The following is a 72,089-nucleotide window of genomic DNA, read 5'->3' on the forward strand; positions in this document are numbered from 1 at the left end:
GGTTCGCTTAATCCATTCCCACTTGGTCCAGACCGGGAATTTGTTTTCCCAAAAAACACCAGAAATAACATGTCTGATGAAGGATATTCTCTGAAAAGGTAAGGAATCTTGTTCTGAAGACATAGTTGTTGGCTTTGTTGTTGTTTTGAGGGTTTTTTCTGATTTTGTTTTTGTTCTTACTACAGTTCCCTACCTGGAAATACCTTAATACTTGAGTGTTTTACATAACCGGTCTGTAACAAGTGTTTCCCCTTGCACGTATCGATCTCTGTGGTTCCACAGAGCCCAATGCCTGCTTGTTTGCTGACTTCAGCTCTCCCCAAAGCAGAAGTATGTTCATTCACTTAGTCTTTGCTGCTAAAAACATGCATGTACAAGTTTGTGAATAATTTGTCCAAAATGGACCCAAAGGACCTACTTCTTCCCGATTTTAAGAACAGCACAGTTACAATCAATTGCATAAGTTTGAGTAACTGCTGCTTTGTAAAATCAAGACAGAGTAGCAGGAAGAAAATGTATTTTTAGCAAATACAAAGTGTTAGTGAAACACAAACTGTTGAGCATGATTCACCGTTCAGGCTGCTCTGTCTATTGAGTGGTTAAGCTGTGGCATTTCATTATAGCCTTGGCTGCTTTTTCTGTATTGTGATGGAGCAGTTGCTAAACCACTGCCCTTTGCTCTACTGGACTGGAGCTGCCCTGCTGGGGGCCTGCAGCCCATCCTGCTCATAACTGGTAGAAGATTTCCTTCAACTCAAGGAGCAAGAGTGTCTGAACTGTCTCCATGTTGCAACAAGCTCCAGTGCAGCATGTGTGCAACTCTACCCTGACACCAAAAAGTCCTATGTGAACCAGATTTCAGTTTAATAAAAGTAAAGAAGTAAAACAAGCTCAATAAAGGTTTGATTTGTACTGGGGTTTGTATGGCTTTGAGATAAACTCTTATGCTTTTCCCCTTTGTTTTTTCCTCTTTAAAGAAGGTAGGTAAAGACTTTTGGTTCTGTTCTGAAAATGTCTTGGGAGAAATGTGTTGAGGGCAGGAAAGGCAAGGATGGTGTCCTTTTTGACAAGGGCACAGTCTCAAAGTGCCCAAGAGAGGTGAAAAGAGAGGCCTAGGAAGGGTAATCCAGTTCAGCCAAGGGTCTAGGGATCATCAAAAAAGTCCATAGTGTTGGGACAGATCTAGAGTTAAACAGGGAAGCAAGTGAGTGGGACAGATTTGCATGGGACATGGCCAGGTATATGCTGAGCTGCAGGACTTTCCATCTCATGGTTAACTCATTACAAACAGGAAAGAAGAGGGAGGTTTTAGAAGTGGCTCTCAATAAGTGGAATTAGACCCAAAGACATTTTCAGGACACATTTTGTAACTTAGTGTTTCCCAGGTCAGATGTGAAAGGCTAATGAGAAGGTCAGTGTACTCTTCCAGCTTGTCTGACATACGTAAGTGATAACCTGGCAAATGTTACAGTTGATGAACAGAAACAGATGTGTTTATAAATGACCCGTGTTAATCTTAAAGTCGCCAGTCTGAAACTGAACTGAAAGAAGTGAGCATTGGTTTAAGGATAGAAAATTTATTTCTGGTTTTCTGCCAGTGATTTAGTCATTGGAGAATGGGTTTACATAGGCAAGAACAAAAGGAGAAGCTGAGCAGAGCTCCTTAAACCCACCAGATGTGCAGAGTTTTGTAGGATTATGGTGTTATTACTACAGAACGTAAGATGGTAGATTTGCCAATGTTGCAAAACATGCGTAAGTTGTAGAGGAAAAGGAAACTATTTCAGTAATCAGTAGAAATGTGATTTAGCAAGTTCAGAGCTGTAAGGCCCATTGCAAATGTTCTACTATATCTATGTTTCAAACCCTTTCCATATTAAATACAGATGCTAGGGTAGGCATGCTGGGGGAGTACTGACATAAGAACATAAAAATCTTCAGGGGATGGTTATTGGGGATTCTTAAAACAGAGCTTAAATTATTGTAGTGCTCAAAATGAATGCCTGGCAGTCATTAAAGCTAGAGAATATTTTTAGCACTAGTGCAGGAAGATGTTTATGATCAGGACAGGTCATACATCCCTGAAATGGATCCTGCTATGGTGGGAAGGTTGCCAGGTGTTTGTAAAAACTGCAATACTAACATTTTGCAATTACAGCTACTTTGTTTTGTGCTTTATTTTGTTGTGTCTGGTGCAAGACTAATTGTGAGGGCGATTAATGATTTCTAAAGAGAATGAGTATTCTGAGGAGGAGATAAGCCATCTTTTCTTTTGGCATAAGTAAAAATAGTGCTGGCCTATCTAGGTGAGGATTGTCTGTAGTAATTGACAGCTTCCTAAAGTGGAGTTATATCTGGATGGTTGCAATTGAAAGGTGATTTGGCAAATGCAGCCATTTTAGAAGAAGTATATTTTCAGAATATCACAGTAAGAAAACCTCTGCTTAGAACAGGAAAGTGCTGAGTGGAAACAAACATGAAGTTGTAGAGGACTTGAGAAGAAACCAATGGATCATGGGCTCAGGTAGTTACTGGTCAGTTCTGTGAATCATGGACTCAAAGTGAGAGATGTTTTTCAGAAGAACCTTGCCTCATGCAGTCCATAGAGGATTTTGAAGTGTTTCATGTGCATGGAGCTGGATAAGAGCCTTGGCCAGATAGTGTCTGATCTTATGGGCAGGATAAGGGTTTGCATCTCTGTTTCTCAAGCTTACATCCTCATAGGATACTTACATCCTCCCTTCCTGCCTGGGCTGTGGTGAGGCAGCCTGTGATAAAGAGTGTGGATGACAAACAGGAGTGTAAACTGTTCAGGGAGAGTAGTGGGCTTTGCACAGACGTGGAGCTGTATCATCTCTTCAATTAAATTGCTGCAGTTGCACCTTAGAACCAACAGAGAAAATAACCTAGGTTTCTAAATAAACCCCCTATGCACTTATATACTGGGGTAATGTTTTTGCCTTTGACAGGTACTGCACTGAAACATACTACTGAATTTATAATTTCAAGTGATACAAGGAAGCCTGGCCATGAGTAGTGTTGACAGTGTAATTTGATTTTATTGGTATTGTTGGCACTTCATGTGTGGAACATTCTTTTCTGGTTTATTTTTTAATGAGAAACATTCTATCAGATTGTGAAAAGAACATTTTCTGTTTCCCAATGCATAAGCAAAAAGCCTAATTGAACAAACCCCCCAATATTATAAAGAACAGAAAAAACCCCCATGTTAAACAATACTTGACTTTTATGTATAACGCATTGTCTTCAAAAATCGGAGTAGTTTCCATCCATATAAACAAGTTATATAGTAGTAAAAAAGTGCATGAAGCAAATTGCTAAATTTAACTAATGTATTAAAATAAAAAGTACTTTAAAACAATACTTTAACACAGTTTTTTGCCATGATTCTATCATGCATCAACACAAAGCAGATCCTGAGGCAACCTGTGCCTTTGACAGTCTTTCTGTATTAATATGTAAATAAATGGAAGTAATGTTCAAACTCATAAGAGGGTGAAAAACATCAAGACAAACCATCCATTTATAACAGAGTTGTATTTAAAAAAAATAAAAATCAAAGTGCACTGCTGGTACATCTCACTTGAGCCTATCTGGTATGTGAATAACAGAGGGGCATGATCCAGTCTCCAAAGGTTCCATTGCTTTGTTTAAGCACCAAGGGAATAAAGAATGATGGCTGTTCTGTTCATAGCACTACTCTGACTAGCATGACAACGAGAAAATTGTACCAGAATATATACGTAAACATCTTTTGTATACTGAGGAGGCAAACACTCTTAAATTATCTGATGTGTACAGTACTGGTACTTAGTGTTTTGGTGCCAGTACCAGACTGGTCCAGTAATTAGCATTCAGATCTATTTCTAATTACAGATAAGGCATATAACAAAAAAGTAAATATTTGGTTATTAATATCTCATATAGTTCAGCAACCCAACCAGTCAGAACTTATCTTGCCAATTTTAACAATCTTCAAACTCTTGTCTTCCATTTGTAGATAGTACTGATCTTTGAAAAAGTAGGTATATCCTGTTAAAATAAATTAAAAAAGCACGCTCAGATTATGGAGCACATAATTCTTGATCAAAGATTTTTTTGTCTTTGTGATTTCATGAAGCTTAATGAACCGGATGACTTATTTTCCCAAAATATTAATGTGTATTTGTATTATTAAAAAGATGTATTTTAAAAGACATTAAAATTCCCATCCTGTAGAAGAGGGCTCTTGTTAAATTGAGCCTTAATAAGATTACTAGTTTGTGAGCCAGAATTTTCTGGGATGAAATGTTTGCTGGCAAAATAGATGTTGAAAACGTGACTGAGTCAAGACTCATGTGACACCAGTGCTGCTTTCAGACTTTAGTGCATATCTGTGCAAAATTTAAGGCCCGTTAAAACCATGGGCCAGGATCTCAGCTGGAGTTGATAGGAAGTTAAGAAAAACCGTGACATAAAACCCATTCATGCCTGTGATCAGGGAGATTGTCATACTTGAGTTCTGGTTGTGCTAGAGCAGGATGGTGCTGAAATGGTGCTGGGACTGTGTGCTGGTGTGGAGGAACCTGGGGAGGATCAAGGAGCTGGGAAATGTCCAAGTCACAAGGACTGGCTCAGTCATGCATCCTGGGGTTAGGACATCCTGATGCCTGTGCATCAGCCATTGGGTGGCTCCATTTGGCTCCTACTCTGTTGGGGATGTTGGGGAAGATGAAACAGGAAAGCCTTGTAAATATGATTGCCTGACAAAAGATTTTGGGAATATGAAAACTACAGGCAACATCGAAATGAAAGCCACTTTTGAAATACCAAGTCTTAGTTACTGAACAACTGGAAAACAATGGTATGGCCGACTGAAGTAATCCCCTCTTGATGGAACAATACCCTCTGCTTGCAAACAGGTCCAAGGGTCAGAGCAGACCCTACTGGCTCAGCAGAAGGGGTCCAAAGAGTAGTTTTTAGAAGTTAAGATGTAACACTCTATGGTAATATAAGAACTCTTATAGGCTGTATGTAAATGCTATAGGATTTGTATCTTGTATTAGATTGGTTAGTGACAATTAGAATATTCAGTACAGAAGATGATTTATTGTATTGTAACCAGGACTTCAGACATTCTCTCTTCCATTCCTTTCCTTACTCCTGCTCTTACTCCCACTCTCGCTCTTACACCCTCTCTCTCTCTCTCTCACCCGTTCACTCTCTTGCTCTCTTGGGCCTGCTCAGAGCTGAGTCTACCAGCTCTGAGCAGTGCCCCAATACCCACGCCCTTTACAATAAACCGACTGTGTCCCAAGACCTGCCTATAGAGATCTCTCGTCTCCATCCGTCTCCGTCTACGTCCGACCGTCCCGACTGGACCCTGAACCCTTAAACCTACACTACTCATAGACCACAAGAAACTAGTCTCCAACAAGTTTTGCAGCAAACAAATAAGAGAACTTGTTAGTGACTTAAATGAGAATTACAGCTTACCACTGTCCCCAAGGCCCAGGACAGCATCGAGGTTATCTGGAACACCATTCCAAGAGTCAGCAATGAATTTAGGGGAGGCAAGCTCCATTTTCTTCTTTTCTTCATTGTACCTGAAGGAAATTATATCTCTACATTACAAATCTGCATTTAATCTTAAATTGTAATATAATTTTTCAGAGAGTCCTCAGCAAATGTGACTACATAAAACAAACAGAAATATAATAACTGAGATCGTAACATGGTTTCTATTTCATTATAATTATTCCTGATTCCTTTTAAATCTTGTGAAATTTTACATCTTTCCTTTGAAAATGCAATTATTGCTGAATTGAAAATACAATTTCTAAGGAAAATTCTTTCCAGAAATGTAATTTGGATGGGAATCGGTGCTGAGCGGGAGGAGTGGAGGCGTACTGAGCAGCAGTGACGTGGGATATAGTTTGAACCAATGACCCTTCAGGTGCTCAAGCACCTCTTCAGGAGCAGGAGACTTCAGAGAGGTTGTCTTTGATTAGTACTGGAGGGAGAAAAGCAATTATGTTCCCATTTTCTATTTGTCCATGTCCATAGGGATCTCAGGTTGCCTTCCCTCATTGCTCTATGGAACTACTTGGATTATACCCAAAGTTACACCAGTACTAACTAGCAGTAGGTTGGTCAAAAGCAATTTAAATGATTCATTTAAATTCCTTACTATTTTTTTTTCTGGGCTATTTAAAGAAAATCTAGTACCTTGCTGGGTAGCTTTAAAACTTCAGCTGTGGAATCTGAGCCAGCTCCTTTTCCCCTCCTTCACAAAACTTTGCTATGCTCAACAGTCTTGTTATAATAACACTAAAATAGCTTGTGGCTGGAATGAAGGAGAGAGAAGGCTTCCAAAAAATGCATTTAAAGTAAGTGTGATAATGGCACAGGAAGGACTATGGTATGTAACTACTTTGATTCCATTGACAGAGTCCTTGTATAAAATGTAACAGCCACATACTTAAGGGTTATAGAGTCTGTTCGATGGAGTTGCATTTTTTTCTTTCTGAAATATTTGTCAACTGCTTGCTTTCTTCTTTACACAGATAGAAATCACTTAATCCTATTTTGTTTCCTTAACAATAAATTATGCATTCTGCAGTGACTGCACTTGATAAGGTACTTCGATGGAAATACTGTCTGTGATTAGAGTGATGAATTACTTGGAGGCCCTGCAGAACAGTTAATCAAAACAATAGCTGGTGCAGAGGAGACCAGCAGCTTTTTAACTCATAGCCTGTAGGTTTTAGTAGGAGTCTGAAGTGTTGCAGATGGCTGTATTAGAACTACTACTTGTAAATGTTTAAATGGTCTTCACAATAAGACATTAAAGAATGAATATCATTCTTTAGCTTTTTAGTTCTTTTTTTCTTTAGATAATTGAGAAGATTACTGTCCTTAAAGTAATTGAAAGTTATGATCAAGTGGCAATTGTGAAAGGGTATTTTATTTACTTACAGGAATCCACAGTCGTTAGGATATAATAAAGTAAGTAATTCAGTTTAATCATAACATGAAATTAATGTTCACATAAAATGGACTCAATTATTCTGAGACCTCTTTTGATATCTTATATAGAACATCTCTCAGAAGGAACCCTTACAGGTTGGAGAATCTTTTAGATTTCTGGTGGTTATTTCTGATGTTTAACTTTCCTCTAAATTGTCAGTTAATGAATGGGTCCACTTTCAGCCTGTTGTGTAATGTCTGCATTCCTGAAGTAAAGTCCTGTTCCTGGAACAGGCCTCTGACAGTGACTGCAGGAGTCAGTGCCTTTCCTTTGTTCTGATGCCATTTTGATAGCACAGAGGTAACTCACAAAGTTCCTCCTCTGCTTTTTAAGATGGTCTTTTGTGCCAGATCTTCCTGGCAATTATGATAATGAAATTCTATTAAATACAACTATACAATTAGTATACTCTTCAGGTGTAATGTGGGATATTTATTTCTACCACAGTAATAGCCTTGAGACATTTTAAGGGCATACTTAATCTAGGAAGATAAGAGCATGGTAGCAGGTCACCTGGGTTTCACTGTAAACATGAAAAGGATTGAGAGACTGTCAAAATGAATTGAAGCTAAGATTTTTCTCAAAGTACTTACAGATAAACTTGTGGTTTGTTCAGATTTCCTCAGTGCCAACTGTATTAGTAGAGCAAAGGTGTAACTGATGGTAGATCAGCTGCTGAAAGGATTTACAGTCATCCCCAGCATACTTTGGTAGTCACACTGCTCTTTCCTTTAAAGCCAGTGCCTCTAAACCTGATGGCTTAGTGACAGAATTTCTTAGGCAATCTGGTCAGTCTTTGGATTCAAGTGATTGGAGATCAGTGCATTTATAAGGAATTCTTTGCAGAGTTTTCCCTCAGTATTTGTGAGCTGACAGTACGGACAACTTGCCCCTCTTAAAAGCCAGGGACTGATGTGGGGCAGGTGCTGGTACATGGGGGCAGAGGGATGAGTTGTTAGTGGTGGCCAGCCTGACACACACTCCCAGACCTCTTCCATTGCTGTTTTTGAGGCTGTTTTCTGAGATACGTGCTAGTTTCCTGCTGCTGTCAGCACTGTCCTGGCAGCCCTTGTTTTACATTCCCGGAGGATGACCCCCTGTGTTTGGTCCCTGCCTCCTGAAGCTCAGCGTGCTTTCAGCCCTAGAGACAGCTCGGCTAACGGCATCCCACCGCCACTTAGTGCATCTTACTTCCAGTATCTGTCTCCAGCAAAAATGTATGTCCTCTTGTTTCTGCCCCAGTTAAAAGCTGCATCGACACGCTGCACATCAGGGGGCAGTCCCAGGCTGGTGAGTTTCTTTGGATAGCCTCTGTCCAAGTTGCTGGCTGAATAAACCCAGTACTCATTTCCTAAGTAGGGGAGAAAACAAAGCAAACAAACACTGTTTAATAATCCCTAACAAAAGGGTATTTCTTCTTTTTTGCTTTGCCATGTGACTTTTTATTGCACTAACTGTACCACTGGTCTTTCTAGTATTTTGCCATCTGTGAAGCACTAGATTACAATGCAAGCGGACTGTGATTACCACTGCTTTTGCTATTGAAGTGCTCCTTGCCTCAAAAAAAGAGATCTCTTTTCTCTTGCTTCCTACCTTCTTAGCTGACTTACTTTGAGGCAGACACTGTTGTGGGTAAATTTGGGTTATGCTAAAACAAGTAGTTTATACAGGAAATTTTTTGTATGATGAAAATTGTCTGAAACTGGGCAGGGGCACCTGATGTTCAAATGCAGAAGCTCATGTTCGCCCTTTATTTGTTTTGTTGACCAATTTTATTGAGTGATTAATAGGAAGTTTTTGCTCAGAGTTCCTGTTGTCCTTTGTCACACAACATTTTCTAGTGTCTCCCCAGATATGTACTAGTGGACTATGTAGTAGTGGCTCTGTGCTCTTTACAAGGAATCATAATTTGCTTAGTAAATACCCTCACTGGATTCACTGAAAGCCATGGAAAGATTTGTTCATGAAAGGACATTTCTTTGATTCTATGCTAGTGGGAAAGAAAGTAAGTAAAGTATTAATGTGAGAAAAGTATAAAGTTCAGCATTTGAGATACTTGGAAGTTATTGATTCACCATTCAGGAGTAAAGTGTGGGACTAACTAGTAAGTATTTTAAGACAGTTGTGTTATTTTCAAACCAATCTTTGTTTTTTGATAGTCCTTATTTATTTTTTTAAAAAGCAGGTTAGCTACATTTTCCTGGAATTTTTAAAGAAAGGGAGAGGTTTAGATGTGATAGAATTATATATAATATATGCAATATTTGAAGTGTTTTGGTTTGCCTGAATTCTTTAAGTTTTTCCCCCCCCCTCGATGTAAACTAAAGCAAATGGCCTCTGAGCCATGTGGAATAGATTATCATTACTTTTTTCTCTCCTGTATAGAAATGTACAGCAGCTTTTGCCATATGGTTTTTACATGACTGGAGATGTTTAGTCATGTTTTTAGTAGATATTGGAGCCTCATTTTTGCTGGCTCAGTTCTTCACGTTGAAAACAGTCTCACAGCTCTGCTCATTTGGCCACTACAGCTGAACCATATGTGTGACAGACAGAGCAGAGCTTCCTGTCCTCCTCCTCTCCCATGGAGGCAGCTTGCACGGCTGCCTGTATCCTCTGCCTGATGAGCCACCAAGGAAGATGCTTGGAAGCCAAAGTGGAAGTCAGTCTTTGGCAAAAGAGAAGGAGACAAGGAAAGGCATGAGGAAAAAGAAAAAAGTAGTCCTCTCAAGCAACATGTGCTGAGATAATAGCTTAAGATGGAAAGAAATAGAAGAAAAACAGAGCAGCGACTGAGGAAAGAGAGCTCCCACTGTTGTTGCATTGCATTTTAAATAATGATTCTTGTTTGGCTTTGCTTATTGTTGAGTGTCTCTTTCTAGGTGGTTACAGCTCTCCTTTTGTTGTACTGGAGGCTGAATGCTGTTTAGAGTCTTTCAGATCCAGCCTTTGTCCTAAAATCCTGAGCATGGGAAGAGGGAGATGTCTCACCCTACCTGTTGGCTCTGCTGGCTCTTAGGCTGTTCCCTGTCCCAGGTACAACTCAGAGGAAAGTGAGCTTGAATGCAACATTATGCAAATGGATACTTACACTTTGAAACTTAAAACCCATACCTGTAAAAAAAATATAGCCTTTAAAACCAATACCTGAAAAAAATACAGCCTTCTCGTCCTGAGGGGCCTCATAGACAGCATCAATTTTCTCTGGCAGATCAGGCCAGAATGTAGCAACAAGAAGAGGACCTGTGGGTTTTCCTCGGGGGTTTACAGTCCTCCACATGAATCTGAGCAGAACAGAAAATTGTACAAGATCTACAATGAACTAATTCAGCAGCACATCTGTTTCTCATCACTTCTGGCACAGGCCGTATGAGCACGCACACACACACATGCGCACACACAAATTAGCAGCAACACACACTTGGAACTCTTCACTGACTGAAAAGCAAACTCATTTATTTAGAGGCATGTTGCTAGAGGAGCTGCACCATAAGCTGCATGCTGGACTGCTGGTGAAATTGTTGCACTGATTGCTTCCTGTTGCTTTTTGCATCAGGGAAAAATTTATCCTGTGCTTTGAGTATACAAATAAACTCATTTACACAGCATTTAAACTGTTAGAGCCCTCCTGCTGCTGTGTATGGAGCAGATGGATGAGCATTTGACACAAGCAGAGTTTTGTATTCCATGAACTGCTCTTGCAATTACTATTGTAGTGACTTAAAGTTCAAATTTAATAGCAGTATATCACAGTGCTTGGAAGTGAGTTTGGCTGTAAAAGAAACTGCTAGCACTAAAAACGTTCATTAGAGAAATGCAAAGGGTAATTTATTGGCTATTTTATGTATAAGTAGGATGATCATTTGATTTAAGCCTTAAAAAGCTCTAATTATCTTTAAATGGCAGAGCTTTGTGCTGAGGGCTTTTGGTATTAAAAATAGCACTGCTATTTCCTCCTCCATAGAATGAAGAACTTTTTTCCCCAACAGAACAAAAGTTTTAATATGGTCATAAAATGAAAAATCAGCAGGCTGGTGGAATTGCTCTTGCACCAAGCTATAGTCATTAAATTCTGAGGTCAAACTGCTTTTACCATTAATATGTTTCTGAAGCTCAAGGTGCTACTGGCATTTTATTTTTTGCAGAGTATAAATTGTCATTACCCGTTCCTGCCTATAACACTTATACCTTTGAGAAGCCCAGGATCTTAAACTGCATTTTTGTTTTGCCTAAATTTGGAGGAGCAGTCCTAAATTAATTTAACAAATTGCTGTATTTTTATCAATAACGAAGATAATAATATATTATCGTATCCTTGTTGTGGATACATAGATGTATATATATATATATAACATGTACAAAAATATCTCTGAGCATGACTCATAATTTTCATTTACAAAAAAGAGGCAAAGAATAAGCCATTTGACTAATTGCTGCTCTTGAAAGTGTTAAAATACATATGAAATGCTGTAATAGGTAATACCATTTGTTTCATGCATCTCTTTTTAGACAGAAAAGCAGATCCAATATGATATGGAATGGAAATTCATATAGAAAGTACTTATAACACTGCATTCATAAAAGTAGTTCCTTTAAAAACCCGAGTTACAGAATTCTCAGTCAAGTTTGAACCTGATTTATGGCTGAATCAGCTTCAGTAATTGCTATCTGCATGAATTTCAAACTATCCAGGGCCAACAGAGACTTAACACCAGGTTTTTAATAAACCACACATTTCAAGGGACTTGTTAAATTGGTGAGGTTTTCTTTTGGAAAGGGAAACTTTTTCAAAGCTGAATTTTATTTTGTTTTTGAATTGGGTAGAAGGTATTTTTATTTCTACACATCTTACTGAGGAAATGGTGAAATTAATTATTTGGCTTTCTAATTTCAGTTTGAACACAATAAAATGTTTTAACTCATCCCTATTAAATCTTAATATTACATTTCTAGAGGGTTTTAATAATTTAGTTACAGTATTTTACATCATCTTTTAACATAATCAATATTTGCCATGATGATGATTATTATTATATGCAGTTATCAAAAGGACCCAAATCAGTGGGTCTTTTTTAGTGTCCTGATAAATTTCAAAGTGTGAACTTTTCTTCACTCTCAGAACAAAACCATCCATGGAAATGCTGTTCTTGGGCATTCTGTGCCCAGTGGAAAAGCTCAACTGTTCTCTATGGCTAACAGCACCTTCAGTAATTCCCTTTTCCCAGTAATTTCCTTTCCTTGATTTGAGGGGGGAGGAAAAATACTTTTTTTTTTTTTAAAGAAGTAATCATATCTGACCTCCTTTTTGCTGTTTACTCTTTGCCTGTGCCATGTGACAGTTGGATTCTATGGTCATTTTCATGAATCATAAAAGTCACACGACACATGATAGACAGTGGTTTCTTGAATGCCAAAAGTGAGTCACAATGCTGTTTGCTTGATACTTGGAAAGCTGCAAGACTGACAGGCAAAGCCATTCCAGAGCAAAACAATTCAACAGTTGTCTGCTTTTGCTGCATGCTAGATAAAGGCTGAGCCAGTCTGAACAGATTGTTCTGGTATTTGCATAGTTCTTAGTCCAACTGTATCTAAATGCAAAATACTTCTATTTTGTTTGGATTATACAGAATACTGGATCACTCTGCTGGTTTAGGAGTAGATTTTACATTGTTACTTTGTGTGACTACTAGTTTAGAAGAGCAGAAGCAAGGTGGAGATCTGGCTGAAAACCAAGGCCCACAAGTGAGCAGAAGAGGAGCAGTAGCTGGGAATAGTGTGGAACTTGGTAGGGGTTGTACTGCTCTGAGAATGTTTTTCCTCTGAAGGTGCTGAGCTCAGGTGACTACTTCAGCTCTCTGATGACTAAGTTAGCAAAACTGGGCACTTGGTTTTGACAAACTTGTTCTGGGTTCATGGGGCCAGCCCTGTGTGGCTTTGTGAGGCTGATCTCTTGTTACTGTGGGGCTGCTTGGTGGCCAAGGAATGACTGTTCCTTGCCAGTAGGGATCACTGGAATCTTAGCCTGCTGCTGACAGGGCCAAGAAGAAGAGTACAAAAGGTGGCAGAGGTATCCCCACAGACCAGATGAAATGAACCCTTTTTGCCACAAGCAGCTGTAATATAAATAGGGAATAATATGTTCTTACAATCAGAAGGTTTAAATTCCATTTCTGCATTGCTAAAACACAAAGCCTGTGATAAAGATTAAGTCCAACTTCAAACCTAAAGAACCATTATTCTGGGTATCATATAGATTGGATCTAGAAGGAAATGCACTGAAGAAATTATTGTATTTACCCTTTAAAATCACCTGACTATGTTTTTTTGTTACTAAAAGCTGGTGAGTAGAGTTAAACCATGCAGCATATTAATAAAACTTCATATATCTAGCTGAAAATTTGAAGCTGGAGTAGATGTCTGGACTCAGGTATATCACCAGGAGATACTAATAATTTTTAAATTGCTATTTTGTGAGGGGAACTTGTATGTTGGTTCCTGTTTCCTTTTAAATTTCTACTGACAACTGGCAAGGAGCAATGAACAGCTGAGTTGCAATACTTCCCTTAGCTTCAGATTCTTGTATATGTTTTTATATGATAGGAGACAGTGTTTGATTTAGGCACACTCATTGAATGTGTGTGGACCCATATCTTCAGTGGTGTTGGGAAAATGTTCAGGGTAACTGAGGATAAATGATTCCAAATTTGGCATTGATTTATGACAGGGAAAAAAGGAGCTTTAGTGTCTCTCACAATGGTGCTGCCAAGTCCCATAGTCCATAGGAGATGCTCTTCATTGCTGAGTGGCTGGGTAATACAGGCCCTGGCAAAGGCAGTGGGAGCTGCAGCGGGGCAGCCACCTCATTTTAATAGGAATGTCTCTGCTTTTGCACAAAAAATGCCTTTGGTGCCTTCTGTCTTAGAGGCTTTGCACACATGTAACCTATCCCAATCACCAATGCCCTTGATGTGTTATTACAGCAGCCATGAGTCACATAGTGCTGTTATTTAATGACTTTGGACTCAACCTGAATTAAACTATTTCCCTGAGGAGTTGATTAGGGCACTTTGCCATTTCTGAACACACAAAACAAAGGCTGGATGTTGTGCCTGATGATAAATTTCTAGATTTTGGTGAATATGTCTCGCAGATTCCTTCACTTCAGGCTCTCTTAGTAAGCAATTTGTTTCACTTACCTATCTTTGAAGAAAAACGTTTCTCCTCTAATTTGTGCGACTCCATCAAATACAATCTCATGCTTGCAGAGCTCTGGAGTGACAGGTCCAAGGGTCGGACGTGGGCCTGGTCCTGGCCCTGGTCCAGGTTCGACATCGGGTGACACCTCTGTGATGGTGAACAGAGATATTCTGTTACACTGAAATGAAATACTGCACAGGTTACGTGGAGAACATGAGCTGCCATGGGTTCTAAAAGGGTAATCATTTGGAGTGAGTTCTTGAAGCAGGAAAAACTGATAATAAAATTGCTTCAGAAGGAGGATGGTTGAGCACAGCTGAGGAAGCCTTGACTTCCAGTCCTGCCTTGATCCTCTGTGTGGCCTCATTGGAGACATGGTGCCTGTGTGTGTCTGTCTGGGCTGAGCTGCCTGTTTAACCTGAGAGATAATTAAAAGTGACTGTACTGGGTTCAGAAGTGAACATCTCAATTCTTATTTTGCTGGCTTCTAAAAGGAAGTTAAATAAATTTCAAAGTCCTTGTACTCAGAATTATCTGCAGCTCTGCTGAGAAAGATGTCAAAGTGGATTTCTCTTTTTTAAAGAAGTGCCAATATTTGGCAAGTTACAAAGATGCATTTTGAGCCATTTGTATGATCTTTCTGCCCTCACCAAGAATCAAATTGTGCTTTTCAGAACATGCACTCTGCCATCTGGTTTATTTTATTTGGTTTTATTATTTGGCTGCTGCTTGTCTTGAGGCATTTGCTATTTTTTTCTCAGACATTGGGTTAATTTACTGTATGAGAAAAAAAATGGAGTGTAGCTGATTTGTGATGATAATAATAATGGGAGAAAACAAGGTTTTTTTGAATACTTGTTTTACATAGAAAACAGTTTGTAAAGGGTTATATCAGTTAAAAAGGAAGAAAGATAGTTTTGTCTCAGATCTTGAAGCATGCTTTAAGAAAATTGGGTTAAGTTCTGAGCTCTTACCAAAGATACACAGTATGAGCTCAGAAAACTCACTTACAAACCTTGACCATGTCTCAATTCCCATTCTTAATTAAAGCAGAACAAGGAATAATGAAGATTCAAATCAGATTTTTGTCTCATGTGATAATAATTTTGATATATTCTTATTAAAATTTCTAAGGTGTGGAAAACTGTAGAATATAGTCAGAGTTAAAAAGATCTCTCAGTAGAAAAATGAAAAGCACAGAAAGAGAAATGGAATATGGGAATGTCTACTTAATTGACTGTAGTATACTTGTGCCTCTGCACGGTAGAAAATGTGTGCATGAAAGGAATTTTAATCATGATACTACGTATGCATTTTACTAAGACTGTCTGTGGAGAAAATAACAAATGTTAAAGATGTAACTACATAAAAATACTTAAATCGACTTTTTCTCTAGGAGACTGCCAAATACATTACATTGAAGTTTCAGCTCCCACACTTTCTGCAAATGTTATTGTGGTGGTACAGCCTGAACTGTGGGAAGGCAATGTGAACTGTTTCCAAGCTGGGACACAGGAAACAATGTCCTTCCCCTTTTGCCAAGGGTCACAATCTGGGAAGCTCAGAGTGTTGTAGAAAATAACATCCAAACCCACGCACATCAGGTATTTCAAGCTAGAGACAAACATGGCATTTCATTGTCCCGTAAAAGCACTAGAAATTTTCACCTAAAGGTGTGCTTATGGGGTGCTTTGATGCTCCTTTTCATTCAGTAACTTTAGTGACCCCTCATCCTTAAGTTGTGATATTTAATTGAAGTAGAAGGCCTGGTAATATGAAGAAAGCAGGGAGAAAGGAGCAGAGGATGTTTCTGGCATTGGTGGGATTGTGCAGTTCGTAATTTACTGCAAATTCTGAGTCCCAGATTTCAACCTGTGTTGCTTGTTTTCCTGATGAGTTCTGCTGATGGGGGAGGACTTTACCATATAGCTCCTGGATCCCTTTAATATCATCCTGAGAAAGCCGAAAGTTCTTGGTGTAGGTGTAGATAGGGGCCATGAGAGCTCCGGGGTCCTCAGAGTGCTCTAATCCCATAGCATGACCAAATTCATGGGCAGCAACCAGGAAGAGACTGTACCCTAAATAGCACAGTAAGACAGTGTTAGCTGCTTGCATTTAAATAGAATTGTACCAGACAGGCTATTCACAATAAATAATAATGATTAATATTTAACGCCTCCAATGGTGAACATCACACCTATTTGCCAGTAATGACATTTCACTGGAGAGATTCTAAAACCCTCTTTTGTAGGTGATTTTTGCTGCTGTCTCCCATGCAAGTGACTCTGACCAAGTGTTAATACTTGTGTGAGAAAAGGAAGTGTAGCAAATAACATTGGACATCCCTTTTAGGTACAGAATTAAACTTGCAATCTAGATATCAAATCTTCACCACAAAAAGGCTTGTAAGTGATAAACAGGTCTGTAAATCTGTGTCTCTGAGAACAGACTCTGAATTGGTACTGGTGTACCAAATATTGTTAGATTAAAAATAACCTTTTATCATAGGATAACATATCATCAATTATGCCCAAACAGTCCCTGAAATTTGGCAGGTTTTTTCCTTCCTAAAATACACCCCCCCTTCCCCCCCCTGCCCAAATATAGCATTTATTTGTAAATACGTAAAAAGCCTTTTGCCCATGTTAAAAGATGGACAAATATTAACCAAAATAATTTTAAATTGTGATATTCACCACATAGACTTTATATTGTCTCACTCATTTTTTAAACATGTTTTTCATCCTTTGCAATATCAGTCACAAATGTATTAATTTTTTACATTTAGTGTTTGTTCCTAATTTGTATCCTATAGTACTTCTGGCTTTTAGTCTTGGAAAGAAACACTGGTGGGAAGAAAAACATCTATTTATTTATTAATTTATTTCATGGTTTTGTATTTTAAAAGGATCGTGCATCATTATAACTTTAGGAAATCTGAATATTTCAGACAGATGAGCTCTGGGAGTGACTCTAGCTGTAGTCTCACATTTCAGTGTAGGGACTTTGCTCAGATTTCAGGCTGGGGAGAAGTGCTGTAACCAGCAGGGATGATGAGAATGAAATCACTGCACATGTGATGCCATCGGTGTGGGCACTGCCCAGTCACCCTTGCGTTGCCCTGACAAGGGGTGTTACCTTGATCTGGACAAAAGCCCCACTTGCGGTCGTCGTCGTAGCTGCTGGTGGAGGCACACCAGAGCTTGCCATCGTTGCGCCCTGCACTTGTGCACGACTCGTATTTATTCCCGAGGAAGATGAAGGGGAATACACAAGGAGCTCCCTCGGAATTTCCACCAACTGTTGACATAGCTGTGGAAAATGACAGGAAAACACAGTGAGAAGGGGATCCCTTTTGCTTCTTCTCCTAAACTACACGCTAAAGCCAGAAAGGAAGCAGAAACACTGCAATGCTTCTAGGAATATGAAGAGTAAGATTAAAAGTAATATTTGAAAATACTCTGACAGAATTAAAAAGGAAGAAGTCTAGACATTGCCATTGCAATGAACTTGCCAATAGTTTAAGTGGGGGTGAGAAAGAGCCCTGGACTCATGTTCACAGCTCTGGGAAAGCAGCAGTTTAACAGTGTTTTGTGGAAGGTGATTGTCCAGCAAGTATCTTTTAATGCTCACTCCTGGTGTTATTTTAAAGTGTTTTAAAGTATTTAGGTGGAAGGTATGGTTAGTGTCAGAAAGGTTAAAGAGCTATTGAATATCCACCTGGCTGGTAGGTGTCTCACTCAAGAATAAGCTTTATATACCCTGACAGCAGGGTACAGTTTAAAATTATATGATTTAAAACATTTTCTAAAGAGAAGGATATATTATATGTAGAAAACTTTTTTTTTAACCAGTAGTTCTGCAAAAACTTGAAAAATTTTCCCCTGTGTTCTCATCTATGTAGTATATGGCAGTAATATATAAGAAATAACATTTGTATGTGCAGGTACAAGGATTTCTAGAGGGAAGAGAATGCAACTGCATTTAAAATAACAGTTTAAAGTAGGTATCATGAACAGAATAGGAAAATAATATAAAAGTCATTTAAATTCATTTATACTGCTACCTGACAATGACAGTTCCTTTCAAATTATGGTCTGTCTTCTGGGAAGGTACATGAGAGCAATACAGAGGCAAAGCTGGTTGTGTCCCTAATTATTTATTAGTATTTATTTCTCATTCATTACTATTTATTAATAGCATTTTATGCTGAAAGAAAGCTTAAACTAAGTGTATTTCTTTGTTCCACTGATAGCGACTGTGTTACCTAAGACTTTGACTACATTGATTCTAGATATATTGGTTCTTTTGTCTGTTGAAAGATCTTTAGAATTTTCTCTTCCTAACCATGTAGCAGGGTATAATGAATTTGATACCTTTTTTTTTTTTTTTTTTTTTTGACATCTATAATGTGAAATGGAAGGGTTACACCTGGTAATCAAAAGTAACAGAAAGCCAAATACCAGTACCTCAAAGCTGTATTGCTAATGGTTGGGCCATTTTCAAAAGACCCCCAAAAATCAAAAAGCAGGATGCATGTAGGTTTGAATGTAGCTTCCCCTTGGCTCTGTTAAAAGCCAGAGATTTTAGAACTGCCATGGTTAACTTAGTCTCTATGCTTATGGCTGTAGCATGAATCCTAAGAATGAACACCTGCCAAGCTATTCAGGGCTCTAAATTAATTTTTGTTCCTTTATGTAGTAAAACTCAAGTTAAAAAGTATAAAAAATTGTGAAGAAAGCTGAAATCTATTTTTGTGGCTAAACCATTTCACTTAGTTCTTTTGAATTGCTGAAAAGATCTATTAACACAAGCTTAACATACTAAACAAGATTTCTTTTTACAAGTGTAAATGGTGAGTATTAAGCTAAAATATTATTCATACTTTCTTCTGTCACATGAGACTTCTCTTCCAGGGCCATTAACAAACCGTAATCTGCTTGTAATTATCCTGCAGTGGTAGCCATGTACGTTCAATGCCATTTGTGTATTCCTGACAAACCTGTGCTGTGACCACCTTGTTTATACAGATTGCTCCTGTTCCAGTTACATCCTTGGCCACCTCTGTTGAAATTGTGTCTAACTCATCAACTTCTGTGTGCTCTGGTGAAAGTGTGCCAAAGAAGACTTGTTAAAACAATGACCAATTAGACTGTGTTATGCAAGCAACATTCCTCGTACCAGTCTCTGGACAGAATCCATATTTCTTATCTCTGTCGTAGTCTTCAGTGGTTCCACACCATCGGTATCCATCTGTTCTGCCTTCTGTTGTGCACTGGTCATAGGACTGGCCTTGGAATTTGAAGGGAAATTTGCATGGCTGCCCATCACCATTGCCACCCATTGTAAAAAGTGCTGTAGGGGGAACGAGAGAGGAAAATGTCAGAACACAAGGCTCAGTATCAACAAGGAATCACAGTGTAAAGCATCCATGATTTGGCCCTTTTTAAGATGCCCAAGGGCACCTTTTCCCCCCCTTCTCTCACGCAGTTTAAAGCTGCAGCTAAAACCCAAATGTGTATGTGGGAAGGCTTGGCAGGTTACTTCTAACTTTGCTGTTAGTTTTGATTGACTAAACAGCCATTACAGCCTCAGTCTATGTGTAGGATTTGAGGGGGTTTGCCTTTGCTTAGGCTGATCCATCAGTGGGAAGAGGCATTGTTTATGTGTGTGCTTCTTTTTACAGTAGCACTAAATAAACCCCCCAGGCCTCTTCTGGCTTAAGGGTGACTGGGAAAGGGTTCTAACAATGGAGTATTGTGACACAGATGGTCCATTTTGCCTTTTACACTTAAACCAGTAATAGGCTACAGCATCAGGGACATGAACCAGTAAGTTAAAGAAGTCCTACTAATGAGAGGATTTGGAGCTTTGCAGGCCTGGCTCACACACACAAGTTTGCTGAACTTCTGATCTGCCTGAGAGAGTGATTCTATCCTTCTACATCCTGGACATGGAAACAGCCACACAGGGGTCCTGTCTGCAACACACCCTGTGCTTCCCCGCATGTTGGGTTTTGTTTCAGGTGCTGTACTAAGATAGGAAAGGTGCATTAACTAGGGCTGTGGCTATTGTGATTGGAGAAGGACTTTATTTTTTTAAAAAAGTAGTGATAGAATTGGAGAGCATAGTTAAACTGAGTTGTTTAGATGACTCACTCACCATGAGCTGCTTCCAGCTCTAGGTCTGGCAAACTCTGCATTTTAATAGCCTTTTTTATATTGGTTTACATGTGGCTAAGTTGCAAAAACCATATGGAAAGTCAGTCTCTTACTTTGCATGCTGCCTTTCTGAGCCGCAGTCAGAATGCAGTTTTTCATTTTGCTTGAGGCTACATCATGTGATGGTAACAACAATGGTTTATTAAGTTTTCAATTCCCCCCCTCTCCCCCCTTAACAATAAAATTGCGTTAATGTAAATGAAAGTTAGAGACTGGGGCAGTTTCCCCAAAAGAAAAGCCAAATTTACTTGTAAGGGGATCTTAAAGGGCCTTGTTCTGCATCATGGTAAGCTCAGCAATTTACTGGTAAAGACACACTGAAGTGAGAGCAGATTCAGACTGGACATTACTAATATGTGAACTTCACTTTTAGCTCTTCCTAGAAAAATTAACCAGTTGTGATGTCAGGAAACCTCAGGCTGGAAGGCTGCAAACCCCTGTGGCACAGATCCATGGTGGAGGTAGGTGCAGCTTCACGAGGGTTCTGCCTGGGAGAGCAGTCAGGCAGCAGCCTACAAGAACTGTGACCAGTGTGAGGGAGGTACAGGCAGAGAACAGATTGTTATATAGAGGAGGACCAATGTTAGGAGCCTAAACTGCCTGTAGTGTCAGTGGAGTTTGGAAATGAGAGATATCAAGATGCCTTGATCCCATATGGCAAAGGAGAAGTTCAGCACACCTGTATAAGATTTGCATAGTAGGTAGATAACTTTCTGCTTTACCTCCAGCTTTGACAAACAATAGTTCAATCAGTTTACAAAATTAGGGTACAGATCTGGGACTACCTTTAGAAAAGCCTGGTGCAGCACCACAGCTTTAGACATGTTTCCATATATGCACTGTGGCTCTATAATGAGAAGAATTCAAACTAACTTCAGTGAGTTAAACATGAGAGAAACAAAGGCCAACAACCAGGAATGTTGCCGCCAACACAGACTGTCTGATATAAATCCTACCCTATCTGAATTTATTAGCTGGGGTTTAGCAAATGGTGCCTTGGAATAATGAGTGAACAATGCCACTCTGCATTTAATAAGAAACATCTGTGCATAACTGTTCATGGATCTTGCAAAACAATTACATCAGAAACAAAAGGCTGAAACCCTTCTGTTCCATTTCAGAAACCTTGACACTGGCATTTCCAGGAATCTCACTTTCAGAACCAACTCTCCCTGACAGTGCTCCACTGCTTACATTTTCAGCCTTGCATGACTTTAGGATCTTACAAAGGTGTATCAGTCAGGGTATGTGGATCTCCATTTCTCCAGCTGCCTATAATCATGGCTTCATTCTGACTGCATCTGAGTGCTTGCAGTATTTTAAAGAAATAAGCCAAATTTTTCTCTTTTGTGGCTGAAAGAATTAATCCAAGGAAGAGGCGATTTGGGGAAAGGTGGGAAATAAAGGAGATGTCAAAATTTCCCCAAAAGAAAGATTGTGCAGTTATGTGCATGTGCACACTTACAGTCTGCTGAAGTAAATATTCTGAAAGTCATACCACTAACAATAAATTTTTAAAATTTTTTGTAATCTGTGTAAAGTTCATACTCCTGCTTGTTCATCCTCTGTACTTGTATTAATAGCTGTCACCAGGGTAGATCCCAGCTCTATATGTGATCTATACCAGGCAATTAGGGGTTTGGAAATTAAAGAATAACTTTTTACTGCATTAGGGCTCAAGACTGATATGTTCTACAACAGATTATCTTTGGAAACCACTGGCATCCTGAGGCAGAAAATCTGTAATCTTGTATTTGAAACTGTATAGTCTTGCAAATGAGCTTGAAAAAACCCCAAAACTTGTCAAGCAGGAATCCATTTAGTGTTTGGCTACAACAGGATTCCAGAGAATCCTATTTTGAACTTTTTCTATGTACACATACCTGCAAAATTTTGAAAAATGCATTTCTTTTCAGACATGTACATATGAATACATGTACATGTGTGGCAGTACTTGTGTGCTGGGACATGTTGGGCTCTACTTGTGCATTCTTGGGCTGGCAAACCCCTGAACATATTTTGGTAGCTTGAGGCTTAAGCATCACTGATCTTCTTTCAGCAATCTGGATTCTCTTTCCTTGTACTGACTGCATGTAGCCATAACATTATAAATAAGTTCAGTACTATTGTTTCAAGCAGGATTAGCATGAATATGAAAAAAGCACCATTTCTTTCTGGTTTGCTCTCCTTCAAAACTTTCTTATTTTTTTTTATGACCCAGGAGTAGTAGGCAGGACTTTTACTGACCGAGTGCTTGATATGAAAGGTAAAAAGAGTGATGAAACACTCCCTGCTGCCCAAAGCTAATAGTCAGTTATGTACAAAGGGAAATAAATGAGTGTGGGAAACTGCAGTACTGGGAATGTCTGTTAATGTATGTGCCAGGAACTGGCAAACAGGACGTGGAACGAGTGGCTGAAAGCACCTTACCGTCTCTACTCTTCTCACTGCTGATAAATTACCTCAGTAGGCTACAGCCAATTAATTGCTTCTCTAAAGGTTTCCTACTGTGTGATGTACAGGAGATGAAATTAACACTCATACCAATAAATAGTCTGAAATGTTATATCCTCAAGATGTAAAGGCTCATCAAGATTTTCAAGCACAGAAATATGTGTTCCTATTGTTTTTAAAGGAAACATATTGTTATAAATTCATTTGAAAGATAATAATAATAAAAATTCTATTGTGTATGATTTTAAAAAGTTATGGCTACACAAAGGCATTATACTCGTTATCTAATCTGTAAATGAATGTTTCCAAATATGAAATAAAATCCTTGTGAAACAGAGAGTTCTGGTCATCTTCCAAAAGGTAGAATTAAAGTACAATCTTAGCTTTCCTAGACCCTCTAATAATTTAGTACAGATACTGGCATGTTATGATTTCTGAAAGACATTCATTCCTTTATCTAAAAGGAAAGGAAGTGGGAAAAACACAAGAAGTGGATGAGCAAAGAAGAAAGGAACAGTCTGCCAGGAGAAAAATCACTAGAAACATTGGTCTACTTACACTCATGGGGACAAAAGCCATATTTCCCATCTGCATCGAAGTCTTTGGTTGTGGAACACCAGAGGAATCCATCGCTGCGTCCTGCATCTGTGCAGCTGTTGTATTCCTTGCCATTGAACCAGAAGGGAAATTTGCAGTATTCACCATCTGCATTTCCATACTTCACTCTGACCACTACAAAGAGAACAAATGCAGTGGTGAAACTAGCCACCAACTGATACAAAAAATACAATTTCTGGACATCTTATTTTCCTGGAAGATACTGATATAGAAATGCAGTCTGAATTTCCATTTTGAAATTCAATATACTGCTGGTCTCTCTATTGGCAAGATGATCATAGCTGAAATATAAACTGGTAATTTTAAAAGAATTACATGGATATTACTCATGGTGAAGTGTTAGAATCAGCCCAGAAAAATATATATGTTGTTACTATGGCAAGGCAAAGTTATAAACATGCTGTTAATACATTTAGTAATTTAGTTTCTTTAGTAATATGGTCTGAAATGTTCAGTATAGTTTCAAAGGTTCCAGGCAGCAGCTGAAAATGAGCTGAACATGCCTTGTGCCTCATAAACCACTTTGGTATTTCCAGTGGGACTTGTGTGACATCTGTGGCACAGGGGGACAGGGTAAGGAACACAGACACACCCAGATCCTGGGGTTTATTTCAGTTTGTACACACATGTAGTCTTATGAATACAGTATTGGTGCTGGAATATATGTTAATGCATAGATAAGTCACTTATTCATTGCATTTCTTTTAATGGCAGTAACTAACTGGTTGCTTGTGCAGTATTTTCACTTATAGGGAAAACTGTTTCCTCCTGCCTCTGAGGCAGGGAACCAGTCCAGTTAGTACAGTTACCAGCTGGTGCTTCTTCTGAAGGTGAAAGAAAGCCCAACAGAAGGAAGATGACTATTTTGGTATTAAAGTTCAATTATTTTTTTGATGGGAAGACAGATGAGAAAGCTAGAATTTGAAATGAAACACAAATGTGAGTATATATTCTTATTTTAAGTGTTCCAAATTATTTTACAGGACAAGATGATAATCAGTATGTATGATTGTGGCAAAGTTCAAGCAGAAAAAGCAGGTTACAAACTACTAGGCCTTTTTTGCCTAGTTCAGGTGATATTATCTAGATCTTTTCTTCTAAGGGTATGGCAAAGTGCCTGTGAAAGATTCTTGAAGATGCTCTTAATCTGCTGTTTGATGTTAATTTTGTTTTGGTCACCAGCATGAGTGATTTCTATTCCACATGTTTATAAGATACTATGAGTATTTAAAAACCTATTCAAGTGGATGCTTCTACTTTTAGCAACTGGAGCTGCAGCTTAAATCATCTTAAATCATCATGTGAGCAGAAAAACGCTGACCAGTCTGCCTCTTGAAAATAAACTTAAAGGTATTGTAGTTTGAACCCCTGAGAACTGAAGCATTCAAAATTGTAGCCATGGCTTTGTACTTTCACAGAATTCCTGAAGGTTATGCAGCATCAGGCCTACTGTTAATTCAGTTTTTCATGGGGTAATAGTGGAGGAACAGAAAGGGAAATCCTATTTCATTAGGAATTACATAAACATGTTGTAGAAAACATTTTAAATTGTATAAATGAATTTTCACCTCCTAATATTTACTGTCAGTCAGTGAAAGAATTTAATGCAGTGCCTGAAACAGTATTAAAACAGAGCAGCCAGCAGGCCATATGTTCTGAAACATGAAAAAGTCTGGTACCTTGTCCCTCTCCAAGAGTCCACAGTTCATCATCATCAAAATGGGAGTCTCCTCCAATTCCTGGCCCTGGTGCAAAGGCATGAGCCAGGAGACCGTCTTTGCCATCAAAGGGGTATCCATCACCATGTTCTGCAGGAGCAAGCAGACAAAAAAGAGCAGTTTCTAATGACCTCAGGCAGAGTCTGTACATGAATGATGATTATCGTGTGTACTTTCCCATCCAAGACAGCAGCAGAATAGTCTAGTGAGTGAATTTATTGGTTTGGGTTGTGCTGGAAAGATTGAACCAGAAGAGAAGCAGCCAGTTCTTACAAAGAACATTAAGAGTCAGTACTGCAGTTGTCACAGCATGGTATTTTATATCTCATAAGTATTGTGGAAAGAAAGCAAAAATTGTGAAGAACAGTGAAGAATTGTACATGTGATGTATGATTGTATACACAGTGCTATTTCTCAATAAAAGCTGATAGGGAATTTTAAAGTAAACATTGTAGATGAGGGATATTTTCAGGTAATTCGTATCACTCTCCAACACAGAGATTAGAAAGTAAAGGCAGATTTCACTTTGCAGGCTGCTCTTTTCTTCTGCACCTCACACTGCTGTGCTCTTTGCTTTGTGCAGGATACTCACTACCCCAGCAGGAAAGCAAAGCTGGGTGTCAGCAGTGAGCTCTGGAAAGCCAGCTTGCTCTTGCTTCTCTGAGCCCTGAAGGAGAGTATCCCTCATCCACTTGAAGCACTCCGAGAGCCAGGCAGCTCACAGGGCAGCAGCAGGTTAAGCAGCTCTCATGTTAACACACTGTAGGCTTTTCTTGGAAGTACACCACTTGTGGGTAAGGCAGGCTGGCACGGGCATAGCCCTGGTATTCATAGCTCTCCCACCACACTGACCTGTGCATCAAAGCTGGCTGCCAGCATCTCCAGTTGCATCATTCCTGGTCTTTTGGTCTGATGTCTTGCCATTTAACAGAAGCCCTAAATACACAGGCCTGATTCTCTCCTCTGCTACACTGATTTCAGGCTGGTGTCACTCTTAATACTAGTTCAGTTCATTCCCTTCAGGAGACTAGTGTGTCAGTTGTTAAGAAAAAGATTTTGACATATATCAGGTGCTTTACTCCCGTTTATTTCAAAGTAGATCCTTTTCTTAAGAGAAAGCTTAAAAATGAAAAAACCTCACAGCTGTCTCAGCCCCTGTGAATCTGATATGCAGTAAAGTGATAGGAATGACTGAATTGTGGAAGCAGCTCTTTGCCCACAGTATCTGAGCTGGCTATAGCCAGCAAGTACTAAAAAGTACTAAAACCAGCAGAAACACTTCTGCTTTTGTAAGAATTTTTTTTTTTTTTTTTTTTTTTTTTGCAAACCGAGCCAGTCTGGATGAGGATCTGAAGTCCTGAGTGTACAGAATCTCTGCAGCTTTTGAGGTCAACTCATCAGTAGCTAAAGCAATGAAAACCAGCTTGAAATGAAGGCTTTTACAAAGAGTTCAGTTATTCTTTGAACTCTTCACTTAACTTCCAAAGTCTACCTCCCAAGTAATTGGCTGCACAAATATCTTTATTGGTATTAAAAATTCTGTGACTGTCCAGAAGTTAAAACCCCCCATGTTTACACTGAAAAGCCATAAATATTTTTTCAGGGGAAACCAAAATTAATTGAGAAGGCATGCACAATGAAAATGAATCAAGTCACCCATCATCAGCTGCACCCAAACCATAGTTCTGCTCATGATCCATATTTTTAAATTCTTCAAGACCAAAGAATGCATTGAAAGCTTGCATTCTGCCATGCTAAAGAATGGAAACCAGCTATGGAGTCAAAATTGGAAGGCACGAATCCATTTTTAAGCTCTCCAGTATGTTAGAACTCTCACCACTATCACTGGAAAACAGCATACAAAGCTATAAATAAGTGGTAGGATGCTATTCCGTTCTCTTCTGTGGCAGGAAGCCAGCTCACATCATCTGAAGATCTATACCAATATGTCTCAGTTCTATTTCTGATTTGTAAATTTAAAAATAAAATGTTGCCCCTAGCAATTCTCTTTTGGAAAGATAAATATAGTGTAAGGATATTGTATAAATACTTCCCTCTCTCTCTCTCATGTAAAAGAAAGTCTTAGTGAAATTAGATCTTAGCTTGTATGAGCCAAGTGTGAACTAGGACAAGGTTTGCCAGAAAGGCTCATGAGGGTGGATCATTCTAATACTGAGGATTAATGAAAGGAACAAAACCAAAAACATAAGTAAAAATAGAAAAATATACCCCATCGGCCAAAATTAATCATAATGTCTGCTTCTCCATCATTTATTCGGTTAAATCTCAGCGGTGTGACATCACTCCAGACTTGAAAGGCTCGAGCAAAGGCATCATCTACTGTCTCAGGATCCAAATCTGGGGTATAGCCTATAATCCTTAGAGGTAAAAGCAACAGTTAAGTAACACACAAACATGCTCCCTGTATTAGTTGTTTACTGCTCAACATGCTGAGTAGACTCAGCAGTGAAACCAGCTAAGAGGTAACACTGCTGCACATGAGATCTAAACAACTTCCTTTGATTCAGAGATGTGTTTAGATGTTGCACTTACTGTTTATTTTCTTTTGGAATTGATGCAGCAGCAAGAAGAAAATTATAAATCCAGAGGCTGTAAAGCCTGGATGGCAGTGAGCCTTGCACAAAACATTTTGAGTTTTGCATTAGCACTGAGACCAGAAAAGGAGCTCAGTAACATTCTGGAAGTTTCAAGTGTGGATTGTTTTGCTCTTCAATAAGAGCAGAAAAGCAGCCCTTCTCCCTCACCTGTGTCTCTAACTGTATATTGTTTCATCCCTGTGGAATGCTAATCCTTTACCTGTGTGTGGGATACATTGGCAATAGGATACACAGGGAAATAGGAAGAAAAAGCATGTAAGATAAAGCTGTAGGCCTGACCTGAGAAAGGGACAAACTCTCTAGTATGTTGCTTTCTTCTTCTTCATATATTTTAATTGGACTTCTTACTGCCTTATATTATAGCCTATCTGCCATGTAAAGACTAAAGACAAGTTTCCAATTCTTTGCTGCTGTGACTGTGCATAGTGAGGGAAACTATTTTGTGCCTAAGGAGAGTGAGGAAGAATCAGAGGGAGCACATCAGCAAGTAGGGGCTGCAAGAGCAGCTGCCACGGGTTTTTTCAGCGTTTATTAGGTTAGTCACAGCCCAACGAACGCTTGGAGTCCAAACGTGTGAGGGAACAGCAGACTAAGTCAAGCACCTAAGACAAATCTGCTGGTTTTTCTCATTGGTGGTAAATGATTGCTCATGGACCACCTAAGGTAATGAGTTTTTTACTACAATGAGAGCTGTATTGGTCCCTAACTCTTCAGAAGAATATGAAATTAGAACATGCCAAACTTATTGCAATAGGCTTGTTATAACTTGTATTTGTATATAGCTGAAATACAATTGCTTGATTTTAAAATTTATTTAATCATCTCCTTTTTAGGACTGAGGGATGAAGAGGAGTTTGGCCTCTGCAATCAATAAATACTGTGATCCTCCTGGAGCAGGTGGGCAGGTGAGATACTCCTGCTCCAACTCCCTTAGGATGCTTGCTGCAGATCAAAGAGTAAATCCAAAATCTCTTTAGTTTCAACCAGAAAGTTGATGTCGAGATGATTCTTCCTGATACATTACAGTTTGAAATCACAGAGGTATTTGTTAAAGCATCTGGTAGTTATCCAAACACCAGGGGATTCTAATTCAAGGAGTCTTGTCTAGCCTTTGGGTCTTGGAAGTGCTATGGTTATATGTGAACAGAACCCAGCATTACCAGTCAGTACCAGTCAGTACCTGTATGTTATATGATTCTTTTCCCATTTTGGCTTTCTTGCAAAGAAGTTGTAATTGGCTACATCAGGGTTACCACAACGAGGTTTCTTCATTGTCTCAATAGTGTTTTGATCCAAATCTCCTGTTTCAGGCAGCCCAAAAAATTTCTGCATTTTCTTCAGCGTATCTTTCAGGACAAATAAATTGCAACTGTCTTTTGGGCACCCATAGTATTTATTCAGGTATTGCTTGGGAAAAAAAGCACAGAACAAAGAATTTAAAATTCATAAAATAAATAGTTAATCATTGTAAAGAAATAAATACTGTAATTCCATGTTAGCTTTCTACCTGTAATTTTTAAGTTTTCAAAATTACTATTATTAGTAAGTGAGGGACCAGCAGAATCATCTTAATTGACACAAAGCATCCTTGATCACATGATGTTGCTAATTAAACAGTCATTTCCACTATTAGCTATCACCTTTACTTAATGAATTGCTTTTAGTTATTAGAGCATAGAGCTTCAATGTAGAGCTACAAAGTAAAAATGGGTTTGTCTTTTTTTGTTTTCTTTTTGATGTATAAATCTGCTTACAGTTTTAGACTTTGTGTAATTGGTGTTGGAAGAATCTGGATTATTGAGAAACTTCTCAAGAAATCAAAGCAACCCCACAAATGAGACCGCATTGATTGCAAAGAAAAACCCCATTCTTTATTCAAACCACACAGAGTTGTTTGAATGTTGTATGTGTTTGCTTTTGAGCCAAACATTGCAAAGAACTGAAGAAGAAAGTATTTGGTAACATTTCAGTTGCTTGGACACTGCAGCCAATCAATATTTGCATACTTAAAACTCCACTGAATGCCCCAGCACATTATGGCCAGACTGATGTTTCTGATACAGCCATGATGGCAATTCATACAGTTCTTTCTCATTAAAAAAGAGTGATCATAAGTGATCCAAAAGATGGCACAAATCCCATTATTTTCATCTCCTACCTAAAATAATACCCACCAAAGTCTCTTCCCCTTCTCTTAAGGATGAGTTTACAGTATTTTATGCCTCTCTGTGAAAGAAAAGCTTCAGCCGTGTGAAATGGCAGCTACTCCCAAACTGCACCCAAATGGGTGCTTGGCACTGCCCAGAGCTGAGAGATGCCAATGGTGCTGTGAGACAGGAAGGTTGCAAGTTACTGATTTTCCTGGTAAAAACAATCTGCAGCCGAGGAAGAAAAACCCTTCAGGTATTGTATCCCAAATATTAACTACAAGTCCAAGGTAGGAAAACACCTGAATAAGGTAAAGGTCTATTTGCCAAAAATACACGAGGAATATCAGGGAGAACTATTTCAAACTGAGGATTACAAGAAGCCTGCCAAAAAGACTGCACATTTAAGTTCTTGCGCCAGCAAGTATTCCCAAGAGAAACCTTGTTTCATGTGTCTAATTAATTGCTGAAATACACCCAGGAGACTGGGGATATTACCACAACATCAGGAATATAAAGCAGAGGATATTTGATACCTGCTGTTGGTCAAGCCTAGATTTCACCACTCTCCTCACAAAGTCCAGGCTAACCTCATCTGCCCAGCATAGGAAATGGTTCAGGGCTTACTCAGAAAAGGATTTAATCAAGATGTTACACCATTTCCTTCAGAAGGTCCTCCATTCATCATGATTAAGCACAGACTGTGGCTAGTTTTTGTGATTTTTGTAATGTACTTCTGATGTGGTATTTCTCCAGTGGAGACTGTGGCACTGGCAAATAAGGAACACAGAGTGGTTTCATCTTAGCTTCCACTGAGCTGCTGTCTACACATAGTTAATGGGGCCTGGTGGAAATGATGTGAAATGCATTAAGAACATAATCAAACAAGCCAGTTTGGTTCTTATCCTGATTTTCACTTTCATGTAGTTCGATGGATTTTCTTATGCCTCTGCTTGCATCCCCCAATGATGTACCGTAGTATAATATAGACTGTATATCAGGATTGAAGTTTACTGAAGAAACAGGCTGCTGCTCTTGCCATTTTAGGTTTGGGAGCAAGCTATACAACCAAAAATATAATCTGTGGCATGATAAAGAATTTTACTTGATAGAATTCTAAATAAAAAGCTAACCCCTTTCAGTTTTTCCTAAAATGGAGATTTTATTGAAGATGACAAATGACCATGATCAGCTGTTCTATGAGGAGAGAATCTTGAAGAAATGTAATGTCTATGCAAACCACATCTTGGCCTAGGCTGTGAAACGCTGTTTCCCCAGAGTCAGCAGGGAGCTGTGGTGATCTGGAATTTTGATCCAGCCCATTAATGAAACAGGGTCCAGCTGCAACATAGCAATTTGTGTTCTGATGCTGAGTGTTGGGGCTGTTCTGATGGAGGGTGTGAGGAAATGCAGCCAGTAAGCATTGCCCAAGAATACCCCAAGAAAGACAAAGAAGTGGTGCAGAGTTAAACCAGCTTGTAATTTTCCTCTGAGTACACATAATAAATAGGTTGTTTGAAAGAAACAGAGATGAGGGGAGATGTGGATTGCAGTTATTAAATAAAAGCCTGGCTGTGTCTAAGAAAATAGATTCTCTAAGAGTGGTTAAATTGCTGTTAGACATGTGGGACCCCTCTCTCCTCTCCCAAATGCACTGCCCCTGCCCCCAGCCCTTGGCTACTGTGCTGTTAGGGCAAAACTGGGGGTGAATTTGTTTTGTTAACGACTGAGGAATGCCCTTTTTGGGTCAGTTTGTCTGTTTTTCCTAAACTTTCCAACACAGCTCCCAACTGGAAATTCTCTCTCTACCCTCCCCTAGACCTTCTTTAACCTGGGAAGCTTTCCCAAGATGCATACACACTCCTAAAGAGAAGTGACCAACTTTCAAATCTCTATGTCCTAAAATAAGAGTAATTTATCTCAATCCTCCTTAAAATGGATTTACTGCTGAAGAAGAGAAATGTCTATAATTTACATGCTAAATAAGGGTAATCTATCTCAATCTCCCTTTAAATGGACTTCCACATAATGTCACTTTTATGAAGGTCCATGGGGCTAAAAAAAGGTTAGAATAAAATGCTGTAGAGTTATAGCTATAATTTGCTCATATCACAGAAATCCAAACTCTTCTTTTTTGTTCCAGATTGGATTTGGGAAAAATATGTCTAAACCTTTGATGAGATTGTTTTCCAAAGTCAAAACTAGTCACAATGGCTTCTGAAATTCGAGCCAGCTTTCAGTTGTAGTGTCCCTTAAAGCTGTGTTTATGCAATGCATGGTAAACAATCTGGAAAACACACTTCTGAAAGCTGTGATACATGCATTAAGAGAGTCTCGACTGCCCTCACGTCTACTTGATTTAAGTAAAAAGAATTACATGTCTCTTATTTGCCCTTCTCCCCTCTTACCATTGCAATCTTTTGATTACAGTTGTGATGATTTACTAAAAATATTTTGTATCTTGAGACCTAAGGAAAAAAAAACCCAAAAAACTGACTTTCTTTGCTGGCTTTAAAAATTTTAAGAGAGGAAACATTACTTGGCTCCAGTTTTAACTTTTGAAAGCTGATACCTTTGCTAGCTAGCTAGCACTTCCAGAGACTCTAGGGAAAGAATGCTACACTCATTCCTTAGCCTCAGCTGAAACAAGAAAGAAACATCTGCTTATGAAACAACAATATAAATCTGAAGCAAAGATGAAACCAACACTTACCACTGCTAGTTCTTTGTCTGTTTTGGGAGTGCTGTCTCCAGGAAACTTAATGATTGGTGACGGTGCGGCTAAAGTTTTGTTAAAAAGATATACTTGGATGAATAGTACTTTAAAAATGAAGCCACAGCCAATGTGAGTCTTCATGCTGCCTAAACTTGCACTCTCCTCTTTGGAAAAAGCTTTTGCCCACTGCCTCTCCGTTACTTTAGCTGCAGTGCACCAGTTGCTTATCTGCACATCTTAACTCTCAGCACCGTTTTCCCTTTTGCTTGCTCTAGCAATTCCTTTGTATGTTTAAAACATCCAGATGCGCAGTCTCAAGCTACCACAAGAGGAAGTCTGAAAACTAGTGGAAACATGAGAAAAGGGCAGTTACCAGATGTGATTGCTGTGATTTTAAGGTAGCAACAGGCAGATAGTTATTATTGCTGAAAGAGGCCACATTTTCTCCTCATTTGTATATATGAAAGCATTTATTTATGCCAGAGAGGAAGAAAAAACAAAACCTGACAATCTTGAAGACAAAGTGTCCCACATTTATTAAAAAAAAAAAAAAGAGAGAGAGAAAGAAATTACTAAACATTATTTTCCTGGCTAGGAATTTTTACTATTTTTTAGCCTATTTTTATGTCACAGACATAATGATATGCTTTAGTCATGTGGTTACGCTTCCACACAGTGCCTTGCAGCAAACATTTTGATTATGGATTTTGAGACAGACCCTGCACAGGGCAGTGCAGCTGAGTGAGGCTTCTTGTCCCCCTCCTGCTGAGACTACACAGAGTGTGGGTCTGTACTCAGGGCTCAGCGTGCTCTGTGTGAGCCTCACTCCCTCCCTGCTCTCTGCACAACCTGCAGAACTCTCAGTAAGATTATTGTGGCTCCTTGGGTTCAGACCCAGCTTGAGGCTTTGCCACCAACAGACACAGCGTGTCACCTTACCCCTACAGGGTAAAATATAATTAGGCAGATTCAGCAGTAGAAATTAACTTTAATAACTGATGTCAGGGAAATTGTACAAAATTCAGTGTTTGCTTGTAAGGGGGGTTTGACCACCTGGTGCAGCTGCCTTAATCTGAAATTTTGGTGTAAATATGGCCATTGTCATGGACAGTCCATTTATTGTGTCATTCATAATATTGCCAGGTTTGAGGTGCTATTACAAGTGAAATATTATTTTAGCTGAATATCCCTAATCTGGGGGTTTTGCTCATCACATTTCAAGATGGGAGGCTGGTAATTCTGCATGATTGCAAACTGTGTTCTGGCCAGCCAAGGATCTACAGTTTCTACTAAACACAAGTCCAGCTATGAAAGTTCCTCTGACCTGTATGTCACCATAAAGATTGCCACGGCTTTCCAATGAATGCTAAATGAAAAGTTTTCCAGATATGACCCCTGTTAACAAATAGGGCTGTTAATGAAAAGAAGGTACTTTGCAGGTGTTTGGAATTTACTGATGATATTTGATAATAGATTGCAAATAGTTAATATTGGCAGTTGTTTGATTTATGTTAATATCAAGCTATTTTGCTAACTGTGCCCCATCATCCATGAAGAGAACAGTCTTACATAAAGGCAAGGATTTCAAAGGAGGGGCTGAGGGCTCAGGGAGAAAGCATTTTCAGGGGCTTGTGCTGCCCATATACTTCGAATGAGAGCCCAACACAGCAACTATATGCAGGGCTGCTGGGTGAATCAGCCATGGGAAATGTCACTTGACGCTCAGGAGAGAAAGAGGAGTTACGGGAACTTTGTGCATGAATGGAGCTGTCTTTGTCAGCAAGTGGTTTTGTATTTATCCCTGCTCATCCTTTCAGGAACGAATCCAATGTGACTTGAGTTAGAGTGAACAACTTTCCCCTAATGGTTCAACTTTGAAATGACACATTCTTTTGTAGCATTTCCCCATCAGCAAAAAATCCATGGTCATTTAAAGTGTTGCTGTAATAAACAGCAGTTCTGGAAATATGATCCAGGTTTTCCAGTGCCCAGTACTTGGTTGTGGGGAATGACTCTTCTGCTTTGCTTGTGATGACAGCTCATATTTGTATCTGGCCATGTGACACTGTAAGAGAACAAAGGCTAAGGCTTCACTATGTGTGCCAAGTTAGTCTTAGGTCTCCTTAATTAAGCAAGTAAAAATATTAGGTATCATGTTGCAAATTCTGCAGTTATTTCTGTGCTCCATGTTAGGTCAAGGGCTGACATAAATCTTAAGTCATGAGAACCACGTCATTTTCATAAGAATTTTAATGTAATTTATGACAGCTTAGCAGCTTTCATTTAGAAGGGTACTGTGGTGAAGCCGTTTAAAGCCAAATGTGTCCTGGCACATTCAGTGGCACTCATACACCTCATTGAAAACTAATGAATGCTCTGTTCTCCCTCTGTCCTAATGAATATTGGATCAGAAATGGATGAGGAAACTTTTGAATGGACTGTGAGGTCTGTGCAGTTTGAAAATCTCACTGTATTTTGTTTCTTATCTTTGCTGGCAGTGAGAGTAGGTTGAGGTCACCTTTTAAATACACTTTGTAAAAGAAACTGGCAAAGCAACAGAAACCACGCAGACCTGCAGTGAAGCATTGTTTCTCACCTTTGTTTGCATTTTTGCTGATACTACTTCAGTGAGTGAGCAGTTAAGCAAGTTATGTTCAATTAGGAAACATAATACATAATGGAATATTGGATTTATGGGTACTGGGTGAAGCAATAGATTGAGTTTCTGAGCAGTCAGTGAAAAGCATTCTCTTTCATTAGCACATGACATCAGAGATCCTGGCTGAGCTGCCCCTCTTTCAGATTGGCAATGCAAAATAAATGCTGATGACACTTTGTGAGAGTAGAAGTCCTATTGTATTGAGACTAAATTTGGGGTAAAATGTTTCTTATCTCCTTGTATTTGTCTTTAAGCTCTATGTCTTTAAGCTCTAAGCCATCATCCTGTTCTTAGTGTGCTACAGAGGTGCTGCTTTTACAGGCTGGGAATGCAGTGGTGTTCAGTCCTGGCAGTAGGGACATTTGGCTGCTGGCTGGCCTCTGCTTTGACTCAGAGGTTGGGCTAAATGACTCTTGAGGTCAGTTACAGCCCAAATTACCCCGTCACCCTACCACTCTTGCTGAGTTTGAAGACATTATGATGTGTTTTCTTATCTCAGACTAGGTAAGGTTAAATCAGGGAGACAGACTCTGAAGCAACTGAAGTGACATATTCTGACATTGACAGATTAACTGGTGTTAGTGTTTAGTGCATAAACATTCCTCAGCCCTCCATACCCTGAAGAGATTACTTCTGACAGTAATTAATTAGATTAAATAATTAAATAATTAATTCTGGGTAGACTCCCTAGAAGTTAAACATTAAGCAAAGAGGCAATACAAAATGAAGGGAAAGAAGAAAAGGCCCTGCTGAGAAGAGAATCCAAGGCCATCTACCAACTTTATGGAAGAGCTGAAGCAATAACCTAGCTTTCCTTTCTCTTACCATAATCCTCCATAAGATATTTTGTCTATGTAAACAGATGCTACCTCTGGATTAGCTACAGAAAATGAACAGTTATATCTCCTATTATTGCCTTTATGTATTTGTGGAAAAATTAATTTCCCTGTTGCATATAATTTCTATATTAGGTATTTTTATGATATACACATTGCTTTATCTCTCCTTAATCATAAAAAGCTCCTCTATAGTTACTGAGTTTGTTTCAGGTCAGAACAACTCCATATTGAAAATTTTAAACTATCTACTTTGTGAGTAAGATACCAAATTTACTTTTTAAATGTCTACTTTCATGCATTAATAGTTACTATATGGCAGACACCACACAGTCTGAGAGGGCAAATACCTCTTTTGAGGGCATACTTCAATAATAACAGTAACAAGGGAATCATGATGTCTTTTGAGCTGTAAGCTACATCTCTCAGTAGATCTGACTGCGGTAAGAGAAACACGAGCAGGCATTAACATGCTGTTTTTATCAAAGGATTTTTCTGTTTCAGAAAATGATTTTTGAAATGATTCAGAAGCACTCAGCAGTTTCAAGATTAGACTTCAAATGGTGTCCTGGGTAATTTGCTCACAGAGTAGTCATCCCTCCAGAACTGTACTGTAGCAATTCCTATTGTCACTAATTCCAAAATTTTATCAAAAGCTGATGATTTCCTTGTGGTTCCAGAGGAGTATGTCAGGCAGAGTGTCCTGAGCACAGGCCATGGGAGGATGATGGATTTATTCCTGGTGGAGTTTCATGTTTTAAATTGAAACCTGTTGCTAGGCTGAAGAAGTAAATAATCATCAGGACAATTAAGGTCTTAAGAAAACAGCTGATTCTCTGATTACCAACTCAGCTGGTTCTAACTGGGTACAGTGGGATGTGTGTCTGCAAGTAAACTATTTCAGTATGTGTATATAACCTCTTATGTGTTTTCTAGGTCATGTGCTGTCAGTTTATAGTGTCTGGTTTAGGAAGCAAAACAAGTTCGATTAACGCAGATGCATGCATTGATTTTAGCAGGATTTGTGGAAAAGAAAGAACCAATTAAAGTTCTTAGAGCTAATATGGTGTTCTCAGAGTGTTTCAAACAGAACTGGAAAACCCAAAGCTTGGTGATGGAAAAGTTTGCCTGAACTTCAGGAAAGGTGCCAATGAAATTATCCCAAGGTCTAGTTTAGCCAGACCTTGGCTAGTTTTTGGTTTTCCAGGGTTGCCTTGTGACTCATTCTCTTTTCAGAGATCCCATTTTGCAATTTCTCCTGGATCAGCATTCCAGAGCCTTCTTTCTTCTTGTCTGGGGAAGAAAAGTTTATAAGTACCAGGAAACCAAAGAGCTTACAGAAGAAAGCATGGGACTGGACAATGCTAAAAACAAGATTTTGATGCCTTTTGCCACATGTCTGACTTGTAGGGCACTGTGGTAGAAAGTTGCAAGGCCACTAGTGTGTTGCCAGACTGAGCCCCCCCTGAGCTTGAGGTGTGTAGGAATCATTCACTCACTGCTTTTTCTTAGTGGTACCTGTGCTGAAGATGGACCATCTATATGAGTAACAGTAGTGACATACTAAGGGACTACATTGTTTCTGGGGTTTGACACTGGCAAGTCACTAAGCTCCAAGTACCTGCCTTTCAGTGCCTGTAACAGAAATAGTGAACGCCTGCTGCAGCTGGCTGAAGATGTGTGCCCCTGTAGGAACAGAGGAAGGCATGATACTAGCAGTTTATTTGTTTTAGTAAGGTTGTCTCTAGGAAGCAATCGTTAGTCACAGCAGTCCCCACTGAGTTTAAAAGGATTAATAACTTCAGCAAGAACTCATTTATATTGCAGGCAAGTGAGCTCATCTAAGCCCTGTATGTTGAAGGGTTGATCCTAACAGAACGTAAGGTTTAAACATCCACATCATTTATTATCTGGATGTGCTCTCTATCTGCTCAGCAGCTGGCTCAGGCTTCAGTGATCAAATTCACCATATCTGACCACCACATGAGGGAGTCTTTAAACTGTTGGAAATCAGTATGTGTGTGTGTGTGTGCACGGAGGGGTGAGAGTGGGACAATGTACAACGGGTCAACAGTTGGTACCAGATATGGTTTTCAGCATTTAAGGTAGCAATTATATTTTTCCTTTTGTTTCTCTCATCCTTTCTGTTTTAGGAAATTAGGTTCTAAGGATGTGAAGTTCTGCTGACACATAGATATGATTTGTTAGCTTGGTACTAAATTAGAAATGAATTTTTTAAAATTCGATAATGAACTGGACGTTGTGGATACAATGTGCAGAACTAACATGCTGGTGGTTCCATACTGGTGCTTCCACATACTGGTAGTTCAGAAGAAGTCCTGATGCTGCTGTATTTGGTTAAGCTTGGTAAACTCAGTATGATCCTCAGTAACACTGGGAACTGATCCTGCCATCCACATCGGTGTTGCCTTGTGCCATATGTTGTGAATGGGCCTGTTGAGCTCCATGAGGCACCTTGCAGTGTAAAATGTGAGTAAAGATGATGGGACCAAGCCCTTTTCTAGCCAGGTAGCCACCCCTACCCCCATAGTAAGAGCAAGAGCTAAACTGATGTGATGGCATGATCAGCTCCTAAGCCCATAGAACAGAGCTACGGCATTTCTGCTGTTCAGATTTCAGACAGATCCTAAGGAATACTGCACTGAATGACCCATTTCTCAAATTCTATGAAGAGGCACATTACTTACAAATAGGGCCACACCAAAGCCTGACTATTCCCCACTGCTGTTCTGTTTGTATTCATGGGAGATCTCTTCGCTGTAACAATGGGCAAGTGCAATCCTGAATATGTCAGAATAATAGTTCTGCTTGCTTTGCTGCTGCTGCTGGGCAGCCGCTTGTTGCTAGTCACTGTACACCTCACTTGTCATTATAGTGTTGGTATTCAGACACCAAGGGGCCTTAATTAATGACTTTGAAGATATGGTCTTTTATAATTCATGACAGAACTTTAATTAAAATCAAATATATAGCAGTTGAACTAGCAGAGGATTTAAAGTGCACAATCTTCGATGGAGACAGTGATTTCCTCTGACCACTGGTGATGGATGCTGAATGCAAATTCCATTTCATCACAGGAGATTCAGAACAGAATGGGCTTTTTTTTTTTCTTTGAAACAGAGAGGTCTCTGTTGTTATAGACTGAAAAAATGGTAAGGTCAAGAGGCCTGTAGATTTGATTCCCTCTCCTACCCCCATTTCCTCCTCTAGAATCCTCATGTATTTTAAATGTCTGTATTGGTAAGGAAAAAAAAAAGGACACAATTCTGTGTGATGCTTATTTATTATTTTTAGAGGTGGTGTGTAAAAATGCTGTGCATGGTTCAGGTACTCACTCCAGGACTCTTGTCAAAGCAGTAGGAGGATTCTTACTTCACATAAAGGGAAACTGAGGCAGTGCTTTCACTTGGACAATGCAGGAGAAGTTAATGGAATTTTGAAGAGTTCAGCCTGGTTCACTGATCGAGTACACGTCTTTCTGGCCCATGTTGGGATAACTGAACTTAAGCAAATATGTAGCAGAATCATTGCTGTAGGTTAAATGTGCCAGGGAGCCTGATTTTCTTATGACAGTTGAATTTATTTCACTTTATTTAGCCTTACTGTCTAACTGGGTTCACCTAAATTTCTTACAAAACATGTTTTTTTCCTAGCATACTTATACTGCTATCCCACTACTGCAGTGACTTCCATGGCATTCTTTGAATGGATTTCATGGTCTTGCTGGTTACTCTGCTTACTGAGAGTAAATAGAAGATATTTGTGGCTTTGATTTTACAATTTTGAGTTGTATTTTAAATTTTATTATCTCATCTGTTCTACTAAGGGATGGGTCTTCTTTTCTGTGGGATTAGTTGATTGTCTGAGGTTGCCAAGTTTCCCTGTTGTGCGTGTATGTGCCGCAGACGCTCGCCGAGTGGCTAGCTCTGAGGTCGAGCTCTGGGCAAGTCTTTGTCAGCTGCTGCAGCAAAGGACACTCTTCGACAAAGGAGCAGGAGGCTGGGTGAGAACGGCGGTGAGGCTCGCTTCAACCACTGTTGACCAAGGTGCTGGGGAGAAGAAGGAGGTGAGGGAGGCTTTTCTGGGAAACAGAAGCAGTTTTATTGAGGGTCGAAGGAAAACTCCAAAAAAGCCCCATGGAGCCCCTGACAGAGGCGGAGCACACAGAAGTAACCAACAGGTACATGGCAAAGGGAAGGAACCGAGGCAGGGAAATATACAGCAAGACCGATGGGAGACGGGATAGGCAGGGAGGGTGAACCAGGGCCAATTAAAAAGCAATGACATAACCAGGGGAGGAGAGGCTGGCGGCCATTGCAGACACGCAAGCTGTCACATCCTTCCCGCCAGGGCCAACGGCTTTTCCCGCCAAACTGCCTGAGGGCTGCCTGAGGGCGGCCATGTCAAGGCAGGCAGCCATTTCATGGTTCCTGGGCCCCTGGGGGGTTAAACCATTGGACCTTTTGTCCCATGGGGTCCCGCACACCCTGGCGGGAGCTGTGGCTCACCACAACATGTATGGAGGCCAATCTATGATCTTACCATCAGAAACCAACAAACAAACAAACAAACAAAACCAACCAACAAGAATAACTATCTGTTACATATACAAAAGCTAATAAATTAAACAAAATTTACTATTTAATAGAGCTAAGGGAAACTGGTCAATAAGTCATGTCAAGATATTTCAAAAGATTGCCATGAGAGGGAGATGAATAATCGAAAAAATTGCATTTGAATAAATTAGTCACTGCAAGCTGTTAAAAAATCAGAAATGTCTTATTTAGTAGCTATAGAAATGGTTTAACAGTAGGAAAATATGATTAAAAATGTCTTTGCTAAATATTGGACATAATTCAGCCATCTATAGTTACCATCTTTACAGTAGCAATAATTTCTCCTGGAAAGGAGGAAAGGATTTCTTCAGTGGTTGCTCTTGGTAATGTTGCAAAAAGTTCACTTGTTTCATATTACTAACTTTTCATGTAGTACTTTAACCAACTGCTAAAACTACAATTTGTGAACTGTCAAAATAGAATTCCTGAGCACAACCATGGGGGATTTTTAGTTGAAGTTTTTTTCTTTTGTTTTTACTGTCAATTTGCTACAGCAAAGTGTTACTCATACGGGATTATTTAAGGCTGTTTGGCTGGCAGATATATTTATATGTGAGTCTTAACAGCACTGGGCTGTTTCTGCAGATCTAACCATCATTAGGGCAGCGGAGGCTCAGCTTTCAGAATGCTAAACCAAAGTAAATGTCATAGAATTGCAGACTCTTCTCTGGTTGAGCAGTATTTTGTGGCATCATGCTAGAAAAGCTTTGGCTGATTTTCCATCTGCAGTATGCAGAAGGATGCTCAGGGTCTATACCAAGCCTGATGAGACTGTTCCTGGCACTGCTTGTGGGGCAGGAGCTGCTGGAGCAAGGCTGTTCAGGGACTCAGACCCGTGACTTCCCTGCTGGTATAATTAGGTATTGAGGTCAGCTTCTTTTCCTTTAACAAGTCATACCAGGTTATCGGTTCATCACAGAGATCTCAGGAACAGAATCACAACCTCAAAGATGCCAAAAAGGAGAAAAATCTAAGGGCTTCATGGGAATCCCAAAGGGGAGAAGTGAGGAAAGCCTACAGACCCGCAGTGCTTCTGCAGTGGTGTCGAGTTCAAAGGGAGACTTCCATTAGCTGGAAACCTGAAGGAGAGGCACCACCTGCCTGTCCTCCAGCAGGCTGAGTTTCTTGTTAATTGTAATGACTGAATAAAGGCAGCATTTTAATGGGCAGGGAGAATGTTTCTCTAAAGGGATTAAATTCCAACTTTTTGTTTTTCAATGTTTTTATTACTCTGCCTATGCTTTTTATGAGCCCTTAATTTCTTTCATACTTGACCATTGTTAATACAGGGCAAATAAATGGCTAAACTACTTCCAGAGGTATCCTGATGGACCATACAGCACATCTACATTTTCCTGTCAGGAAGACTGATTCGAGGGCCATTTGCACAAGTTTATACTGGGTTTTATTCCTGATTTCAAGATGATATTAAAAAATATGTGTGCTGCTGCACACAAAATCTGGATCATATTTTTTTTTCTCTGTCTCAAAGAATAAAGTGCTTAAGGTTTTACTCTGAAATTTAAATGAAGATTTATTTTGATTTTATCTCTGTACTTCCTAGCCTCCCTGCCTTCCCAATCTGCTGTGATGTAATATACAAAGATTTGAATTGGGAATTATGATCATAAGCAGATCAATACATGTTTTTCTGATGATAGTAAGATAAGCAGGGGGAACTTCTGTGTAAAATGATGGATTAACAGGCATTACTGAAAACATGGCATCTTCTGTGGAGCTGCAGCACCTGTACAGTATTACTAAGTTTACCTTATTGTATTTTTTTTAGCATTACCATCTGTGATGGAGTCATCTTACTATTCCAGGAAGAGACATACTTTAAAATGCATCAAGTTGTCTTGCTTTCAGCTCTTCACACTGGGAGTTTTTGGAACCTTACAACCTCACACTTGTAGCTAATTGTGTTTTCCTGCTTGATCTCCTTAGTAGCTTCGGGAATGTCAGTCCTCATGTTACCTGAGATGATGTTTTACCCAGAACAGTGCTTTCATTCTGAATGCTGCTTTTATTGAGAGTTTGTCCACTCTGATGCTTGTACCTGCAGTCTACAAATCTTTCTCAGGTAATTCACAGAGCAGAAATCTGTAGCCTTAAAATCCCCAACCCTCTGAGTTCCCTAAGGGGGAGGTAGGACATTTAGTCTTCTTTGGGGAATTAAATATGTGATTTCTTATTTGTTTAATTCAGAGATCTCATAAATTAAGAAAAGAAGCCTTTGCACACTCTTGGTCCAAGATCCAGTCCTACCTCTCTGGCACCTCTTTTTTGAGCATAGTAACACTCAGCATTTGCTGCTGCCAACTGCAGGTTAATCTTAAATAGATTTCTACAAGAACAGATCCAATACCTTTCCTCTTGGCAGAAATTAATTTTTGCTTAATAATAACTAAGTTTCAGGGAAGGAGGGCTCTCCAGGTGTCTCAGCTTTATTAGGATTTGCATTGCATGTCCACTGGAGATTTTTATACATTTGCTCTTCCAGTTTTCTGCTCCAGACAGAAAAGCCCTAGATTTGCCACTCAGAATTCACCATTTCAAGAAATATTTGCAAGTATGTTGATTGTTAATTCAGTCTTACTATGTGCCAGGCTGTTTCATAGGTACATTACCTCCTTTGCACAGAAACTTCCATTTTCATTTGTTTCATTGAAGTTCATCAGGTCTGTCTTTACAGTAAAGCTGGCGAGATCATTCCAGGAACTTCCCTGATACCATATGCAGAAGGGAAGATAATCCTCTGCCTTTGAAGTCAGATGAAATCCCAATAACCTGTAACATTGCAGATTACAAACTGCAGCCCTCTCACAGTGAGTCTCTGACCTAATGCACCATCTCAGGAAAACCAGTCTAAGTGAGTTCAGTTTATGTTACATTCTGGTTTATTGCAGATAGCATGAGAGCTGATTTATAGCAGTTGTTTGTTATTAAGGTGAACATTCAGATCAGAATCAATGAAATATGCATGGATACACTGTGTGTACTCCAGAGGAATTCATGAGTTGTAGCTCACAGGCTGCACAAACCTCCTTAAGTCCTGGATCAATTTCCTGACTATGTAAGAAATATAATTACTAGTGATGAGTAAAACAGGAAGACAGCAGAAATGGCCAGAGACGTTGTTGGTATATTAGATTCTTGTAGATGCAGGAAATGCACCACAATTGATAAAACTGCAGAAGAAAACCTGGTCCCTGTGATGAAGGTGAAGGGAAGAATATTCCTGTTTCCTCAAACTTCTTAGACTTGCAATTAGTGTTGCTTTCCCCTCCAAAGTCAGAACAAGGTGTAACAGGGAATATTGAAGTTCTAGAGGAAGAATTGAGTCTATGATGGGAAATGAATATATTTTTTTCTTATTTGTTTGAATTTTTTTAACCTGTGTGTATCGATACCACATTGATTTTGGTGGGATAGCAACCAAGCTATTGATAGTTTCTCTAAGATTTGGAAGAGAACTTTTTTCAAATCACAGACTTCAACTGCCAGTTGCTGCTTATTCTTGCAAAAACTCCTATGGCCTCAATTTGACAGAGCACTTGAGCACTTGTTTTTACTCAACAGTCATGTGAAACAAAAGAAATTAGACTTATGCTTAAATGCTGGATTGGAATGTATTTTGTTGAAGAAAATTAAATTCATTTATCATTGCAAAGAATGTAAATTCTATACTGTCAAATTCTAATGGGCTGAAGTTCAGTGAAAAGAATAGCACTACTCATAAACAGTATGAAGAGGAAAGCAGGCATAATAGCAAGAAGAATATTTAATACTTCCAAAGCACCTTTCACCCAATGAGTTCACATTGCTGTGTGCATAAAAATGATCAACATTTCAACACTTCTGTGAACTAAGCTGAATATCTCCTTTCTCAGATGGGAAAGTCAAAGCACAAAGACTTTGAATGATTTATCTGCATGAATTGGTAGCAGAGCTAAGAATCAAATCTTGGCTTGCCTCAGTCTGCCATAGTATTATTGCTCATATGAAGTATTCAGTCATTTATACTACATAGAAATGACAAGCTCTGTCATTCAACTGGATAAAAATAATTTAAAAATATTATTTCAGTACAGCTCTTGCTCACCATTCTCCAAGATCCTTTTATTAGAAGTTTGCCTTTTTGTCTCCCATGACACCAACACTTGGATTTAAAGTTTACTGCATTCATTCTGCTTTTCACTTCCACCAAACAAAAAGTTTGAGCTGGCCAAGTCAATTTATCCAGGGTTAGGACACTGCTATAATAAAAGTGAGAATAGGCAGGTCTTTGTGGAAAAGTTGTTTCCCACTTACAGGCATATCATAAATGTGAAGTCTGTTATTTGCTTCTCATTGGGAGAGCTGTGCAGCAATGTACATTTAGAAGATGTGTCATGTACTCTCCTGAAGCATGGGCAGAAACTTTTTATCACACAACTCAGGATACTTCTCTCTCTCCCAGCCCCTGCAGGTCTCTTCTGACAGTTGAGAGTCATGAGAATGAATCATTTACAATCTTGTTGCATAGAATGTAACACTAATTTTCTTCTCATTATGTTGCAAACTGGAATATCTAGATCCTAAGGAAAATTGCCTAAGAACCTTAAAATTATGAGTTGTTTACAACCTATGTGTTTTGACCAAGAACTTTTCAAGTGCAGTAAAAAACAAATAGCTGGTGCTTTACTCCTGGAAGTTTTGATGGTGGATTCTTCCTGTTGTAGACCTTTGTAGAATGTTGGTCATTCACTTTGCTGGGAACAAGATAGGGTTCCTTACTTTAAAGATCTTTGATTGCTTTAAGGTTTAATATTTCTATTGTATAGAAGCCAGATGCTTTTCTTAGTCCATCTGTCTCTCACACAATGCCCACATGCACATCTTCTACTTTACATGCTGCAAATAACTTCTTCTTAAATGCCATTACAGTGAGGGAAATGACTATAAAACAATGGCACTTGCCCCCTAGACCTGCTCCCCATATGTCTGACATATTTGCTTACTTAACAGAACTGAGCTTTTATTATTGCTAGCAAGTAAGAGACAGTGTAGTTGTGGGAAAGTGAGCTGGTTTTCTGCTCTGTCTGGCATATTAACAGCATCACTCAGGTAAATCTCAGTTACTGGTTTTTATTATTGGTGATGGTATTTGAGCCCTGAGCATCAGACTTCTGATTCCAGGTTGCATTTGCACAGCTGACAGCATGGAAAAAGAAAGAAAAAAAAAAGGAGAAAAGAAAATCTCTTGCCTCATAAATTGAGTAGACTTAGCCTGGAAGATATTGAGAGACACTAATGGTTCGTTAAAGCACATTTTCCTTACTTTTAACTTCAAACAAAGTTTGTGGGGAGCAAGGAGAGTTGTTAATGGTGTTCGTAGAAAAAAATGTGTCAAGGTATGGAGATATCATGATGGCTTGTGGGTCTTTCTTTTTAAAAGCTGTTACATGATCTTCCTCTGTTGCCTGTTACATGATGTGCCTCTTCTCCAGGACTTCAGCTCCACCCCATCATCACTGCCACTCCTCCAGGTCTTTGACATCTCCCTTTTAAGGCTTAGTTTTCAGAAGCCCCCTAAATATTTATAACTGGAAAACTCTTTTGTGTATGTTTGGCTGAGGATGCCTTTGGGAACATAATGGATCATAGAAGCATGGACTCGTTTGTGTTGGAAAAGACCTTTAAGATTATTGAGTTCAACACTTATTAATCCTGTTATGTCAATAATCCTGGAAAAAGTTTGAAATACAGCTTTGACCTCAGGTAAAGGCATGTTGGATTGGATAGCATTAGGTTATATTCCACTGTAATAGAGAGCCCAGCATAAGGACACTTCCTAAAGATGTGAAAAAAAAAAAAAGGTTGTCATGTAGAACTTTCATTTCTCCACTAGAAAGTACCTGTCCTACTGAGAGGTCTGGAGAATGTAGGTTTGCTCTCATTAAATAGTGTGTTCAGTTCTTTTGCAATGGACAGTGTCATGAGAAAAACATGAACTCCTAGTGTCTTCTCACTAATGCATGTTATTCAGGAAAAAATACAGAACCCCACTAGTCAGCCTGGGGTCTGTAGCAACTTTGGGTATAAAGCAGCTGAAGAAAGGTTACTTGATACAATAACAGATGGTTTCCTGTGGACTTTCAACTCTTTGCTAAGTATCAAAATTCTTCCTTTGATGAGACATGAGATTACTGACTGTATGACTTGGTTTGTTATCAGAATTAGAATACTGTCATGCTTCATTTATGAGTATTTGCATAAATCAACACATCTCCTTCTTTAATAGGATGTACAATGCTAAGATCTTAACTTAGGCTAGAGTTGCTTCTTTCCTCATATTTTATGGAGCACATGGACTTGATTTTTAAATTTTTAATTCTAACACATCTTATTAAACGTGCAGGCATAGAGAAGCAGCACCAGTCAAAGACATCATTATATGCATGGAGGGTTATCTTCTGCCTTTCTATCCTCATCATTCATTAATGATGCATAGAGGCTTTTGTCTTTTCAATTCTTTGACTTTATTTTATTGCTCATATTTTATGACACATGGAGAGCTCTGTAGCAGGAATTTGTCATCAGCCTTATGTGTCTATGGAAATATCATCTCTGTTAGGCCAGGAGAAAGTACCTTTTGTTCTCTTTGTAGTTAACCTGTGAACTTGGTCTAACATCACCATTGTTGTTGGTGTTTGTTGCAATCTTTTAAGTTTCTAAGAAAACTACTAACACAGCTCTGCTGTATGCTGAAAAAGCAGCTAACCCCTACAGTGGAATGCGTGGATTTTACTCACCTTTATCTCATTTCATAGCTGCTCATATGAAACCCCACTCAAATATAGTCTTTGGAACCTCAGTTGTAACTCCAGTTTGCCGTTCAGATAGATGATCCTAGATATGATTAAGATGCTGCTTAGTCTTTGTGAAACTGCCAGATAGAAACCTCTCCTGCCAAGTATGTTGGGTGTGTGTCTTTGGAAGGCAAGCTGTGGTCCACTGGGACCAGTGAGGAGACTATTAAAGCAGTTCTGATTTCTACATGTCACTTTGGAAAGCCCCCCAAGATACTCTGATCAGAGTCTTTGGAGTGTTTTAAGTTTTTCAAATTCAGTTTAAAGAGCTTAATCAAACTTTCTGACACAACTGGCACACATTAACATTTTTCAGCTGTAAATACACAAACCCAGGAATTTCTAATTGCCAGTAATTAAAGTGTGTGGTTGGTTTTGAAATGCTTTCCTATTGAAGGAGTCTGAAGTGGTACAGCTCCCTAGTGATGTTCCCAAGGAGACAGAGGCCTGCCTGAGGCTGCCTTGCTGCCTCTTAAAAGGTAATAGGGAAAAAATTGGGCTGTGTACTTATCCTGCATAAACATTTCAGCTGGGGCTACTGTTGTGTGTTCATAGAAAGAATCTAGTTGGATAACTCCTTTTTATTAAAAACTTAATTAGTTCACCATGCCAAATGTCACTTACTGCCTGATATGACATTTAAAAGGACTCTGGTGTGCATCATTTTTTTCTGAAATCGTTCAAGATCTCAGAAACACAAACCCATACTTGCCCAGCAGGGTGTGGGTGGCTTCCACTGCTTTATTGAAAACATTTACGAATGAAATGTTCTTTGGACTAGAGCTAACCCTGAATTACTCTGAAAAGATCCAGAGACCTACCAGTTAGGGGCCAAGTTACATGCATTTCCTCGGAGCTCTTTGGAGCACAGAGGCAGTCCTCATCTGATGCTTCAGTGCTTTATCCAAACACTGACTATGAGAAACAGGGCTGGAAGGTCTCCTGGGTGATATGATATGCTAGAACTGTCTGTTTCTTCTGGAGCATCTGGGGCTAATGACTACTAAGAGGAATTTGATAGGAGGCATAGCCTAATCTAATATGGTAATTCGTAGATTTTCATGATAGCTTGATGCTTGACAAAATCCACTGCTGCTTTTCCCTTCCATGTGCTCACAGAAGATTCTTGCATAATCTGTCTTAAAAAAACAGTAGAGCTGCTGAGCCAGGGCTTGGCAGTGCATCCTCTAGGGATACACTTGCAAGTATTTTTGTTTCTTGGAGTGGTATTTCTGGTGGCCACATCACAATTCAGTTTTCGAGTGCTTGTCTTTTATTATCTCTCACAGGATTTCTTGATCTTCCTGTCTCTTCTAGTCAGTTCAAAAATACGGTAAGAGCAGCCTTTATTGTGGTATTCTGGCCTTTCTGTTTTCAGTTTCAACTATAGTGAGGAAGCCCAGAAGGAAAAATGCCTTTTCTTTTTTTTTTTTCCTGTAAGAGTTTAACCGTTTGGAGCCTGAATTGGTTCAGCAAGTGCAGAATGGGGTGATGTTTCTTACTCTGAAGATTCAACCTGAAAAAAACCCCAGAGATAATATAAATGTTCTGCATTCACAGCAACATGAAATGACTTAAAAAGATTTACATTAAAATGTGCCACTGCAGTGCTAGCAATCCAGTAACAGGACCAGTAACACTTTCAAAGGTTGACTAGTCAGTAAGTGCACCCTCCTCTGGATTACTGTAATGCATGTGTGGAGAATGGGTGAGAACATGAGAAAATGTTAGGCAAGGGGCATTGTAGAGCCATGTGAATTGGATTCCTTATCTCCCATCTTTTATCTCTACTTCTGCTCCACACCAAAGCATTATGGTACAGCAGAAGCACTACAGTAAACATGTATTAGGACTATGGTTGCTTCCACTGTATGTGCCTTGCTTCCTGTGGATACAGATATGCGCCAGTGAAATGAGTAGAAGTGTTAAACACTGGTCTGACATCCTGAAAATGGAGTAGTTTACCAAGAAGAATAGGTTTATAACTAAGTACTTAAAGGGGAAGTGTGCTGTAGGATTAAAGCTGTTAAACTGCAGTCACTTAATTATCCTGAGACATTCCTTAAGTATGTGTACTCCAGAGTATCCATCAGTAGATGGACAGTCACCTTATCAAGAGGAGAGACAAACTGAGCACATTTCCATGTAACACGGATTGGAAAAGGACAAGAATCAGAAGCTTAACGAAGCATTTATTGCCTAGTAAGAAGAATTGATGCACAACTTCTATTTTTTAAAAAATTTGTATTTTATTTTACATTCTTCAAACAAGGGAGTATGAGTTTGGAGTTTTTTACAATGCAGGATCAGCTCTACTCTGGTAGTGGAGGACAGATTCTGCAGTACTTAGGGTATGGTGATAAAATGACTCAGGTGTTAGCAATTCTGCTACTTCCTCTAGAAGGGTTTCACAGCTGCATAAACATTACCAGAGGAGTTCTTCCTGCTGTGCTTTCATTCAGAGCAGAAGTGAAAAGGATTGTGGTCCCTCTCATTCAGTAGGGCAGAAACATCCTGGGTTCACGGGGAAACATTGTGAAGGTGTTTGGAGGGGAAAAGGAAAAAGCCTAAATGGGCAGGAGAGAAAATGTGTGCTGAGGGTTTAGGCTTAACACTAAACTGGACAGTAGGAGAATAAGAATAAAATGTTCATTCTCCTGAAGGCAGCTGCAAATATCAGACAGATGGCAATTATGGAATGGTGATGTTTTCATTTATACTTCTGCTTCCAGATCCCACTTGCAGGCAGAATTGAGTGGAAACAACAAATACTCAGCTTGTAGTCAAGCAAATTGCTTTTAAAACAATGAAGTATTGGAACACCAGGGCTTTAAATGTCCTGCTTAGAGCTTTAGCATAGGATTTTTCAAATTCCAACTCTGACACTTGGAAGTCCAGACCAGAGTTTCTCCACTAGTATCCTAGAAACCCATGGAGTAATTTTCCAGGGATTTACTCAGGAAGTGGCCATGCATCTGCCTCAGCTCTGCATGGACAGGTCCTAGCTTCAGGGCTGGAAGCAAGTCCCTGAAAGCCTAAGCAAATTACTAGAAATACGGGATTGCATGGGCTTCATAAAAGTCTCTTGCAACCAGGATCCAGGAGATGTCTGCCTTGCTTTCTCTTATATCCCAGGGTAATGAAAATTTTCCACTCAAAGTGTTTTAATGAGGATAATTACACACACTTGCTGTATTTAGTTTGCGATGCTCTGACTTCATATCTCATGTTTGCAAAGCTGCAAATCAGAATGCTATTTTTAGATGGAGACATTCTCTTAGATTCACGCTGAGTATAAATATTTATAAGAAAAAGGAGCCCAAATAATTCAAGAATGTTAAATTCATCTAAATACTTTCAACACTCGGGTGAAGTTGGCAAGTAAAAAAGGTTATCTCTGTTATCTTACAACAAAATTGGCTAAAGTTACAGTTAGTATATATTTTCCAGGCTTGTATTTACTCAGAGATCATCTAAACTAACGGCAGAAATAGAGACATTCTAAAGATTTGGCATTGTCATCTGTTTTGTCTTCTGTATCTACCAGTGCCAGATGGTTTTCTGTCTGCAGGCAGCAAGTGCTAATGAAGGCATCACAAATGTCTGAAAGGATACTAAGATCTATCAAAGTTTGCTACAGCCAGCTGTGAGTGACTTTCAGGCACTTGTGCAGAAGACATCACCTGGATAGTGTGTAAGTGAACAGCATTAATGCTTCCACTCTGGAGGTACCTGTGTCAGGTTTTCTTCTGAAAAGTTCCCTTGCTGAAGTGTCAGGAGAAAGGAACCGTGCTAAGTGTTGTCAGACTTGGTAAGTGGGCATGGGACTGTGACACAGGGAAATAGCGTGAAAGTAGGAAATTGCAATTTTGTCTCCTTGTTCCAAACTTAAAATTAACCAAGACAAACATGGCCTTTACTCCCCTTACTGACAGTAGAAATACTCATGGGAATCCATACAGATGCTGTACACAGTGAAGGAAACACATCTGGAGGGCAGCTAGCACTATCCCTCAGTTTTGTAAGCTCTCTTGTGACCCAAATGCTCTGTTGGTACTTTGTGCTTCCTCTGGGTGTGCACAGTGAGTGTGCTCAATACCACATCACTGAGCCATGAGAATATCTGAGAGTGATGGCTCATTAGAACTGCCAAGTAGGCTCTGTTTTCTCAGGTGCTTGAGTTGCCCATTAAGAGCATGTGGTGATGAAAACCCTTCTGCTACAGGTTTGTGAACTCTTGAGCAAGAAAGATTATGAACAACCTCAAAGTAACAATGTCAAGATGGGCTGTGTAACTGTCTGTTGTTTACTTGCATTAAGGAGTGAAATACAGCCTCTGCAGATGGTGTTTGCAGCCCACAGATTAGGTAGAAAATGTTAATGGGAATTAATATGCATACAGTCATGTACATACATACCTGTTCCTAACCCTACTACTAAGCCTGTTGAGTTAATACTAATTGTGTTCAGAGATCAATCCATTGCTGTCTAAGTGGTCTAAAGGCATCCTCCAGCTCTGGTGGCCCCTGAACCACTGACTCTTAGAACCTCATGAAGTTTATACATGAAAAATCATGCTATGGGCTTATTGTCTCTTACGTTCTCTAGACATGCATTCCTGACCTGCAGGGACAGCCCCAACAGAGATAGATGTGACATTTTCTTTGAACTGTTATAGCCTTTCTTATGTTCTTAAGCTAAAGGCACCCTCTACACTTAACTTTTGCTCCAAGAAGAAATCTGAATACCAGGGTTGAGAAACAGGAAATGCCTGTTGGCATGAATTCAGGAACTTTTTAATGTATGTCCCAGAGAATGTAATTGGCAGTGACATCACTCTGGAGAGAGATTCAGTTTCTCAGACTTAGCAGAAGCCCACCACACTAGTCTTTTTAGATGAAGATCATTTGCTGTTGTATGAATCAGTAAATCAGAAGCAGACCTGAGAGGACAGGTATCCCATACTGTATTGGTGCAAGAGAAGCATTCTGCACTAACTAGGCCCCTTCAGGCTGGCTTACAGGGTCAGCCTTTCAGAGGGAACTCTGAGATTTCCAGATTTCTGTGTGGCTTCCTCAGACACTGAGGGAGAGCATTGTACAACATCTATATCCAACTCTGCTGCACTCACAAGCTCAGGTCAGAGGGGCAACACAAGAGGACAACTCCTAATTTTTGGACATACTAGCAGTTGTTAAGAAGGATCTTTTTATTCCAGCAAAATGCAAAGGACAGTCCAACAGTATCCTGAACAGTTGCCCAAAATTGAATGTTTAGATTTTGAGCTCCTCAAAGCATGCGTTTTTTGTCTGCATTTCTCTTCAAAATGCCTTTAAGCACCATGTAAAAAATGCAAACATTTATAACCTCTAGCCATTCCATTTGTGCTTGTCTAACCATGAACAAAACATTCCTCCCCCATCCCTCATTCTCATCCTTATCCTTTTTCAACTTCTCATTCAGACATTAAGGAGTGATGGTCTTTTCAGGTCTTCTGTGGTAAGAAAGTTTTTTTCTGACTCTTCTGTTCTGCTGTGTAAGATCAGTGAAATTAATGGACAGCATGCGTAAGAAATGGGTGAAGCTAAGACTTGGCTTGCTGGTTGTGAGAGAAGAGCAAGCAGATGAACTCTAGGTATGCAGCAGCGTGATGATCCCACTAGGTATTGTGCTGTCGGGTACTATCTGGGATGCAACATCAAAGAGAAAAGGAGCAGTCACCACAAACAGATGATTATAAAGTTGTTTTATAACTGCCTAGCATAGCTTTTAGCAAATTAATGAGAGATACTTTTCTTTAATGCTTGGTGACACATGCACAAAACCCCCAGTACATCTGATTTCTAAGGCTTCAAATGATGGCATGTGTTTCTCTGCCATCCAGAATATAAATAAATTTGAAAATACCTCTTTATCTAATACTGATTATGGTCTCAGTTCTGAGCAATATGGAGGAGATTAAAGCCTGATGCTTCTGTGTACAGCCTAAGGCACTGTCACAGTGGCAGGAACAGCGGTCCCCTTGTTCCATGTACTGTTCCAAATTCCATAAACGTCTCTGTCGTTGCTGTCACCTGCTACCATGTAAAGATCAGTCTAGTTCTCCATGTCAACTTTGTTAAGTGCTTGTTCTTATTAGCCTGAACAGTGACAACTTGTTATTGCGGGCTGCTCTGGGACGTTTCCCTCTGCAGCAGTACATTGTTTGCCAAATCTACATGTTACTGCATTTGTCTGTGCAGTGCAGACTGCCTGGGAGGATAAAGCTAGGTTTTAAACTTGAACACTTTGTAGCTGTAGGCCAAATTCTGTTTTCAGTTACATCTGATCAGATCAAGGCTAACATTCAGTCATGTCATACAAATACCCCAACTTCTTCATTTACATCAGGATAATTGCAGGCAGAACAGATCACTCAGCCTCAGATGTCTTGTTTATTGAAAAGTAACAAAGCATCTTTTGTGTTAGTTTTATTTGTAGGGTTTCATATAAACATAAAAACCATCTAGGTGTTTTGAGCTTCATTTAAGAAAACAAGAAAATTATTTTCAGAGTAAGGGACAGCAGGGCCATTTGATGGAGCAAACCAAACACTTTTAGAGTCACTTCTATCATAGGAAGCCTAGGGCAGCTGCATTCCTAGCAATGAATTTTGGCAAGGTGCATAAAACCGGACCAGGCAACTTCCCAGAAGCAATACAGAGGCTCTGTATCTCCTAGAACATTCTGTTGTGGTGTCTACAATGCGTCCTTAGCCTTCAGTATGGGGGGTGAGATGTACTTAAAATTTCCATGCCTTCTTTTGATATGTAGTTCTCTGGAGAAATGGAACAATTCTTACAGTGCAACAAAGCATTGATTTTAAGCAAGCAAGACATGTGCAAAGCAAACGTGACCAGGAACTTAAATGCATAAATGACTGGACTTCCTGGCCTTCCCTGTGGTGGCTGAGAGGCTTCTGACTTACAGCTGTGCAGTCCTCTCAGACAGGCCCATCGTTCCCTAAATGATTTGCTGCACTAGGGCTCCATAAGTAAATATATCTACAGGAATGTCTTCAGCTGGTGTAATTCAAAATGCACTCTTTAAAGTCAATGGGAATTGAAATCACTTGTGCTACCTAGATTTGCAGCAGCTGAAAATCTAAGTGATAATATGTATTTCAAAGGGATCAAAGGTTTCTTCTCCCTCACTCCCTGAAGGTTGCTTTCACTTAGGAGAAGTTAGTCTTTATGAGTGCTCGAGTGCATCTGCATCTTTGTTTAAGGCATTATCGGCTACAAAGTAGGTTTTACTCAATAATGGGTATTTCCTGTGCGTTTCAAAGAGTACGTGAGTAATGTAGAATTTTTCAGAGGGGCTTTACTCTCTTTGCTTTCTTCTGCTAGAAAACAAAGCACTCTTACAAATCTCTTGGTATAAAATTTAATTTTAAATAAAAATATTCTCATTTTCTGCTTTAAATATGTAGTTAGTTGCTTATTGTTCAGTTGCTTATTGAATAAATATTTGTTTCTATTTGGGAATAATTATTGTTAATATCACTTAATGAAAATTGCTATGAAGATGAAGCTACCTAACATACCTTCACTGAAATCAGAAGCCTTGTACTAGTTTATATTGGTTGAAAGTTTTAAGTGTGCGTAGGAAACACAGAAATTAAGTAACTAGACATCTTTCATTAAATGGGATGTAATAAGTTTTATAGGTCAATGATATAAAACTAGTGGACAGTTAATACTATCAGGCTATTGAATAACAAACTGTGTTTGAGACTCAAAGGAACTTGATAGCAATATTCTGTTTCTCTCAAGAAGCAGCAAATATTTTGTGGGTCAGGTTTATGTGTGTTTTGTACCATACATATCTTGTATGTTATAAATAAAGCTGACATGCATGAGAAGAGAGAATTAACTATGCAATTCTATGCCTATGTACTTTTGGGATGTCTTGGTGATAAACTGATCTGACCATTTGGTGACCTTAAACAAACTCCAGAAAATACAGCCAAACTTCTGACATGGCAACTTGAAAATGTGCAGGGCATTTTTCATTAGTTTAATTGAGTCTTTTGAGGTGTGTATGTCTGGGGAAGGATAAATCATGACTGTGGAATTTTTTTTTTTTTTTTTAAATGCATTTGTAGTTGAACCTGGGCTGATTATTATTCTTATGTATTAAAGTTCTGCCAGGAGACCCTGGTACTGCAGACAGTGTATCTGGCCGTCTCAGCATTTGAGAAGAAAAGAAAACAAATGTGTGGGATAAAATGTTTCCTAATAAAATATAATGTCTTAAGTATTTTGTTCCTGTTTAAAAATTGTATCTTGTAGTGGGGATTGATGTAATCTCAAAGAAGTTCAGACTTTAGTCAAAGCAGGCCATGTGCTTTGATTAGCAACAATTCCTCATTTCCTCTAAATGGTTTATTTGGGTTGCTTCTAATTATGAAGAATATCTGTGTTAGGCTGCTTATGTGGGCAATATAAAAGATATTATGATAAAGGAATTTTAAAATTTATTTTTCTAACTGCTTCAAGCCTTAACATAGACTCCTCTGCCTTCAGTCTGTTGGGCCGTTAGGAGCCAGTTTGGCTTTCCAGACTCAGATTTCTGTTGAGAGAACATAATAAATTACTTCAGGATTTTGAGAAGCATAAATGTAATGTGTATTTGTCCATAACTAAGGGACTAAATTCCCAAAACTAACTGGACATTGCTGGGTAAGCAAAACAAAGAGAATTCCTGCCTCTGTTTTCAGTTTTACTGTGTTAAGGGAAGACATGCTCACTTGTGAAGCCAACTTTTCCTAAACCACTCTCAGTAACTCTGTCTATAGTCGTGAAGCTGAAATGAGTATTTTGTGCCAGCTCAGTTGGAAAACCAGACGGTCTTGAGAGTACTTCTGGCATTGTCTTAAAAATGGTATTGGAAATTATTGTGTATTACATTTGCAATTTACAGTGAATGAGTATTTATCTCTGCTAAGCTTGCTTAGTTTAACTGTCAGTGACTTCAGGGGTGTTCTCTGTGTAGATGCAATTCACAGTAAGAGGATTAGAATGTGATGTGCTGCTTGTTCATTTAAAATTGTTTTGCCTGAAGTTATGAAACTCGGTGGAGAGGGAGAGAATTCAGGAGTGGGAGTTTTCCAGGGTCTGAAAGTTGACAAACAGTTGCAAACACTTTTCTGAGTCTAAATAAAGTTCTTTTATCTTGAGGCAATAAAAGATTCAGTCTTGTAGCCGTGGAGTCAGTCAGTAGGTTTGATGGTCTGGTGATTTTTTCAGTTGTGTGTTATTGTTATCATGTCATCCCCCACCCCACAATACAAGGGCATTGAGAGCTGAAAGTGTACCTGGAACTACAAACAGCTTATGTGATTGATTCACCTCTATTTTATACCTGAGCACTCCTGGTATGCTCCAGCCCAGAGGGGTTACAGACATCTTCATCTGAAACTCAGTAACTGTTGGGGATTGTTTTTTTTTCCTGTGTTTAATTTACAGATTAATTATATGGACATTTATTTTCAGTTAACAAATAGCGCAGGTTCTCTGGCATATATTGGCCCTTTTGCCTATCAAAAAAGCTTAGAGTACAATTCTCCAAACAAAACGGTTAAGCTTGGAAGCATAAATGTACTGTATCCCTGCATTGTTTTTCTGAAGGTATTAATCAAAAGTCCACTAAAATCACATGAGAAATAATGCTGCCAATCATTCTTTATGGAAAAAAAAAAAGTAAGAAAAATCCTCAACCAACTCTCCTATGATGCTTGTCTATATTTAAACTTCTAAAAGTTATTTTAGAAGGTTAATTGTGGCCTTTTCCCAGTTTGGGAAAGTTAACCCACTTTTAGTACATCAGAGCACATGACATGACTGCTGGGATTTTTTTGCATCTTCTTTTATTGCTGTTGCTGAGCTGCTGATACTTGCTTATTCGATTTTACATAATAATCTATGCAACTTCTATTATCCATATGGTACCTTAGCATTTTTGCTTTTTCCGTGTGAATCCATTTAGATTTGCACATAAATCACTCTGCTGTTGGACCTTATACTGCAGTTTTATTACTGATCTGCATGTTAGAGGAGTTTAAGTGGCCAGGATGTGCCCTGGCAGGTCTAGTAGATTTTTTTTTTTTTTTTTCAAAGAAAGATTGTATATTCAAAAAGGAAAAATGGGGAGTGGAAAAAAAAAGAGATTAATTTGTCACATGGCCATATCCAGTAAGGAAGTCTTAGCGAGTGAACCTAAGACCTAGATGTAGCTGCCCAAATACACAATCAGAGGAAGGGAAGGCCATAATTAAATTTGACTCTAATAGTTCATCCGAAATTTAAACCCTTCTGAGTTGGTAACATGTAGGCGTCCTCCAGGCTCTGGTTAATGCAGGCCATCCCTGTGCCACAGCCTGTGGAGCAGCTCCTGGCCTTGTACCAGCTGCAGCTTGAGGTGACAGCATCTCTGCCCTGCAGTTGTGCTCTGCAGTTTGTGATGGGAGGCATAAGACAGTATTTCATTCGGAAGGAATGTCCTGGTGGGAGGCAGCCTTTGGGCAATGTGTGACAAATGTCGAGCGAAATAAACCGCCCATGCTTGCCAAAGATGCAGAGCAATGTAGGGTACCCTGCAAAGTGGGCAAGTGTTAAAGGTTTGTATTATCGACAGCAGCAAAAAAAAAAGTGAGATGAAAATTAAATGGCACATTGCCATGGCTGTTCATGTGTGGAGGGGATAGAGGAATTGGGATGTCTTACAGTACCTGTGTATTTTCAGTAGTTCGCCAGTACAACCTCAATTCTTTTTTTTTTTTTCTGAAATTTAGGTCAGTGCCTGATGGTTTGGGGTCCTGTAATGAACACCCTAAACTTTGGCTCTGCTTAATGTCCAGTCCAGATCTTGTGATTTAGACCTGTTCTTGGGCTTCTGGAGTTTATTTCAGCCCAGCAGACAATTCAAGTCAGATGGGACTTTTTGTGGTGTAAAACTCGAGTGGGGTAGAGGGATTGAGTTTATCTGAAGAATTATTTTATATGTATCCCTGATTTTAAAGACAAGCTATCTTTAAATATTTTACTACAAAACAGAGGAAAATATTTGTCATAGTGATTGTAATGGAAGTCAAAATTTAGAGGGCTCTGTGCTGGAATGTTATTACTTCCAGCAGTAGATGCAGCTTGTGTGCCTCTGTTTCAAAAAAATTTTGAAGCAGATAGAAGGACATTTTAAACTTAAGGTATTTCATGCTATAAACTGGGCAGCTCAAAGGAAATTGCTGTTGAAGAAACACTGCAGAGTGCAATGCTCGCCATGGGAACCAGTACTTTGAAATCCCAGGCTGAAAGACCTTATATAGCTACAGACTTGTTTGAGTAAATATGTACTGTCCACAGTTGTTTTCTGTGGGGTATTTTCCTGTGACCTTCAAACAGCCTTTCTGTGTATTTATTTTCTCTTTAAAAGCAAAAAGCCTTTGTGTGAACTTGTTTTAAAATGAAAAAATAAAAGCTAAGTAAAATGTGCTTGAAATGCTGCATGGCAGCAGTTTCTGCTTTGCTCTTGTCATGGTGATTGGTTTCCGTTCCAAAAGCCTCTTGATACCAAATGCAGGCAGGCAGGTAAGTGCTGAATGAGAGGAAGAAATAGTTTTAGGACTTTACTATTTGCCGTGGAGTTTCCTGCTAGCACAGCACAGAAAGTCTATGGCTTGGCAGGTCTGTACAGTGTTATTTAACACATCGTAAATGCTCTGAAGTGCCCTTCCTAAGGTCAGATATCTGCAGTCAACTCCAGAGTGATTCACAAACATGAAAGAATGAGCGTGAAAAACCAAAGGCTCATTTCTAAAGTACCTTAGTAGCTCCAGTTGTAACTCCTGGTAACTGTGGTGCAGTATTGCTTTGGGGCTGGATTAACTTCAGTAGGAGCAGCTCTCCTAGTTTTCAGATTGCCATCTGGGTACAGATGTAGAAATGTTCATGGATCTTGAACTAGTAAGTGCTGGTTTGGATGTTTCATTTTAAGTATTTAATCATATGTGTAATTAGTAAGTAGCTATAAGACTTGGTCTCCCTGAGATAGTGGCACTACTGCATGTGGATCTGGGAGGGCAGCAGGATGGAACAGACCTTGCTGGTGGGCACAGTCTCAGCCCCAAACATGGCAGGGAAATCCTTCTATGAGTAGCCTGCTCTCACTCTCCTACTCTTATCTTCAGGCTTCACCAATAACTGTAAACAGGCTGACTAGAAAAACAGCAGAGTTTTGGGGAGGCTTTTGATTTCAAGTATGAAGGTGGTCAGGCACTGTGGTATGGTGTAAAAGAGTACTTAGACTTGCTTGTCCTAAAGATTTAACTTCTTACCAGGATCAGGATTTGCAATGTGAACATCTTATTCTTCAAATTGTCTCCATGTGAGACACCTGGCACCCCATCAAAAAAACAACCAAACAAAACCCCCCATGTGCCATGTCAACTCACTGGGAGGTTCTGTATGGACAAGTGGCTCTGGTGAGCAAGGGGAAGAGAGGGAGCGGTATTTAAAGCTCAGAGACAGTCAAGAAGCATTGCAACACTTGTTCATTTGGGCAGAAGTGCCATAAGGGGATGCTCCTTCAGGTTGAGTTGGCTCCACATCGCTGAGCTCATAACACTTAACAGATCTGGTGGAGCTCTTGGTGTGTTTCTCCTACTGTGGCAAACATCCACAGCTTGCTGCTCCCACACATAGGCAGGATGTCAATGCTGAGCTTCCCTTCCTCTCTTTGTCAGGCTTGTGCTTTATCCTTAATTACCTGAACTGTGCTGAAAGCTTCATTAATGTTTGACAAGTCAGCTTTATCCTGAAGGGAAGAGAAAAGGAGTTGGCTTCCTGCCAGTTCTTAAAACTGTGCGTCCACATGGGAGAGACGTCTTGAAGAGGGAAGAAAACGCTACTGTAAAATATTCCTTAAGCTGGTCTTCCTGTGGAGCATTGCCAATTGAATCCTACCATAAAGTGACTTGTCAGGGCATCCTTGAATTAGTAAATGAAATTTTTTTGGTATTCTGAGAATTCTAAACTGAAATGACATCATGTTAAACATGTGATGTGCTGAGGCTAAAAGAGAAGAACAGGCTGGAACTTTGCCCTCTTTTTATCATTAAAGAAATCAAGGTCATCTAAATGAATTCAGGGATTTATTATAACAAAGAGAGACATCAAAGCATAGCATAACTTTTTCTTCACAACATATGTAAAATTCAATATTAGTCATTCAACTTGGGGAATAAAATTTGATGTGTGCACATGTCAATGCTGTAATCCCTCAATTGACATAATGAAGGTGAGCTTTTTCAGTGTTTGATTGAAGGTTAACTGTACAGGTTTCATTTTTTTCCTATATTAACTCATTTTCTTTGCACATCCTCTAGGACTTTCACTAATGACATGTTTCAAAGTATTTAAAAAACCCTCAAATAAATAAAGTGTCAAACTGGCAGATCTGGTCAAGTTCTAGAAGGAAGTTTTAAGAGGCTGAAGACCCTATTGTCCCCAGTTTCCTTTTATTGACCTCTAGAAGAGAATAAAGTATTTTGAAATCTTTAGGGGATATTTTTAAGGATGCATCTGCTGCTTCTATCAGGGATAAATACATTTTCTTTTCAGAGTCCCTGTTGAAATCCACTAAGGTTTGGCTCTCAAAGGCAGCTGGAGAAAGTGGTGGCATAGAATCTATGTGCAAAAAATGCTGAAATAGATCGATTACAAAATAATTTGAGAACAAGGAAGAAGTTTGGCTTCAATGCTGCTTGTTCTGGCTAGTGGGAGATTTTCTGTCCCGAAATTCATCCTGACTTGAGGTTGCAGTATGTACATTTGTAGTAGTTGTGTTCCACAGCAGGATTATGAAAGGATTTGTGGGCATGGGAGAACTAGTTTGGGTCCAGCTCGTTTAGGAGGTCACCCGCAGTGTTCCACTCAATAGTAGGACCGCATTTTGTTCCAAAACTATTCCCTTTTGGAAGGGCTGTTTTATACCTGAAAGGAATGCTTTGGGCCTCCTGTGAAATACAAACTACTGTTCCCATAAATCTGAAGGAGAAAAGAAATCCTCAAGTCCTATGCCCTGTTTCCTCTGGGCAGGTATTATAGAATTCCCAATTTCTCCTGTCCTGTTGCTTCTTTACTTGTATTTGATAGTGGTTTTTTTTCTTTCAGTTTTATTCTTTTTTGTTTTCCTACACTAATCCTTGCCCCCTGTCAAGAAAATTCCAACATTTTTCTTTCTGATGTCAAGGAGATGATGCAGAGCCTGTAGTAGACAGGTAGTAGAAGCAGTCTTGCAAGAGACTGTGAAACACCTCTATACTCCACCACTACGTATAAGAGAGGAGTGTTGTAAAAAAGCTAGTAACCGTAGGGATTTAGTTAAATTTTAAAGGAATAAAGTCAACGGGATTTATCAGTTTGAATACTTGGGTCACATCAGAGGAATCATTGTATCCTTTGGATGGATGCAGGTTTGAAAGAACATGCATGGGGCTGATCCCTTTAAGTCTGTTGATTCCTCTCCCAAAGGTTTGACTTTGGACTGCAGCGAGTGAAATATTTTTTACCCATGGAAACATTATAGAAGCAAACTCTTAGTTACCAAACCATGCTATTACTGCTCTGAAACTAGGAATCATTTAGCAGCACAGTTTATCAGAAGGTCAAATATCGCATGAAGCCTTTACTACTCCCAGTATTTATATGACTAAATCAATTTTTATTGTTCCTTGATTTCCTTCCGAAATTTAAGGACTTGGTAATTTACAGGTTCAGCTTAAGTAGCCATGATGAGATCACAAATGTATCTGCAAAGCCACTCGTGGTGTGGTTTTGGCTTTGCTTAAAGGATTAATCTTTTGCAAAGTGTTCATCTACTGGGATATTTTTTCCTCTAATGACAGGTGAATATCTGATATAAAGGTATGGGAACAAACATTTGGAATACCTATTTGAAATGCACCAATATTTTTGATCTTCAAAAATAATTAGGTAATTTTCTGTAGTCTGTCCTGATATTCTTTCTCATAGAGTTAGCCAGAACCAGTAACAGAAATTGAAGATAGTAGTTTGCTAGACAGTTTTGAACTGCAAGTAAGGTCTGGTTCAAATTTGGATCAAAATTTTAGATTTTTCATCTCTGTTCTCTTTTTGTTGAGATAAGAAATGGTTAGCTTCAAAGAACCACTTCCTTTGAAGTGATTAGGGTGTGATCTAAAGCTTTTGCAGGAAAATCATGGTAATCTGTGATTGATGTGTGTGGTAGAATCATGGTTAGGGTTCCTCAATAAAGCCCTATCTGGCTGGTTTATTAATTTTTTTTTAAAGTACTAACACAGATGCAAAACCTGAAAGATTTGAATATTGTGTTGTTCAGAAAAAGCTGCAGTGAGTTTCCTCTTGTGGTGGGACAGGAAAATTCCCCACTTTGTGGATGACCGCAAATGCTGAAATATTAGAAATGGATAAGACTTTAAGTAGGAAATGCAAGGTATTGTATTTACAGATGAGTTACAGGAATTTTCACTATGCACTTAGGTAGCTCAGTGACCACCAGATTAGTGATACCTGGCCATCTTTGATGCACGCTTTGTCTGATTAATTCTTTATGTGGTGTCCAATGCAATATTTTCCTGACTTTATGAAAAATGGAGAAACTCGATTGTTGTAAAACCAATTCTCAGCAGGATGAAGATAAGGATAAGCATGAGATGGTAATAATCTTAGGGTCTTTTTCAGGTTGATTTCAGAACTTCTCTATAAGCCTTCATCAAAACTATTGCTCTTATATGGAAACATATATCCAGTGCTGCAGATCTCCTAGGAATGAGATTCACTTGAGTGTCTGTTTAGGCAAGCCTGTGCCTTTAGGTGCAGCCTAAAGCAAAAATCAGTTAAGTGAGCTGCATTGGACCTCCCAAATGTGTTTCTTTCTTTTCACTCTCAGAAGCAAATTTGCAGCTCAGGAGGCAGCTAATACATATTTTAAATAAGTGTGTGTATATATGTGTGTGTATATATATACACATATATATATATATGCATATATTACTAGCTCTTCAGAAGAACACACAGAATACTTCTGTATTACAAAAACCATAATTAGGTAATTTTGCAATCACCCTACCTATGATTTGAAAACATGCAGTAGTTAACTCTCACTGCACTGGTTGGGCTCATAGGATGGAATTGGGAATACCATGGGCACATCATTGCAGAAGTAAAGAGAAGAAGGGGGGGAACTGGCACTCCCCAAAACCCTTCATTAAATGCCTGTTCATGAAGACAAGTGAAGGCCCAAATGCTGTTACTTGCAATTGATTTTGTAGAGTTGGATTTGGTATTTTCTTAAACTACAGTTTCCTCCATTCTTAACAATTGGCTCATGGCCTTTGCCCAAGAAGCCAATGTGTTCTGAAGTTTTAAATGTATGCAGTGATGTTTTTGTTGGCCCAAAGTATTTTTATTGTTGTAAGGATTTCTGCAAGGCTGGCCCAGTCTCTGAAGGACTGTGCAGTGCTGTTTCAGTATCTTCAGTGGAAGTTGTGTGTGATGAAGCTGAAGCCACACCCTTTGTGCACGTATTAGTCCTGGCAGCCGCTGCAGCCACTCTTAGCTCACTTCCAGTGCTGAACTTTTATCACTGACATGAGAGCACTCGCCTCCATTCACAGCTTTAGTTCTCACTTCAACAGCCTTCAATTTGCGAACTAGCAAACTTTTGCACAAAGTTACATTTCATTTCTTTGATATTATACTGAAAATATTTCACAACTTCCCCTGAGTGCTATGTTTTTGGGGGTTTTTTTTTGGCTTTTGGTTAAAATGACTTAATTTGGAACTGGAATTAGATTTTCTGCTGCCAAATACAGCTACATATTGTAATGAAGCCTTATCAGAGCAGCAGACTGCTGTCTCCTTGCCTGGGATTGTTCACTGTTTCCTACTTTTGATCAGGCAGCTCTTAGTGGGGTACTGTCAGAAAGCATAGAATCAAACTGATTTTGAATTTGAGGAAAGGTGTGTAGGCAGCAGCAGGTTTTGTAGAAGCTAATTTTAATATAGATCTACTCTTGTGTGTAACCAAGTGGTATTAGGAAGCATAGGCCCTGTAAGTTTGATACTGAACAGTCATTTAGAATATCCTAAAGGAACTTAGGGTATAGTTTTTGTAAGTTGTTTCCAGGCCTTCAATTATTGCAATGCACGTTTTAAAATTTTTTGCAGATACTGAAGTTTTAAGTGCCTTGAAAACAACAACTAAACCTGAGCCTTATGAAATCCCATAGCTGTAGAAGATGGGTGGTCTCAGAAATCAAGTTATATGTTGGCAACTGAATGAGTGCATTTTCTTCAAATGACAAGCTAAACAAACTAAGACATTGAAAGTTTGATTTGATTTTTATTTTCAATTAACCATTCTTCTGCAGGGTTGATTATTCTTAGAGTCATAGAATGGTTTGGTTTGGAAGGGATCTTAGAGACCATCTAGTTTCAACACCTCTGCCATGGGTACATTCTACTATTCCAGGTAGCTCCAAGCTGTGTCCCACCTGGGCTTGAATGCTTCCAGGGATGGGGCAGCCACAGCTTCTCCGGGCAGCCTGTTCCAGTCCCACACCACCCTCACAGAAAAGAATTTCATCCTAACATCTAATCTAAACCTCTGCTCTGTCAGTTTGAAGCCATTCCCCCTTTTCCCATCACTCCACATTCTTCTCCAAAGTCCCTCTCCAGTGCTCTTGGAGCCCCTTTAGGTCTTTGGAAGGGGCTCTAAGGTCTCCCTGGAACCCTCTCTTGTCCTGGCTGAATACCCCCAACTCTCAGTCTGTCTCCATGGCAGAGGTGCTCCAGCCCTTGGGACATCTCCATATTTATTTGCTCAGTCCAGTTTTGCTGGCATTGGAGGCCAATGAATAAAAATGACCAGTCTAATTTTGGAATTTTTTGAGGATGAACAGTACATCTACAAAGCATATATCAAAACACAAATTGGATTTTAAGAAGTTATTTACATGTTAAAAATGTGGTATGATAAGAATTTTAAGTGGTTTATGTTGCTTGAGCCCTTAAAATGAAATCAAATTGATTTGGTAAGCATTAATACCTATTTAAAGCAGATTTACAGAGTGTATAAAATATTTCTAGAGATAAAACTACCATATGTGTTTTGCATATTTTAAAAATCTAGCAGCTTGTTGTTTTCCCTTCTAGGGGACAGGATTCTCTGGATTAAGGGAGAAAACAGAACATATTCTCAAGTTTCCTATGAGTTTTGCCACCTACTGACATTTTGATCAGCAGTGACACTTCGGTGATACACTGTTGAGAAACAAGTATGTTTTACTAAGGAAAGGCACATAATTCTGAGCATAATTCACTTTACATGGGTCCGAGTGCTTCATAATTAATTTTAGAGTAATTGTCACTGCAATTTCAGTGGTTTCCTTTTCTGCCTCTTTTTTCATAAATGAGTTCTGCCAAAATTTGCAGTGTTGAAAAGCAGCAATGACTGGCTGAACATTTCCCAGTTCTATGTGAAGGCACTGTATAATGTAGTGTGTCCCCTACAAAATCAACAGAGAGCAGTGATACTAGCTGGCATCCTTACAGCTGTGTTCAGACCAACAGTTTACTTCAGTGTATTTTACAGTTTTCCTTACTACTGAAGTGCACACTTGAGCTCCTTAAGGTGCTTTCTTCTTCTTAGAAAATCAGTTTCAAGAGAAAACCAGATTTTTTTTCCCCTCCTCCCCCTCAACAAGTAAGAGCAGCCTTCTTTCCACTTCCAGCCTACTGGGTCCTACCATTCATGCTGCTAAACCATGGGGAACTGGTCACTCCCATTTCTGCAGGGCTGGCAGGTTATCTACCCACCCTGCTGTCTGTTTAATTAAATTCTTGTTTATGTAGCAACAAGAAGTCAAATGTTATTCTGACTTTGAAAGTTATCTTTGCTCTCCTGGAGTCTTAGTTTTTGGCTGGGACACACCTTGGGTGGGGCATTTATGCACTTGTACTCCCAGCTTTTAAAGGGTTTGGCAAATATGACATCAAATCTATGGGGCCAAACTGGTTGACCTAGAGTTGTCAGGAGGTAAGGCAGTTTTTGGTGAGTAGCTTGTGGTAAATCAGGGTATCGGTTACCTAACATGAACAGATCAGTAGCACTTGGCTGGTTCTAGGCTTTCCTTTCAGTAAGGTTTATTTCAAATTGTTTTCAGATCTGATTCATGTTTTTTAATCTCTGAAATTTAGACGTTAAAAGTAAATAGACAAAGCACTGCTTACCGTAGTAAGAATCTGTTAAGCAGCAATGACTGTAAAGGTTTGGGGTTTTTTTTTTTGTGCAAATTGTGTTAAACAAAACAAGCCATTTTATCCTCCCTACAATTTTGGTTTAGACTTGGCAGAAAGACATGGTCTGGACTCAGTTTTACTCTCCAAACATAGGAAAGTTTTTTGTTAAAGCTGGTGTTTGTCTAACATAAGAAAAGTTAGATATGCTGTGCATGCTTGCATGGAGCCAGAGCAACTTTCTTGTGGGCTGGGTACAGCCCTCCACGTTTATAGACTGTCCTAATATGAAATGACAGCTTGGTTTGAAGTGCCCTCTAGTGACAAATGGGATTTTGGATGAGGCAGCTGAGATAAAGCCAGCTGGAAGGAAAGCAGGCTTTAAAGCCAGGTCTCCTTTTGAGAATGATCATTATTGCCCTAGTTTATGAATTCCAGCTTCTGGAGAGCAGAAATAAATCAGGACGGGGTAATACTTGCCAGGTATTCTTTCAGAAAAGCTTGTGGATATGAGGGAATAACCTGAAAAGAACCTTCTAAAGAAATTTGTGCAACCAGAACCAATGACAGTGTAAACTCTAAGCAGCTACAGGTGGAAAGGTTTTCATGGCCATGTTCTGACTGTTATTGAGGAAGATGTTTTTAATTAAAAGCTACAGCTGTCAACTTCAGACATTTGTGTTTTCTGGACTTTCTGCTGCAGTTCAGAAAGATACTACTTTGATTTGCATGTGAAATTTGATATCAGACTGAGGAAGGTAAAGTGGTGTGGCAGTACAGTGTGCAGCGGCTCCCAAGCTCCTGCAAAGTCAGCTGGTGCTGCCGGGAATTGTGCTGATAGTGAGCCTAAAGCCAGAGCATGTTTCCCTCTGGTGCCACGTCTGGGAAGCCAGTCACTGACTTTGCCACGTGTGCAGAATTAAGAAAAGTGTAATTTCAGAACTGTTTAATGAGTGTACTTTGTCTGAGAAATGACACCAGTGAATTAAATAGACTGGAGCAGGGAGAGACAAGTTCACGGTGCACGACAGTGCCATATCTGAGCTCCAGGTTTATCCCCTTCTGATTTCTACTCCTTTTCAGTTTGCTTGTTCTCAGGGGTGCGGCTTTAAGGTGGTTACTCATGGAAGCCTGTGCTTCCAGCCAATGTATGCATGCATAGGGAAAGCATATTTAGCAGTGTCAGAGAACAGTTAAATAAAATGCATCCTCACCTTTCATTATAGGGATGCTGAAGACTCCATTTTCCTCTTGCAGTAACTGTCAGTGCAATAAAATGCTTGCTGAGATACTTTGCAAAGCAAATATAAATTTCACACATATTATTTTATTATTCACACTATTATTGTGAATGACACAAGGAATATTAGTATTTAATGTATTTTAATGACAGAATTTTCAAAATTACTCAGTATTGGCAGTATAAAAACCTGCATGGTTATGTAATACTTGTGATGTTTATCAGCTAGAATGAGAACCAAGAATCCTTGGAACAGATTTTTCCAGGATAGTAAACATCAAGCAGTGGAGTTCCCGGCGCTTATTTTTATTCCATTGCACCATCTAGTGGGCAAGTACACCCGGATCCTGGAATCGGGCTGTCAAAGCTCCCTTCCTTTGTAAGTGAGTGCATCCAGCAGAGCTCCTCTTGGGTGCCAATGCTTGGAGACATTTAGAGAGGCAAGCAGAAATTTAAATATTGTCTTTTCCATGTAATATTGACTGTCAGAAGGACGCGGTCTGAGGCAGTGAGCGGCTCCATCCCGCAGTGTGTTCACCAGTGTCTCTCTGAATGGGTTTCTGCAGGAGCTGTAACCGTAGAAAAACATTTTCATTATCTGCCTATTCATGAGGATAGCTGGGATTCCTGATGCAACATGATAAATCATAGACATCCTTAAGTAAAACGGTTGCTGAAGTTTAAACACATAAAAATGAAGTTAGGGATCACCCATGGTTTTTGTAAGAAAAAGATGTTTCTTATGTTTGCTCACCTGCCAAAAGATGTAAAATCCTGATGAAAATAGGTCACTTACTAGCTTTCACCTGAATTAGTTGTGGAAATAAAGATAATGGGAGAACAACAGACTAGGAAAACGTGTTTTCTACATTTAATAGAGTCCATTGTTTCATGCTATGACTCGCTATAAAAAATTAAGTGCTTTCCATTTAGTGATCCTCAAATGTTTTACAAATGCAGTTGCCACACTCTTCGTAATTATGCTGCACTCTCTTATCTGCAATCTCTCTTTTTCTTCTTCTCTGTAAAAGAAAGCATTGAAAATTCAATCTACTTTTTAATTAAAAAATAAACAACAGAAGTCACTGGTATGGGATTGTCTGAGTAAGTTACTATCTTGAATTCAGTTTGCAGGAAGGCCAAGTACTCTGTATGTTGCTATGATAGCAAGTAATGCAAGGTATTTCTAATACCACAGTGTAGAATATCTCGGGGCCAGTCTGGGTTACAATTCTGTGGTTACGGTGGAAACTGGCTCATATAAAGGGATTTATTCCTCTTAGAGAAAACCAGAGGCCAAATTTAAGTCAATGTGCTAATTCTTCTGTCCTTCTTTCACATGCTCTGCATTATTCTTTTCAGTACTTTCCTTTGAAGGATGATTTTTAAAGAAATGTATATATTTCGAAGGTTTCTCCAGATAAAGTAGACCATTTGGCTATTTGCAACATCCAAGAAATCAGTCAGGATCGTTTCCTCTTCTTCCCTCAGGTTAAAAGCTCCTTTAATCAGTAATAGCATACCTGGTCTCTTGCAATAAGAGAGAAAAAATAGATTCTAAGAAGATGCTTTATATTTTGAGAACAAGTTTCAGTCATGGTACAAGGAAATTTGGCTTAGCAAATTAATTTTTTAGTGAAACATCCTGGAAATGGGAAGAGTCTTGGGCCTTAAAACAGTGCTCTTTTCTCCCTATTAGTTTCTTGGGGATGGGTGAAAAAAGAAAAATTATTCATGGCTTAGAGTTTGCTTTTGCTGCATTTGGAAAGCACACTAAGAGCTATGTGTTGAAGCATTAATACAGGTGTGAGTACTTTTTTCTTGTAAATTACGGATCCATCCAATTTTCTGGTCAGCTAAGTGGGGGGATCCTTCCTAATAAAAGAGATGAAAATTCTCCGTATTGTCTATTCTTTCCCATGTAACAGCAGGTTTCTAGGATTGATAAGGGAGTAGTGTTTTTGTGGCTTCAAATAGCATTGTCTTGAAAGAATTTAATGGAATGTTCTTCCCAGAAAGATAATCTGATCCAAAATAAATGTATTTAGTGTGTTGCTTAATGAAGTCCCTTTTTTTTTTTTTTTAAAGGAGGTAAAGTTTTGCATGAGTTTTACTTTGCTTCAAAACAGATGATGTTTGAAAACTCTTGTATGGCTCTGAAATAACTTGGGTTAGCAATTCAAATTAATAATAAAGTATTGGAACATTAAAAAAAGGTTTAGTTCATCTGACTTACTTTTTTTTTTTTGTTGCTCACTATTTTATGAAGACCATTATGTCTTCCCTTTCATATCATCATGAAGGATGTGGAAGGATGTTTGTCTTTTTATTGTTATTTTACTTTTATATGGGCTTGTGGGAAAGAAGAGTGAGACAGTTATGGCCAAACCTCAGTTCTTGCTGCTCCTGCTGTCCCCAAGGAGGAGGTTCCCCAGGCCATGGAGCTGCTGGGGTACCCAGGAGCAGCTGCATGAGGTGACCGATAGGAAATGCCCTTGGTTTGGCCTGGCTGCATTCTGTTGAAGAATTTTTTGTATTTTCTTCATTTGGCTTTCCTTTATAGAGTGGGATTTGTTTCAAATTCATAAGGAGCAGGTAATAATTTGTAAAGTTGCAGTGTTTCAAAAGGGCCATGTCCTTTTGGCTTCATTAGCAGTTCAGTGGTAGCATTGGTGAGGGTGTTTGGCCAAAAGGGTGTGTGTTTGGTTCATCATTTCTTCTGTGGTTCCAAGCCTTTTGAAGTTGCCTAAGCACCACCACGTACAGAGTGCTGCCTGGTGAGCGGTAAAGAAATAATACCTGTTTTGTGTACTTTGTTGTATAGAGCCAACACTGCATTTTACATCTGCACATTACATGACTGTCCCAGCTTTGCGTGACTCTGGGCTGAGCTCTTCTGTCAAAGGCTCTACCCTGTATGTCTAGAGTCATTGCAGCATGAAATTTCAGGATGTCAAGCCCATATTGAATACATTGGAGCCAAAGGAAAACATTTCTGCAAAGCCCTGTGATGCACAAGCAGAGTTCCACACACGGTTCTACTCCAGATCTGAGAAGCTTCACATGTGGTGCCCCACAAGCAAATCCTGGTGTGTGGGTGGATGCAGTTCTCCTGGGCTCATGGCTCTGCACAAGCTCATGGAGCTGTACCAGGTAATGTTGGTGGCACACAATCCTACTTTTCTGCCTTGTGGAAACCATGTCTCTGGATAAAAGGATCTCCTTGCATTTGCGTTGTGTCTGAAATCAGCTGAAATAAGTAACTCACTTACCCATATGTGCTGGAGAATAGGCTATAAGGGATTTTTCATCTTGTTACATGGTTTTTCAGTCTACCCCCTTAAATGTGGTGGTGGAGAAACAATCTGAGCAATTTATAACTGTCCTGTCCCTGCCAAGAAACCTCTTGTGCACGGACTCTGCAATGCCGGTGCTGTGCTGTGACTTGTACTGGAAGGGGTGTTTGCCACTGGGTTTCTGTGTGGTGCACTGGTATGTGTCTTGTTGTACTGAAGACCTTCATAATGTGTTTAAAGTTTCTCTTGCTCAGGAAACAGTCATAGGCACAAAAGCTGCAAGCGCAGGGTGGAAATGAGTGACTCTAAAAGGCAACAGCAGTAAGACTTGCCAGAGCTGCTCGGTACTACTCTGGTACAGTCAAGCTTTAAAACATTTTTACATCTCCTCCACTATTTTGAATTGTGTCTGTGGCTTAGGAAGGACTCCGACTTTTCTTTGTGCTCAATTTTTCCCAATCCTTTTCTAAATGATGCTTTTTTCTTTTTCTTATTTCTGGGTGAATATCAC

The 72,089-nt window shown here is 39.3% G+C and overlaps 1 protein-coding gene across 1 annotated transcript; it reads right to left on the reverse strand.

The window, feature by feature from the left end:
* Window positions 1-3,034: 3,034 nt before the first annotated feature.
* MMP2 (matrix metallopeptidase 2) lies at window positions 3,035-33,043 on the reverse strand. The gene is made up of 13 exons (XM_048316866.1): window positions 32,717-33,043; window positions 29,037-29,263; window positions 27,468-27,616; window positions 25,200-25,328; window positions 23,461-23,634; window positions 19,409-19,582; window positions 17,366-17,539; window positions 16,150-16,305; window positions 14,227-14,374; window positions 10,178-10,314; window positions 8,222-8,381; window positions 5,497-5,606; window positions 3,035-4,053 (listed from the first exon to the last, which is right to left on the reverse strand). Exons 1-13 carry the CDS (start codon window positions 32,858-32,860, stop codon window positions 3,950-3,952), a joined length of 1,986 nt encoding a protein of 661 aa, XP_048172823.1. The 5' UTR covers window positions 32,861-33,043; the 3' UTR covers window positions 3,035-3,949.
* Between the last annotated feature and the right edge of the window lie 39,046 nt (window positions 33,044-72,089).

Source organism: Corvus hawaiiensis, chromosome 12, assembly GCF_020740725.1.
Source record: "Corvus hawaiiensis isolate bCorHaw1 chromosome 12, bCorHaw1.pri.cur, whole genome shotgun sequence".
Lineage (NCBI taxonomy): Eukaryota > Metazoa > Chordata > Aves > Passeriformes > Corvidae > Corvus > Corvus hawaiiensis.

Excerpts from the sequence above, each read along its gene's own strand:
- MMP2 (XM_048316866.1), bottom strand. The coding sequence starts at position 32,860 with ATGAAGACTCACATTGGCTGTGGCTTCATTTTTAAAGTACTATTCATC. Across the intron at positions 27,617-29,036 it reads AAGAATCATATAACATACAG|GATTATAGGCTATACCCCAG; the intron begins GTACTGACTGGT and ends TTTACCTCTAAG. Across the intron at positions 16,306-17,365 it reads GGGCTTTTGTCCAGATCAAG|GGTACAGTCTCTTCCTGGTT; the intron begins GTAACACCCCTT and ends TGTGCTATTTAG.